The 72089-nt window shown below is 36.6% G+C and overlaps 5 protein-coding genes across 5 annotated transcripts in view; all 5 read right to left on the reverse strand.

The window, feature by feature from the left end:
• Positions 1 to 9059, reverse strand: part of LOC145764710 (tektin-2-like) — an 11381-nt gene extending 2322 nt beyond the window's left edge. Inside the window, exons 1-7 of the mRNA XM_082576367.1 lie at positions 8855 to 9059; positions 3829 to 3956; positions 2072 to 2218; positions 1477 to 1547; positions 875 to 1018; positions 206 to 428; positions 1 to 91 (exon numbers count right to left, since the gene is read on the reverse strand). The exon at positions 1 to 91 is cut by the window's left edge and continues 53 nt beyond it. Coding sequence (XP_082432493.1) covers positions 1 to 91; positions 206 to 428; positions 875 to 1018; positions 1477 to 1547; positions 2072 to 2218; positions 3829 to 3956; positions 8855 to 8996 — 946 coding nt within the window. The 5' untranslated portion in view covers positions 8997 to 9059. The remainder of the gene's footprint in view (positions 92 to 205; positions 429 to 874; positions 1019 to 1476; positions 1548 to 2071; positions 2219 to 3828; positions 3957 to 8854) is intronic.
• Positions 9060 to 12252: 3193 nt separating this feature from the next.
• LOC145765077 (guanine nucleotide-exchange factor SEC12-like) lies at positions 12253 to 26407 on the reverse strand. Its single transcript, XM_082576816.1, has 11 exons — positions 25409 to 26407; positions 19137 to 19242; positions 18342 to 18461; positions 18007 to 18125; positions 17609 to 17683; positions 16756 to 16839; positions 16288 to 16415; positions 15695 to 15895; positions 14734 to 14806; positions 13982 to 14141; positions 12253 to 13697 (listed from the first exon to the last, which is right to left on the reverse strand). Exons 1-11 carry the CDS (start codon positions 25523 to 25525, stop codon positions 13609 to 13611), a joined length of 1272 nt encoding a protein of 423 aa, XP_082432942.1. The 5' UTR covers positions 25526 to 26407; the 3' UTR covers positions 12253 to 13608.
• A 1818-nt stretch (positions 26408 to 28225) lies between these two features.
• Positions 28226 to 34029, reverse strand: LOC145785763 (uncharacterized). The gene is made up of 4 exons (XM_082597473.1): positions 33971 to 34029; positions 33338 to 33729; positions 29198 to 29697; positions 28226 to 28973 (listed from the first exon to the last, which is right to left on the reverse strand). The coding sequence occupies exons 1-4, from the start codon at positions 34027 to 34029 to the stop codon at positions 28707 to 28709; spliced, it is 1218 nt and encodes a 405-aa protein (XP_082453599.1). The 3' UTR covers positions 28226 to 28706.
• Positions 34030 to 34220: 191 nt separating this feature from the next.
• On the reverse strand, positions 34221 to 38425 carry LOC145765326 (uncharacterized). The gene has a single exon (XM_082577130.1). The coding sequence runs from the start codon at positions 36576 to 36578 to the stop codon at positions 35343 to 35345; it is 1236 nt and encodes a 411-aa protein (XP_082433256.1). The 5' UTR covers positions 36579 to 38425; the 3' UTR covers positions 34221 to 35342.
• A 27674-nt stretch (positions 38426 to 66099) lies between these two features.
• Positions 66100 to 72089, reverse strand: part of LOC145785780 (uncharacterized) — a 9401-nt gene continuing 3411 nt past the window's right edge. The window contains exon 2 of the mRNA XM_082597494.1: positions 66100 to 67137. Within this exon, the coding sequence (XP_082453620.1) occupies positions 66296 to 67137 (842 nt within the window). The 3' untranslated portion in view covers positions 66100 to 66295. The remainder of the gene's footprint in view (positions 67138 to 72089) is intronic.

The following is a 72089-nucleotide window of genomic DNA, read 5'->3' on the forward strand; positions in this document are numbered from 1 at the left end:
TGTGGGCCACTTTGAGTGGGCCGGCTTTGTCGCGGATGGCTTGTTCCGTCGCCCGGATGTCTGCTTCCATGTCCGCGATCTCTTGCAGGGTCTACAAGGTTGGAAGTTGGTTAAGGAACCGATTCAATGTCCCTTGCATTAGCTTGCATCACCACGGCTTTATATTAATGAAGCGTTCACAAACGTCAAGACATCATAGTCTTACATTTTGTCTTTGCCATTGCAATTCTCCTTCTGCTCTCTCCATCTCATGGAGTCGCTTCCTGTACGCGAACTCCGTCGCAATCCTCTGCGCCTCCAACTCGTTCTTTGTTTGCATCAACGTCGCGTCGATCGCTTCCCGCAGAGCGATGCTCGCGCGCATCTCAGCGTCGGCGCGGTCCTTGTTGTATTGCGAGAATTTGTGCCACGACTCTGGGGTGGTGCTCCTGTGATTAGGTTCAGAAAATTTTAGGATTTTCTTAGGATTTTAGGATTTTACGATTTTCAAGTTCTCACGTGTAGTAATTTACATGACGTAACAATTGTTTTTCGCGATGTAAAACTAGGATGAATGTTCTTCTTCATATAAATTCTTGTTCTTCTTCACTAGGCCAACAATCTCTTTTATTACTACTCTTGAGTATTGTGAGCTGGATACCAGGCCAGATATCAAGCAGCTTTTGTGTAGCAACAGCAATATAGCCGCTGTCATGTATTGCGCAGGTTGGCCATAACATCACTCAGAGCATTCTTTGGGGCGCAGGTGATGAGCTACACAACAGTGGATTATGCAGCTGATTGGGACGCAGTGGAGTATGCAGCTGATGAGCTACACAATTGGTTGAAATAAAGATTGATTACACGAAAACAAGACTCATAAAATGGTGCTCACTCTTTCGACACCCTGGTCGGATTTGGCTTATAAGAGATTCCAGCCGAATTGTTCGTCATGTTGCGACATGTTTCGTCGATATTTTTAGCTTCTGACTTGTCTCTCTGGTCCCATGCCAGCTGCTGGCGCGCCTCCTTAAGCAAGCTGAAACAATTAGATATATGTTTAAGTTTGGTAGTAGACAAGCATCGACTTCGTGCATTTGATTGTGCATTTTCACAATCAATAAACACAATAAACATTTTGAACCAGGGAAAGATCCAGCAAGTAGTTGCAAGGGGATTCCAACAAAGCACAAAAGGTGTAGGTCTACATTAAATCCGACCTTGCAAATACACCGTGAGTATAAGTTATTTTCTGTTTTTTAATGGGATTGCCCCAATCGCCCCCCCCCCCCTGGATCCGCCACTGTTTTATACGCTACAGAACAGCGTTAAATTAAACATCCTATGAATTGAATAGTCCTACGGTGACTTTCAGCACAGTAATTCTACGTGAGATATAACGAGCAGATCGTTATCTCAAAGTTTTTCTGGAGTGCAACAGTGGAAAAGCCAAGCGATGGATAGAGTACTTGCATATAATCATCACAGAGAACTTACCATAGTTGTTCGAAGGATTCCGCAATTCGTTTTTGCAATAATTCTTTTATTTTTTTGATCAATTCAGCTTCCTAAATATCAAGAATTCAGTCAATTTTATGATACCAAACGACAACAGTAGCCTAAGTGGTGTGCTAAGTGCTTAGCACAACAACTTGTGCTAAGTGCAACAGTAGCCTAAGTGCTAATCGGCTGATTGACTGCAACATGAAAAACCTTTAGTTGTAAAACAACCTGAAATCTCGACACTCAGAGAATTCCTACTGCAAAGTATAAGTAAAAAAGGGTCGAAGATTTCACGTCTCACACAGGGTAGCCTATAGGTTACCTGGGGGGTGCACCTCACCTGTGAGATACCCCAAGTGACGTAGTAAGAAAGATAATTGAGGATAAAAGAAACTGTTGGGAGAAAAACGTAACCCAACATGACTTATAATGGAATTAAAACGTCGTACCGGTAATAGTATATACTAAAACATAATTATTTGAAAGGGCAAGATAAATTTTGGGGAGTGATTGCCCCCAGACACCTTGTGGCTACGTCTCTGAGATATCGTTGTCAGATAAACACACAAGCTGGAAGTCACATGATCACCTTGTGTAGTTCAGCTTCCACGCCATCTCTCACCACATCAATCGACTGGCGCCCTTCACGCGTTGTCAAGCAATCGATCACGACATCTAGCGGCAACGCTTTAGCCTCCAAAGATAATTCAGTCTCCAGCTTTGCTTGGCTTAAAGCCTGGAAGGGTTTGGTAATGATTTAGTTTCCATCATATCCCTGGTTTGTATAATCACATCATTCACATGTATCTGATGCCACATACAAAGAATCGAGACAACTGCTTTATCTGGTCCAGATCTTTACCAGATCGGGTACAGATCTGACTAAATCTGGACCAGAACAAGTGGTTGTCTGGGAAACAACTGCTGCAATGTCAACAAACAGTGATTGTTGACCTGACTCGACAGTTCATCAAAGGATTCCAACTACAATTTATCACAATCGCCTTTTTGCAGACGAATTGAAAGTTTATTTCAATTTGTAATTCGTTGTATATTTCATTTTGACCCACCATTTAATTTAGCCGTGTTTTAAAATTGTTGCTTGTTTTGAAGAACTTCGTTACATTTTTACAAAAAAGTTTCCATCAGCCCTTGGTTACCATTCAAAAATTCGTTGTTTGAATGAACTGCCATGCGAGAGTAACTTGATTGTAACAACAATTGTTGAAAATATCTTGAGGTTTCCATCAATAATAATTTACAATAAATACCACAGAAAAAAAGAAGCAGAGGTCGACAAAGATTAACTTATTTAAACAGCTTGAATCAATGGGCCACAAACACAACAATCAAAACGAACGATTTTATACGAATGGCAAATGACAGAGATGTTTGGAAGACTATGATCGCCAACGTCTGTATCAGGTCAGGTGCACAATCATCATCATCATCATCATCATCACCACAGAAAAAAAAACGATTCTTTCAGTTCCGGAATAACTTTACTTGTCAATTTATTTTATAAGATCAAGTAGTTCAGTTGCAGAATATCATTGTAATTACAATTAACCTACATACAGTTCCCAGACAGCAAAATCCGTCATTTTTATATTGATTCAACGTGTGCAGACAGGTGTTGCTGTCTGAGAGGTATAGGCCACGTCAAAGTGACAGCAATTTAAATGATGCTCAACTTAAGTAAATCTTGGCTAGACAAAAAACTATGGCAATGGCAGCTTTAAGCAATAGTGCCACTGGCAAGTGCCACCCTTGGTGAATGAGATAGTGCCAGTGTTGCAAACTCTCTATCAGTACCAGCAATGTACAACCTGTAGGCTACAAACGCGAACCACTTTTTTCTTTTAAAACATTTTTAATGCACCAAAAGCTTAAATGTGAAATTAACTATGTGGTTATCTGATGACGTCGCTACCGGTACATAGTATAGTTTAGAATCTTCATCCTCGGACTGACAAAACCTTGATGATATGTTATTCCTGGTATTTTCGCATTCGTATAAAGGCTTTTGACGCAGGGCCGGTTACCGAGATTGACAGAGTGAAGTTTCCCGATTGTTAAAATGTTGTTGGGGCGGAACTATTCCATTCATTAGGTGCCGCTGAATGGAGTCCTGAAATGTGTTGCTCAAGCGCACAACCCAAGAGCCGAACCAGCGCCGCTTGATCTTGAGTCGGGTGCTCAACCACTTAGCTATCGGGGCCGACATGAAACCGTCACAAGTGATATAAAAAAATGGAACTCTACTTAGGACTAAAACTTTCCACAAATATAAAAACTAGGGATGAAAAGAAATCTATTTTTGCTAAATATTCAACAAATATTTACATGAATTTCTGCATCTGTTTCATCAAGGCATCTCTCCAATGTCACTTTCCAATTTGTGATGTCATAAATTCTGTCATCCAGTCGCGTGTTGTTGTCATGCTGATCCCATTTTGTTTTGTTTGTTGTGACTGTAAAAACAAGTTTAATTGTATTTATATTGGTGGTAGTGGAGTGTTAAAGTGTTTTCTCAAAACGTATACTGAAAAAACAGATTATTTATTGAGGGAAGTTGTTTATGTTTAACAAAACAAACGGAATGTGTGTAACATGTACCATGTTTTTAAGCAACAAATTTATATTTTAACATTTAACCGAAACTTATCAGAATTGCAACATGCATTTCAACGCTGCAAATTCAAAACCTAAATTCTGTTCCCACGGAATCTAGGCCAAGCTTTCCCAGAAATGCCGCTCTCACGGAGTTGGCTCACCGCATTTGTATTTCTGAAGCGATATAATTGTGTAACTAGCTTCGCTTAATAATTCTCACAATAGGCTAAACTGATTAATACAATAGGTTACAATAGGCTAAACTAAACTTAAACTTATCTCACAATAGGCTAAACTAAACTTAATAATTCTCACAACTGATAAAAAGGCACTACATTATGAAATAAGCGGGGAATTGAAAAATGCGAACATTCAGAGACAGACTTGCAAAGCGAACAGACTGAACAACGAGAGAACTAAAATGTTAAATTCACGACTGGAGAATATCGCAATTCTGACACCGGTTGCAATACATTAAATTAGTGAGACATATTTTTCAATTTCCCGAATTTGTAACTTTGATTTAAATAAAAAATGTTTAATTCTTTTTAATTCGTTTGCTTTTATGTAGGAAGTCATACCCCTAGACTAGACAGAAAGCATAAATCATCCTCTTTTAAATTAGAGACTTAGAGTCTCTCAATATTCCTCAATATCCTTTTTATTTTTATAAACAAAAAATACGACAATAAGATTAAGCAAAACCCTACGCTGGAGATTAAGATAGTTCAAAACCCTACACTAGGGGAGTTAGAATAATTAAAATCCCTACATGTTCAACATCAAGAACAAAGCTGAGCAGAGAAAATTCAAATCAAGCAAAAGGGTTCAAGAAACCTTCACAGACTGTTTTACCCGTTAGGCAGAAGGCTGTGATTCAAACAGACTTGATAAACTTCAAGCACTATTTGTTTTTAATAAGAACGTTCTGATGATCTCTATGATGGTGATCAACATATTGAGCAGTAGAGATGCTGTTTGCTCAATACTGATGAAATTTTGAAAATGTAACACACAATAAACCTCTTGGCCGTACTACAAAATTTAAAAGTTACCTTGATTAACACAGGCAATGAATACAGCAGTAAGAGTAACACAAGGTAGCCAAGGCGACGCAAGGCCTACATCATAAAATGTAAACCAAAATCATTCTCAGTAGCTACAGTAATAGATTTTTAAATTATTCTGTTTATTATAAATTTTGTGCTTTTCTTCGGTTAGTCAGCAGTTTTGCTGATTTTCTATTTGAAGACTGTTCCAATACTGCAACTTTACATTAAACTGATGATATTAATGGTAACAAAAGAAAATTTAGTTTTTACTGTTTTTATCGAATGTAGGTTAAGTAAAGAACATCAGGTCTGATCAGCATAATATGTCTTTTCCATTCCAGTAATTACCAAATAAAAATGGTATAAACACCATGTCACACCAAACAACATCACAAAGAATTTAACTCTTTACTTTAAATGCTGAGAAAAATTGATACTTTAACAACTTCTTGTTAATTAATTTCATTCTGTGCTGACTCTTTATGTACAGGTGGGTACATCACTTCAACCGATTGTGCAATACAGTAGGTCTAATGTTGTAATCAAACAAAATCGACAAAAATTAAAAAAGACATTTCCAGAATAATGATGGAAAGACCAGATATTGCAGCAGCTGTGTAGCCTACAGGTTACACCAACACTGTCAGCCCAAGTCTGCTTTTGTAGAAAGAAGTATTTTTGATGCTTTGCAAACTTCTGGCCAAATACAGAAACTTTAATGCTGAAAATGTGCCACAATACATTATTTTACATTTCAAATCATCTTGTTCTTGGATAAGGTTATGTTCACTGTGAAGTTAGTTGCCTGCTTATATACCGTAGCTTCCTGATGAGCTAATATGTTCTGTTGAGGATTTTAATGTTTTTTTATTGATGTAGTCTTCTTTTAAATATAAAACACAAGAAACAATGATTCACTGAGTCAAATCTTTGTTAGGTCAATAAATTCAATTGTTTTGAACTTTAAAGTCAATTCTTTCAGATGTTTACTTAAATAAAAACTTGCCCTAAATGACATTAAAGATGCTATATTTTGAGAGCATAACCACTATACTTATAGCTAAAAACTAAAGTTTTTTCTGATAAAAAAAACATTGGTTTGTTGTTTTGAGATATTTTTGTGTGTTATTTTAAGCTTGGAAATATAGTAATACTACTATACAAGACAGTGTTTCCAATTTGGGTTTGTCCTTCAAAGTTTTAGAGAATAAGTAAAAAAAACAGATTGGTTGTTGCAGTTGATGGTCCACTTGACTTCCATTCTAATCCACTCAATTTGTAACTTGTACGCTAATAATCTCTTAATAATGTTTAAATTTTGTATTCATAAACAATTATGTTAATAATACTTTTCTAAATTTAAATAAATTTCATAAAATTCATTATTAATAGTATATAGACAATATTTTAAGAATCAAATTTATGAACAATTATAGTTACAGTAGGCTACTAGTAATAGTGGAGATGCAAAAATATTAACAGTAAATGTATGTAATGTTTGGATAGAGATAAAATAAAGATATTCATATCGAGCAGAATGGTTATAAAAACTAGTGATGGTAAAAGAAGGGGATTGCTCACTCAAAAAGAAGGTGGACACCTGCATGGAGGGTCACAGTGTTATGACAAAATTTGGTGCAACTACAGCTTGAGGTCTACCGCAATCTGCTGTATACCCAGGTGCAGCGTATGCACAAAGTGTTTATTGCCAAAATAAATCTATGAAAATATGTGATATCATGCTTATATAATGTTATAGACCTACTAGTCATAATAATGCAGTGCTTTCATGCTACAGTGGTAACAGTAGTTAACCTCCTACCCGCTGTAGCAAGGTTCTGTAAACCTCGCGCAAAATATAGCATTTCATTTTTAAAAATGAATTCAAGTAAAAGCAAACAAAATTTTTGAAGTTTGCCCATTTTTAAATGTCGCAGTGACCCTCCAGCTATGCATATCGCAAGAAAAATCAATAAAGCGAGTCGTCCCGTTATTCCACTGTGCCTAATAAAAACTATATCAATCACCTATGAGTGTACAGCTCTTTCACTTCTTCCAAGCATTGCAACAACAACAACCATGTTACTGCTGCAGTTGATGTTATAAGGGACCAACACTCAAAACAGTTGCAAAAGGTTTGTCATGCAAAAGCCAAAATTGTTTTAAAATTTCAAGAACCACTGATGTGAGCAAAAGGTTGGGCCTGCTGCAAATTAACATAGGCTATTCATGGTTTTAACATTTTCGAGCACACTGTTTTTCCACAGTTTGACTAAAAACCCAAATGGCATGTTCTGCAGGGCTTGATTCCTAATAGGCTACAACTTCTTCGAACATAAAAATATTTACAATTCTAATTTTTTGTGTCCAAGGCTTGATTCCTAATAGCCTACATCATTTTCTACAATAGCCTACACTCGTTTTCAACTACACTTTTTGCTGATGACTCAAACTTTCATATGTCAGATAAACGCCTGTCATCTCTCCAAAAAAATGTCAATAGAGAAATAGGAAAAATTGATGTGTGGATGAAATCCAATAAACTTTCATTAAATTATAGTAAAACTACTTATATGATCCTCTGCAACAAAAAAAGTGCAGCAGAAAATTTTAGTCTGTCTATCAGTGGCCGATCCATCAAAAGGAAGAAATGTATAAACTATCTAGGTGTAACTTTGGATGAGCGATTGACATGGGATAGTCATATTATTAATCTTAGAAAGCAGCTTGCAAAGGTCTGCGGCATAGCATTTAAGCTGAGATACATTGCCCCTTTAACAGTATTACGGGCTTTATATTATGCTTTGTTTCAATCTAAGATCCAATACTCGATTATAAATTGGGGAAGAGCAAACTCTACATTGCTTGCTCCACTACAAGTGTTACAAAACAAGTTCATTCGATCCTGCTTATTTTTGCCGAGGTCAACAAACAAATATGTGCACAAAATGCTGCCCCGGGCCTTTGCTGGCTGCTTTATTTTTGTAAATGAAATTCACCATCATAAAACCCGTCAGAACCAAAAAAATGATTTATATTTGCCTTCTACAACGTCAAACTCTGGTAAGAAGATGCTATGTTTTAATGGAGTGAAACTATGGAATCAAGTACCAAAAGAAATAACAGAAAAGTCTTACAATGTTTTTAAATTTAAATATAAATGTTTATTAAAGAATTTGTACAATGATCACTCCTGAAACGTATCATCCGCTTATTTCTCTACACAATGTTTTTTTATGTTGCCCTGTGTTATTCCATTGTTAATGTATTGTTAATTCCATTGTTAATTTTTACAAATTAAAGTGCTGGTATTGTGCTATATATTATATACCGTATGTGTTAATGTTCTTAATTTTGGGTCTTTTGTTTAAATGTTTGGGTGGCAGCTGACTTTGATACTTCCAAAAACATTGAAGTATCATTGTAAAAAGATGTTGAGTGCAAAATAGCTAATACCGTTACATTGTTTGGTGCAGTTTTAATGTGTAAAAATTACTCGACAGTTAAAGGTAAACCCTTTAACTCAAACTATTTTTATTAGGAACTCAGATCAATCAAACTCAAGATATCAGTAATTACACTATTTGCACAGTTTTTGCTTTAATAACGGACATATAAAATTTTAGTAATCGTTAGCCATTACAGAAACAACTATAAAGTGATGTAATGATAGCATAACGTTTATTTCATCTTTGTCTACCCACCATTGACAAGTTGCCGACCCTCTTGCCGGATTTGATGGGATGAATCTCTTCCTCTTTCAGCATTTGTAGAAATATGGTCATTAGAAGTAAACCAATCCACTGGTGCGTATCTGTCTGTAGGCTTTAAACTCAAAGTTGCCATTTTCACTTTAGTAAAAAAAAAATACTCAACGATTAAAATCAAATTCAGGCAGTGCAGCTAAATAACGAAACTTTGCAGTGAACTCTCAGCTGATTGTTGCTATGAAACTGATATGAATTGTTGACATAGAAACTAAACCTGTTCCGCTAGGAGCGGTAAAGAATAAATTGTGCTTTTTGCCAGTCGAATGTAGCGAGTAGGCTCAGTTCAGTTTGTTTTTATTTCTGACCATCACAACGAAAAAAACAATATATAACAAACATAGCAGAGGTCCATAAAAATGTAGAAGTGACAAAACACGGACGTTATAGCGTGCATGACACCAAAGCAGGACAATGTTGCATATTTCAAACATGTAGGCCTACCTATGTTCATGTTAATAACAAATAAAACATTGATTGATTGACAATCAATTTAAAATATGGCACGGTCGCATCACCTATAAGCTACTGTCGGCTGCGTAAGGAAGTGGTGAGAACGTCTGCGCGACGTTCGAAAGGACGTGTGTTCGACACCGCTGCAGAGAACGCGACTGTGTCTCGAAGAAAGACACTTGTCATGCCTAAACAAGGGGAGCAGGACTATATGTCACTTCGCTGCTTCCTGTCATCTGTTGTGATCGCAGTGTTATGTATGCTATCGCAATGGGCGTAAATAAAAGCATGATTATTATAATAATAAAAAAGAATGTAGCGAGTAGGCTACTGACAGCGATAGACACTTGTTTTGCCCATGAGGCTGAAAGCAGTATCGCACCACCAATTCATGCCACATAGTTGTTAACCGATGATTTTTCCAGTCAATTAAATTTTCACCATTGCACAGTAGAAAGAAAACAACCAAACTAACTGTCGCCAAGGATATACACTGTTGAGAAGGAGGAGCGATCTTCCTGGCGTCAGCACTAGGGAACGTTCAAATATTACGTAACGCCTTCGAGGGGGAAGGGGGGTTTATGCAAAGCGTTACGTTAGCGTCATATCGGGGGGGGGGAGGGGGTTCAAGCATAGCCGTACGAGACCAAACCATTTTGGGGGGGCAGAACATAAATTTGTCCAAATCTGCACGCTTTTATAGAAATTGCCCAAATAGAATGTATGCGGTGCATGATAACAGTGAAAAACTAACATAACAAGATCACCAGCTAGCTAGAATTTCTTACCAAAGTAATCAAGACAGAACAACTGATTTCATCTTTGAAGATACGCATGCAGCTTGCCAAAATTGTTTTGCAACCAGAAAAAGCAGGTCAAGTTAATGCAAACAACTGGATCTGTCTCCACAGAACAGAAGTCAAGAATCAAGATACTGTATTAATGAAAAAAAGTGGAGCTGCCATGTTTCACACAAGATCTTGCAAAGCAAATATTTTGCCAGCTTGCATGGCAGGTTTTGAGTTTGGAAAGCTTTGAAATAAATGAATATATTATGATTATATGATTATATATTTGTCTATGGTTCAACAAAGCAAACTCTCTACCAAAGCTATATTATGATTAGTTTGAGATTATATATTTCAGCAGTAGCATTTTAAATGTTGGTGAAATTAACATGACACATTTGCATAAACAAACTAAACAATTTTTTTTTATTTTGGGACGCAACTGCATCATTTTAATTTGGGTAGTTTTATAAAAGTAACCAAAAAAAGCTAATTAGCAACACAACAACATTAACATTATATTTAAGAGGTATAACATTTTTTGTTAAATGTTGTGGTGTTGCTTATAGCTGTGTGCGTTTATGGTTGAAAAAGTACTGTAATCTCTCCACCCAAATTGTTTTATAAACGTATTCACCAGATTTAGCCTATATAAATTCATATTTTGTAGTTGCCCAAATCAACATGATGCATTTATGGATATTGTGAAAAAAAATAAAAACTTTGTAAACTGTGATGCCGAGGCAACTGCATCATGCCAATTTGGGCAATGATCAGACGTTGTTGCCCAATTCTAAACGATACAGTTATGTAAATTGGAAAAATTAATGAATTTGTTCATTTTGGGGAAACTGCCTAACGCTAATTTGGGCAGTTGCATAAACAGACTAATCAGTTTCATCAGATAATTTCATGTTTTCAGCTGCCCAAATCAACACGATGCATTTGTGAAAATTAATAAAATTAGCTATAGCTAGGCCTATAGCAAATTTTGCGTTTTGATTTGGGCAGTTTCACAAAAGTATTAGAGACATATTTTGGTGGCTGCCCAAATTGGCATGATGCAGTAGTTGGTTAAATGCATGTCGTACTACATTTTGATCACCATGCAATACAATACATCAATACGGGTGTGCCAAATGAAAATTTTGCGACACATTTCTTGTGCAAATAAGAGGCTGTAGCCTACTTAGTATGATAGGTATAAAAGATATTAATTTATAGTTTTTCTTAATTCATGCAATTTTGTAGCTTTTCATATAGAAATTTTTGCCCTAATAATTGCAAGATTTTGCCCGAATTCGCGACGTTTTGAAACAACAGGGGGGCAGCTGCCCCCCTGTCTCGTACGGCTATGGGTTCAAGCAAAACGTTACGTAACGCTTTCGAGTACGGAATGGTAGTTTTTTGTGCTGAATTCAAAGTGAAAAAGCGTTACATGGGGGAGGGGGGATTGAAAAAAGCGTTACGTTGGCGTTACTTGAGGGAGGGGGGTCAAAAATTCGGAAAAAAAGCGTTACGTAATATTTGAACGTTTCCCTACCTGAACCTGACCACTCACTACAGTATAGAACAGCGAGTTGGAATAAAACCTTTTTTCATCTTCAACTGATTTTTTTTAAATTATCCCTGCGAAGGTTAAAAACAGTTAAAAATAAGAAAAAGTTTAAATACGCTACAGACCGAAATATTGAGATAAATTTTCCAACTGTCACTTGGCGAATTCTCTAAATGCAATTTTATTTTACCAACACTGGAATCAAAAACGACTTCCGCAACGCCTGATCACTGTATTTTCATCAATTCTCAACTGAGTTATCGTAGCGAACACTGACTATTTTTGGCTTGTAGGCTACACATCAAAGAACTTTTTACATTGTAGGCTATCAAAAGTGCAGAAGAACAGATATTTTTGATCTTGTATTGTATTGTAAAGTGTATTGTTTTTGCCTTTGAAAAGCCTCTTGTGGATATTTCTTTGCCGATTTCTTTGTTGACAAACGTGTGCAGCAGGAGGGTTGACTGAAGCACTCACAAGTAGGCCAGGCTACTGTAGCCTAGTTGTCAACACTCTCAAAAATAACGAAACTGCCATGACTCGTATTCAAATGTATTTACTACACAAGAACGCAATTGCACATGATTAATTAAGTGGACTATGCAATATGCATCCTCAACAATCTTTCTACCGCTATAACGTAACGTTGGTACAGCATGAATATGGGAAAATATTGAAATGAAGTTTTCATCCAAGAGTCATACCAAACAATAAAATTGATTGCTCAATAATGTAACAATTCCAAAAACGAAAAATCTTCTTTGGAAAGTTCTGGTAGTTACAAAGCATCCACTGATGAAAGTCAGAACAGCTGTAAAGTTTCCGCGTTGTTGTTTGAAAGGTAGGCTATCACTGGTTGATGGGGACGCGCAGTTGATCGCACACGAGGTTATTTAAATCAACGGGATGTGTGGGACTTTTTAATTTGCTTCGAGAACCCCAGTTCGAGCAAAGCGTAGTTACATGATGACGTCATAAACATTATTGACGAGAGGATAAAAGAAATTTGCACAAAATATGAAAACCAAGCAGAGCAACTTCACTTAAATTGTTCAAGAAACCAGCCCCAACAAAACTATAAAGAATTGCACGACAAACATTTCACATTTGAGACACAGATCGCTGAGCAAACCAAATAAGATTCAAAATTATGGCGTCACAAATTTAAAGCCGGTCTACACCGTAATCATGTAAAATCGAAATAAAGAATAAGACACAACACGATCTTGATCGTAAGTACAATATGTGGCCCACTCATGCTAACCAACCGGTTCATATTAACTGCGTCAGGCCGATGAGCCTGTTTGCATAATATACCTACTATACGTTATAATCTATAGCCTACTTCACAATAGACGACATGTGTGATGTAGGCTGTACAGTAGTGTACACTGTACAAGTGTACAGTGTACACTTTTAAATATACTTCGTTTGCTTGCAATAACTTCATATAAATGGTCTCAAGAGCTCCTGTGGCACTTGACATAACCGAACTACTGTAATAACTAGCACCATTGAGTCTAATCTTCTTCATCGTGTGTCACACGGTCGTAGCCTAGAGCATCACGTAAGCTCTTGGTCTATCGATGAACTCGGCCAAATCCTGTGCGGAGCACCTTGTTTTTAGGATAGGGGATTCGAGTAGATGTTGCATCGTTTGCTCCTGTCCATATTTAAAACTTGTGCTTCCCATAGAATATCCCCAGTGTCGCATCAACGTCTTACATATTTCAATAATGAAGTCTATGAAGATGAATGGAAGGAATGGACCAGAAACGTAACTAGCGTAAACATTTGAACAAGTTACGCTTTTTGCGAAAAAAAATGCTGCATAGATGTCGGTACTGAGCATACCCTCTGTCCCTCTCCCCAGTTCACCACTTGAGCAGTCCTCATAAGAGTTGATAATAACTGATGAAGAAACCAGCAGCCACCATCGTGACGGCACAAAGGAAAAGAACCAAACACAAGGAAAACATGGCTGCAATGAAATGATAAAGTTTAAGGATTGTTCGCGAACAGAACACACTATTGCTTCAAATCATTCCACAAAAAAAATTTCATTGTTACCATATTGAGAAAAATACTACAGTAGTCCTCGCATATTAATCCTAATTTAGTCCGATTCGAAATTACTGAATGCATAAGAGTGGCAGAAAACCGTCCATCGCTTTATAAGCTCAAAATCGTCCAGTCCCGAAGTGGGCTTAATAAGCGGGGACTACTGTATTAAACAAACAAAGAAAAACGCACAATAATGCTTACGTCGCGATGCAAGTTTGGTTATCCTGCAGGTACGGTCAACCGACACTGACACCAACGCCGTGTCGCAATCGCCCACTACTGACCTCATGTGTGCACTGTTGTTGAGAAATGACAGTGACGTCACAAAGATACTATGAAGATTTTGAACGCGGTGGGCGCACTGTGGAGAAATAACAACACTTTTAACAAAAAGTCAAAACATGACTTGCTAAATTGCATTTTTTTACCTGTAATGCCATCGAACAAGCTGGAACGTGAAAACAGACAAACAATAAGCAAAGAATGTAGCCTAGAAAAGAATAATTCCACCAAGCCATGACTCCCTGGTAAAGTGAGTAATCGCTCCATAGCAGCAGCGTATTGCGCCAATCTCGAAGACTTCTATGAAATATCGGCAATGGGCGGCGACAAACAATTATCTCTGGGCTTCTCAAGTAAGAAATACAGCAAAAACTGAAACTAACCGCTCTTTCTCAAATAAGTCATTAGATTGTAACCAAGGCATAACCACCTTCAATTAATTAACCAATCGCCTCCAGTCATTGCCTCCAATCACATGTGCACATTGTCACTGCACAATGCCTCTTTAATAAAGAAGGTCATGGACCAAAGCCGCAAACAAAAAACACATCAACGCAACATTTAGCTGTGGCTGACTGGTTTCATTGAAACTTAAGTTCTTGTTGAAATGTTTGCAAAGTTGAACGCCAGTGATCTGAAGCAAGCTTAGTACAAAAGTAATTGAAGTTTACCTGAAGACTAAAAGCAATGTAGATACCAACAGATCCTTCCATAAAGCCAATGCCCACAAAGATTCCATCATTACTGGAAAAGATTCAAGAAAATTGTTACGGGGACACATGTGGGCATCTCAAATAAAGTTTAAGTCATTTTTAGATTAAATCGAACTGTGAACAAATTTATGAATTGCTACAAAACATTGTGACAATGGATTGAATCATTATCCTCGGACTGAGAAAACTTCTTTGCAAGTTTAGTTTCCGCAGTGTCGCATACTTGAAGAAGCTTTGAACCACAGACTCAGGCCCGGTCAACGAGATTGACAAAATGGAGTTTCTGACTGTCAAAGTGTGGTGGTTTTTGAATTGTTCCATCTTGTAGGTGCTGCTGAATGGAGCATCGTCCTTGAAACACGTTGCTCAAGCGCACACCTCAAAGCTGAACCAGCGTCGTTCGATCTTACAATTTCGTTGTTGACAAAGTCGGGTGCTTGACCAACTGAGCTATTGGGCGGATTTTCAACAATTATGAAGCTAAAGTTGCCAACATCTTAAAATCAGAAATTAAATTAATTTCTATGACTAAAAATCTTCTTTTATTTAATTTTATTCTAACGCATTCGTAAAGTCGCCACTCGATGATGGGAATTCTAACATTTGGTTGGACCATACCAACGACTTTAAAAACATCGCATTGCAGTCTATTTGTTTGAGCTTCAGGAAAAAAGCTGTTGAAATATCTTATGATGGAGGAATTACAGCAGAGGACATAATATAAGTGTAGAAATGGCATCAATATTGGATGCTTGAAAGCTACAAAACGAAACGGCTTATTTCAAACAAAGGACGTCTTTGGAATAAAGCGTTGGGGAAAGCTTCTTGTCTTCTGATTGGTCAAGCATCTTCCACAGCTCACAACAACCTACGTTTTACAAATTCACCAACAACAAGGCGACCAGCAACAACAACTAACCTCACAGTAAAAGCTGATATGGCCTCCTTCCCTGTACGTTGCTTGATAACCGGAGTCAAGCCGCCGATTGGCTTGCCTTCTTTGTCATGCTTGACTGCCCACTTTGTGACACAACAAGAATCATTCTTACCTACACCCTTGACAGGGGTGTGTGTGGTGAAGAGAAACGTTCTTTCCGGATAGTCAGGCACAACTCCAAACCTGAAACCATCAGGAAAAGAATTGAACTATTTTTTTCAATTAAAGTTTTTGTTTGTCGTATCCAGGCTTACACCTGGTGGTTGAAGATTTTAGATTAAGTGGACGGGAAGGCAAGGAAGCCAATCTTCGTGACCACCTTCACTCCTTCAGGGATGCCTTTAAGTGTCCTGCCAAAGACACAGCCGCATGCTCTTGAGCGGTGTCGAACCGGCGCTTTTCGATTGCCGTTCCAGCGCTCTCACCATTCGGTTATGCAGCCGACTACAAATTAAAGTTAAGATAAAAAAAAACGCAAAAACGTTTATTTTAACTACAAAGAGAATTTGTTCCAAAAATAGCAATCAACGAAACAAAGCCCTTAAGATATCAGAATATTTGAAGAAGCTAATCACCTGCTATTCCTAAATAGATACTTCTTCGATGGCACTGACGAGTTCCATATTGCGTGGAGCTCCTGTATCTTCTCACCGGACGAAGCGTTCCAGATGAATGCTTTTCCGTCACGTGACGTGGTGACTATCTATGACGATAACACTCTGAACTATGACCACATATTCTTTCTAATAACATCGTCACAGCTTTACTCTGGTTACTCTGATCCACCAAGTTAGCAAGCTGTGTTTGGGGCACTTCATTACAGTCATTAGAGTGTGGCCACGAAGCAACGCAGCGTGAATCAACGTACAATCAACGCTCCATTCAAAAACCGCTGAAGTCAAGTTTGTGACAAAATACTGTAACCTACCATCAATTCAAAAAAAAAATAACAGAACGTAATAGCGCAAAAAAAAGTTTTGGTATACGCCGCTTGCAATAAGCAAATTAACTCCACCTTGGGCAATGTCTAATTAAAAACATACCCGGCTTTCATCTGGACTGATATCTATGTCCGTGATGTCATCAGAGTGTCCTTGGACGTCGAAGATCGGATTCGTGCTCGGGAGCTGAACAGATGAATAATAATAATAATAAAGATTAGTAGTGATGATTAGTAGTGATGCTTCATTTGAGTTGAGATCTGGCTTTTCGGAGTAAAAGCGCCTATTCTAAGAATTAAGGTGGTCGTAGGCTGTCGGCTGCATAGCCGAGTGAGGAAGCCCTGCTACGCCACTTGAAAGGGTGGCGGTTCGACACCGCTCAAGAGCATGTAACTGTGTCCTACGTAGGACACCTACCTAAAGGCATGCCTGAAAGTAAACACGCAGGTTAACTTCCTTGCCTTCACGTCCACTAAACACTTCTAAATCTTCAACCACGGCGAGTAAGCCTGGATACGATGAAACAAATGAGCTTATTAGCGACTATGAACCACTAACGAAAGTCAAGGTTGACAGTTCGAAGCTTACCCTGGTAGTTGAAGTCTTGTTGCCTATGGGTTAGTTAACACTACGTGCTGTTGAATGAAGACAGCTTGAACCTGAGGTATTAGTGTGATCACTTGCTTGTGCTCTAATGTGTTTCTATTGTACCAATGGCATTGCAACAGCTGCAGTGATGTAGATCAATGACAGGCCCACCTTGTCAACACAACGACCAGCAACAGCTCGTTCCACATTTCTTAATTTTACATCATCGATCTTGTCACAAGATTTAGCTCCAGGAAGGGTAGCAAGTGAGCGACCATATCAGAATATCAACCTTTTAAAATCCACATCTACTGCTAATCCATAGCTTCTCCACCCGAGGGGGATAAATGCCACAGTAAACATTTACCTTCCACGCTCTGACGTGACCATCGGAACCTCCTGAAGCAACAAGCTTCCCTCCCCCGCCCAGCTTCACCGATGTCTGTAACATATTGTTTGGAAATAATACTCTTCCTGCGTCACACTCACTACCAACAATCTGGATTGCATAAAACTGTTGTTTATATAGCTGGACTATTGAAACACTGCTTAGTGATAGCAACGTGATAAAAAATTATGTATTTTTAACTGGCCACACCCTAACACTTACATATTCCAAATCTTTGCGAGAGTCACATTAGTTCGATTTACGATCAGAAAACAAGAAGGTGTTGCTTTTATGTAAATTTATCACGACAGCTTTTACTGTTCATGTCGAACAACATCAATTTCTAAGAATATGAATAAACGAATCATCAAAGTCACCAGGAAGGCTTCTTCTTTGGAAACTGCATCAACCTCACATAACAATTTGAACTTGCAACTTGTGATGCTTTCAGGTTCCTTTGAAATGGAGGTACCTTTCTTCTTTCGTTTTGTTAAGCCTGAATTGACGTTAGATACAAATAAAATACTTCTCTTGAAACAGCTTACGGTACGGTAAATGAAACGAAGCAAAACAACTTACATTACCACACGTTAGATAAGTCATTAACTTTGCAAGTTAAGATTTGGGCAATTTCAAAAACATCAATTTTAAAGTTCAATTTACACAATGTATGACAATCAGATTGTATGTACAATTGTACAGCTTGCATTACCTGGTCGTTCTGAAGCAGACAACTTTTTACTGATTGGCTTGTTTTTAGTAACTGAATAAACACAACACTTTCCTCTCATCCCCAATGCTACAGTGCATAAGTTGTGTTTCGTCGAGTCAGCTGTGCGTGAAAAAATTATTATCAGTGTTTCAAAAATAAATACTACCGGTACCACTAAAAATGCATTGATTTTTTAAAAAGTATGATGTCATGTTGTCACTCTTCTTATACGAACAAACAAAATAGTGATGAAGTTGATTGAGTTTCGCTTTTAGCAGCCTGATCGTTGCTTGCTTCACAATGTGCATACTAACAACCTGTACAATTGTACTTCAGAGCTCTAGGCCATTTTCATAAGTAGACTGAGTCCAAAAATCAACAACCGTGCCTAAAACAAAGACCAACTGATTCAACAAAATTTCACAGCAATAACGCCTAACAACACAGAAACTCATACAGCAGCCTCAAGCCAAACAAAAGCCCCAGATTAAAGAATAGTGTTGAAGACTCACTGACTTCAACACCATTCCTCATAGCACACGACCAGGGGACTGTGTTCCAAAAGCTACAGCAAACCGTTACTACCGCAGCGAACTCGCTGCATCAGGCTAAAACAAGTCGTTAATATCTACATTGTGAAATAAGTGAAGTTTGCTGTTGCGTCAAATTGAAAGAGTAAGATGAATATGAGTGATAATCTTCCTTCTTCATCTGTCGCTTCACTACTTCCGTATTTTTAATGCACAATTTTTTATTGAAGATATAACAAATATCTAACATAGATTTAGGACTTACGGTTGGTCACAGCAGACATGTTCATTACAGCATAAATTGTTGTCTCAAGTTGGCCAACCGACTCTGCCACGCAATTTTTCTGATTTCTGTGCAAACCCAATATTTCCTGAATGCAAAAAATCAACAGTTATAAAATTAATAAACAAAGTCTTTTATTGTGATGGAACCTTTAAATTTTAAGACATGGCTACATTTACTGCACTAGCATAGGCGTCGATTACGCAATGGTAGGGTGGCGATGCCCCTTTCGGTCTGAGACAGAGAGGGATGAAATATGTTTGGCCCCCTAGGTTTTTTGTTAATATCAGTAAAGAACTACCGATTTTGCGCTGGTAACGTGAATGCACTTAAGCCACCTTTGTCAAAATTCCAAAAAAATCAGCTTCGCCAAATGCCTTGCAGCAAACGTAGCGAGCCGGATCATGTTTCGGCAATTTTAACTAGTTTGTTTCATGATGAGGTATGAGCTTATGTGGACTCTGGAATATCTGTTAGAGTTAGACTACATATTTTCAAAGTCGTAGGCCTAATAGTTTAGCAAACTTGAGTCGCGACTGTGACAACATAATTTTTCATGCTTCGCAATGATTTCACACACAATTAATAGGCTACAATTACAAAAAAAAAAAGAGTAGAAAAAACAATAAAAAAGTACACCTCAATAGCTCATTTGGTTATGCGATCGATTACAAACGAAAAATGGTAAAATTAAGCAACCACTGATAAATTTTCAGGGTGTGCGTTTTCCAACGTCAAGAATGACTCTCCATTCAGCGAAACCAAGTGGGTGGCACAAAAAAAAAAGGCAAAAATAACGATGATTCAACTCTTTGGGTATGCTCTTGAACAGCGCACTTCAAGGTCAAACCCTTCGTAACAAGTTTGGATCGAATTTGTGACGTTTGTTTTGTGGTGATATTGTTGCCATATTACTGATATTGTGATATATTGACCGACGAATTTAAATCTGAACGAATTTAAACCTGAACATTTACTGCGTTGCATTAACTATGTCCTACATAAACACATGTAGGGGGGTTTGCTATATGTCTTCCAGGTCGTTTGGTCAACAATTGTCGTAATTACATCCAAACTAAACGGTGTCTAAAATGATGCACAACAATTGCGACAGACTGTACTTCTTCTACACACAATACTTCATACTAAACTTGGCTGGTGGACAATTTGTATGAAGTTACTTAAAGTACTGTAGTATTGGAAGTGTAAGCGAAGAATTGCTAAACACAGATAATTGTTGTATTCAAATACATAACAAAAAATGCGCTTTTTCATTGTACTTATTTTTTATGTCGTCTTTTTTAACACAAACCTTGCTGTTGCAAAAAATTGTTCACGGACAATTGACCTATCACCTGTTTACGAACAATTCACCTATACGAAGAATTGATGTATGAAAAGAAATGCTTTACGAAGAACAATTTCAAGAAAATTTAATTTTACCAACAACTGTTTAGGAACAATTGTTTTATGAACAACTGTTTACCAACAATTTACCAATAACAACAACTGAAACAAACTACCAAATGCTCTTGGTTGTTGATTGCATAGGCTTCATTAACTTCAGGTACTTCAAGCTTCGCATGGCTAGATTCATACTTAAATATTGGGTATAACTTGAATTTCAATCAAAGGTTAATTATTGTCAGGTTAATTAACGTGTTCTTATCAACTTCAGAAAATACCACAAGCTATGAACATTGAACAACTCCTGTATAGATGAACAAAAACAAATCTTGAAAAGTTATATGATGGTTAGCAAACAAAGGGAACATTCAAAAATACCACAACTTATAATTTGTATTCATAGCAACATAAAGGATGCACGGTTGCGTACAAAATAATCCCGATCAAACAAAACCATCTCTTAATGTCCATTTACGAAAGCAAAGGAAAACAAATAAATCAAATTCCTATGACTTTTCCCCAAAGTGAATCATCTTATGACGCTTCAAATCATTAACACACGAAAACACTTTTTTGCATACATACATCGCATTAATATGACTTTTTAACAGAGTGAATCATTTTATGACATTTTAAACTTGCAACGTACCAAAACACTTTTCACATACATCACATTTGTGCGGCTTTGCATCAGAGTGAATCATCTTATGACGTTTCAAATTACACAATCGTTTAAATGATTTTCCACATTCTTGACATTTATATGGTCTTTCACCAGAGTGACTCACCAAATGAGTTTTTAAGTCAACCAATCCTACAAATGATTTTCCACATTCATCACATTTATATGGTCTTTCAGCAGAATGAATTATTGGGTGAGCTTTAAAATAATCCAATCCTACAAATGATTTTCCACATTAATCACATTTATATGGTCTCTCACCAGAATGAACTATTAGGTGAGCTTTCAAATTACACAATAGTTTAAATGATTTTCCACATTCTTGACATTGATATGGTCTTTCACCAGAGTGAATTACCAGGTGAGTTTTCAAGTCACCCAATCGTGCAAATGATTTTCCACATTCATCACATTTATATGATCTTTCACCAGAATGGATTATCAGGTGATTTTTAAATTAGTCGATTGTGTAAATGATTTTCCACATAGATCACATTTATACGGTCTTTCACCAGAATGAATTATCAGGTGAGTTTTTAAACTACTCGATTGTGTAAATGATTTTGTGCATTCATCACATTTATATGGTCTTTCACCAGAGTGAATCACCAAATGAGTTTTCAAAGTACTCGATTGTGAAAATGATTTTCCACATTCATCACATTTATATGGTCTTTCGCCAGAATGAATCACCAAATGAGTTTTCAAACTACTCGATCTTGAAAATGATTTTCCAGATTCATCACATTTATATGGTCTTTCTCCAGAGTGAATCATCAGATGAGTTTTTAAAGTACCCGATTGTGTAAATGATTTTTCACATAAATCACATTTATATGGTTTTTCACCCGAATGAATTAGTAGGTGAGCTTTCAAATTACACAATAGTTTAAATGATTTTTCACATTCTTGACATTTATAATACGGTCTTTCGCCAAAATGATTTGACACATGATCTTTCAGGTTCCTGAGCTCTGAAAACGATTTATCACATAAATCACATTTATATGGCTTTTCACCAGTGTGACTTCTCTAATGAATTGCTAATACATATTTCCACTTGAAACTCTTGTCACAAAAGTTACATCAATGACATTTTTCATTGATTGTTTGCAAATTATTTGCTTTGGAGTTATTGAGACACAAACTAAGATCTGCATTCGACTCTTGTTGATGATGCAAACATGGATCAGATTCCTTGGTGGCTTGAAATCTATCTGAACCAACCACTACGTGTTCTTGATTGTTGATTCTATATGGTTCACAATCTTCAAGTACTTCAAGCTTTACTGGAATAGCTTCAATTTGATTCATGTTAAAGGGTGGAGTAGGGATGGGCAATTCAGAATAATTCACTATTCTAGAATTATTCTGGAATACTAAACCGAATCCAGAATCGAATCCAGAATACCAAATCCTATTAACTTCCATGCTCCAGCAACACAAAAAGTAAAAAATTTCAGACACAAAAGCTACACATTCAAAGTAAATTTTTGTTGCAATGCAACACATTAAGGCATTCTAAATGACTTCCAGCCAAATGGGAGCAGTGTTGCCAGATGATGGAAGCTGCTTGGCAACAAAAAGTAACTAAAATTTCACCAGATATTTAAAACACCCTAAACAGGCCCGTAGCCAGGCGGAACCCAGGGGGGCATTGCCCCCCCCTGGAAAAATTTTGCCCCCCGTGGCAAAATCTCAACATTCTCGAGCAACAGCAACAATTATAATGGTTTTGTCCAAAAAAAATTTTCGGCCCCCCCTAAAAAAATTGCCCCCCCCCCTGCTCTGCGGTCTGGCTACGCCCCTGACCCTAAATAAAGCAATTTCGCTTAAATACAAATAGTTTTTAAGACATGAGACACTGCCATCATCCATATGCGAACCTCTTGCAAAACGTTTTCTATACGAGCAGGGATTATTTGCTAAAAAGTTTAAAAAAATTAAAAAAAACTTTCTTGAAAAAAATTGAGTAGGGAAAATTTCACCAGATTTCACCAAAAAGTTATCTGGTTCCAAGGTCAAAAAGCTTGGCAATAAAGACCTCTAAATTTCACCAGAATTTTTCAATTTGATATTCTATCTCCACATCTGGCAACGCTGAACGGGAGCGCAGCTTAGTTTCCGTCAACCCGCAGTCGAAAAGAATCGCTCGGAAGATGCTGATTTGGCAGATATGCTGAGGTGTTTCAGAGCCAACTCCTTTAGCAGGGGGCATCTGCTCAATGTTGTTACGCGCACCAGTCAAACTATCGCAGAGTCGCATACGCACATGAATTGAAAAAAAGCAGTGCACGATTCTGCATGTGTACAAAGCGTGAAGAAAATTGCGCGCTTAGTTTCTTTGATTGCTCATGCGAGCGAGTGACGTAGAGTTGCATGCGCCGTGCGCGCACAACGCGTACACAATGGTTTTGAAAGTGCGGAACTGCGGATGGTGTCAGTGCAAAGAAAAAGTGCAAACCACACTTTTTTTCAGTTTACTGTCTCAAGCTGACAGCTTGCACAAGACTTATGTATATATATCTTTAAAACCGAATCTTATTACCCGGTTTTATTGCCGTTTTGGATTCGGATAGTTTAGGATTCGAATCCTTCTGGATTCGATATTCTGAATTGCCCATCCTTAGGTGGAGTGAATAATTGATTTCAATTAGTGCTGGATTAAATTAACAAAGAAAATCATTTCTTACAAACTATGAAATGTAGCGTGGGTAAACAATCTATAACCTAAAGCACAAGTAACAAACTATGAAAAATTCAATAATGATTAACTGTAAGGTACCCTTCCCCAATAAGGCCGCCATTTTGATTTTGTTGCAAATTGATCATGAAATGAAAAAAAGCGGCTACCAATGTGTGTTTTATTGTGTTTTAGCATCTTTAAAGCACTTCTTTAGAACAATTTTAATAACATATTGATCACAGATTTAAAATTATAGTTGATTTGCTAATTACTGCTGAGTGGGCCTTAAAAAGGCGTCATTGCCTTAATAAGGCCAGCCTTCTGAACCCAATTTTTTGAGCCATAAATTGCGGAAAAAAACCTATAGGCTACACAACATCACAACAGTGAAAAATCCAGAAATTTTTTTACATAGTTTATTACAAAAAGAAATGTTAGACTTCACGTAGCCTAGTTCTTTTTCAATCAATCGTAAGTTCGTGCAAACAAGTTTTTTTTTCAATCACAAGTTCAAATAAATTTCTTCAAAGCAATTCTTTTTTAACAATAAAACATTTACATATCACAATCTATCAGGGCATACAAATTCATCATCATCTTTTATTAAACCAGCAGTCTTCATGGTACGGTACCATATTTAGAAATCAAGCTCAGAAAAATTGCAAACTGGTGTCTATTTTTCATAAAACGTTCAACACACAGTAAGGTGTAACAGTAACAATAAAAACAAAAAATGCATAAAACAAAACTGAGAACCTATAATAATATAATATAATTCCACACAAATCTAACATTGGATTTCACAGTGAAGTCGACCTGACTTGACGTTTTGCTTTATTATTTCCTTGTCTGAGCATGAAACATGATTTGTACAAATCCAACTTTATTAACTTGACAGCATTTTTACAACCCCGACAAAACAAACTTTGTATAATAACTTTGATGCTTATGTCGTGTTGTTAATCGATTAGCAGCGATTTTTCACAGTTTTCTCTTTGTTTTGTTTCAAGCAGTTCAAGTATAACTCAAAACAGTTGAAAAGTTGCAATCCCCTAGAAAGGCTAGCAATCCCCATACCGTTGCCAGATAAGAAATTCCGCCCTAAAATGAGAAAAATTTAAAGCCGTAAAAGAAAAAAAAACGTAAGGTTTGGAAAATTTTAAGTTCCTACACAAAGAACAAAAGCTTAAACCTAACCCTTATCATCTTAACCTTAGTTAATCAAGCCTACCTGCCATAAAACAACGCTTTTTGTTCAAAACCATGGCAACCAGTGAGGAAAAATAGCCATATTGTTTACAATAATCTATGTAAAAATTATATAATCACATTCTTCGAAATTTATCATTATAAAGATGATATAATCTGAACTTTGTTTCAATAAATTAAAAAAAATTATGTAGTAAGGTTGTATGTGTGAAAAAAAAGCTTACAAAGTAATATTAGTAGGCTATATGTTGACAACACAACAGTACAAACCACGTAGTTTTGAACACCAGTCTTGGCAGCTCCTCCACCCCCAGCAACAAGAATAGATTCATCATCCACACATTGACAGCAATACAAAGGGTAAGCTACCTTGCAAAGCTCATTCATTTTAATAGTTTTTGCAGCTAACCGACAAATAAAGGGTATATACCTCTCAGTTTTTGAAAACACATGCACTCAGATATAACGCCAAACGAGTTATCAAAAGCAACACCTGTAACTAAATTGGATAGCACAGTGTTCTCACAAATGCAAATTATGTAAAGTTCCAAACTCGGTTGGTTGGTTTGGAATCTTTACCCCCGGACTGACGGTGCTAGCTAGTATGGAATCGGCTGCCTTGGTCAATGACGTCAATAGGCGAGGTGACATCAAACAAAAAGGCGCAAATGCTTTTAGGAAGAAGGAAAAGGGTGAAAAACACGGAATAAGTGACGAAGCAGAATGGATATAAATTTTTGAAACTTTTCACATTCATCACATTTATATGACTTTTCACCAGAATGAATTACCAGGTGAGTCTTTAAAGTACTCGATTGTGTAAATCACATAGATCACATTTATACGGTCTTACGCCAGAGTGAATCATCTAATGGCGTTTCAAATAACACAATTGAGTAAATGATTTTTCACATTCATCACATTTATATGACTTTTCACCAGAATGAATTAGCAGGTGAGCTTTTAAAGTAGGCTACTCGATTGTGTAAATGATTTTTCACATAGATCATATTTACATGGAGTATGGACTTTCACCAGAGTGAATCATCTTATGACGTTTCAAATGCCACAATCTTTTAAACGATTTTCCACATTCATCACATTTATATGGTCTTTCACCAGAGTGAACTATCAGGTGAGCTTTTAAGTCAACCAATCGTACAAATGATTTTCTACATTGACCACATTTCTATGGTTTTTACCAGAATGAATTATCAGGTGAGTTTTCAAAGTACTCGATTGTGTAAATGATTTTCAACATTCATCACATTTATATGGTCTTTCGCCAGAGTGAATCATCTTGACGTTTCAATTGACTCAAATGTGTAAATGATTTTTCACATTCATCACATTTATATGGCTTTTCACCAGAATGAATAAAAACATGATTTTTCAAATTACACAATCTTGCAAATAATTTTCCACATTCATCACATTTACATGGTCTTTCACCAGAATGAATTATCAGGTGAGTTTTCAAAGAACCTGATTGTGCAAATGGTTTTCCACATCACATTTATACGGTCTTTCACCAGAGTGAAATATCAGGTGTGTTTTTAAGTCAACCAATCGTACAAATGATTTTCTGCACTTATAACATTTGACTAGAGATGTACCGATACCAATATTTTGGCCGATACCGATCCCGATACCGATATCACTTTTTTAGGCCGATACCGATACTGATACCGATATTTTGGCCGATACTTTGGTGTTACAAAAAGAAGCAATTTTGGTATTTGCAAGGAATTATATCAAATGCTAAGTTTTACCTTACTTGCATAAAACTATTAAAAAAAGCTTTCAATTGGCATAATTCATTAAAGATTCAAGAATCCAATCTCAACCGCATTGTTGTGTCATAATAGTAGGTTTTAGTAATGAAAGGCCACCATAATTGAGGATTGGGGTATAAGGGAAGAAACATTACATCATAATTGGGGTTTCTGAAAAAAAAGTGTTTGCTCAAACTCTCCAAATAGGCTAATCATAATTGATAATAAGATGTAAAATGTAAACCAAGTGATTTGTGTAGTCGTACAAAAACTATTCGACAAGTAATGTGCAACTTAAGGGCTCTTGTCGTTTGGTTGAAAAACTTTTGCCAGGCCAAGACTACCCAGGTAGCAAAAACACACAATTTTGCATCACTCTCACCCCGCCAAACACTCAAAAAACCCGTGCAACTCGGCTGCCCTCAGCAAGCCGGCTCCACCAGTCGGCGATTCAACTTCCACCCTTAGCCGCAACAAACTCACCAAGCCCAAACAATGTCATGGCAGAAAAAGTAGGCCCAAAAAGAAAACAATGGGACCACAAATCTTTTAGGCGGAACAAGTCTTTTAGGCGCAGACAGTTAGGCGCCGGTCAAATAGGTGCGCACATTGTGGCGTCTAGATATTTAGGTGCGGAGCACTGTGGCGCCCGTTCATTTAGGTGCTATTCCTAGTAAAGTCTGCAGATTGTATCAGCTTGGCAGGTAAGGCAATGCTTTTCACACAAAATGTTACCACAGAGTGCGCGCCTATCTCACCGGCGCCTAACTGTCTGCACCTAAAAGACGTGGACCCAAGATGACAAACTCATTGCGAAGAAAGGAGCGTCCCCCCGGCCACCAGCACAAGGCTGAGCAGTGAGCACTCACCAGCACAGCGAGCTGCCGCGACCCGCCAACCACAACGGTGCAGCTTCCACACTAGCCATTTCAATTCTTGTCGATGTCAGTTATTACTACAAAACGGCTGCCGAGAAACATATAGTTGATTGGATGGTCTAAATGGCTAGCATGGAAGCTACACCGTTATGGCCAGCGAATCGCAACAGCCCGTTGCACCAGTGAGCGCCCAGCCCCATGCCGACAGCGGGGAAGGACACTCCCCCCACAATGAGGCCGCCATCCCAGGCGCAACAAGACCACTTATTGATTAGATCAGTGAAGATTCGCAGTCCCACCGCCCCCAGCCCCCCACCCACTCCGCCACGACATTGTTCAAGCCTGGTGAGTCCACCACAACGAAAGGCGGAAACCAAATCATAAACTGACAGAACCAGCCCACCAAAACAACCAAGCCACACTGGTCCCTCAAACGTCCAGCAACGCAAAAACGATGCAAAACTACACATTCCCGCCACCTGGGTAGTCTTGGCCTGGTTTTATCCTCTGCTGAAAGTAAAAAAGAAACACAAATGATAAATATTGGAGAAATTGAGTCTCCTTCACAACTTAAGAATCAAACAACGCAAAACTGCTGAAGCAAAACGTTTTGTTTGAATGAAAGAATCACTGTAAGCAAACAATGCTTGAAGTCATGGGAGTGTGAGGTATCAAAAATTTGAACAGGTTGTTATTTTTCTACTTCAATGTGACGTTAGTTACTACTTTAAAAAATCTATTATATATCTTTGCTTCTGCAGAAAATCCGCAGCAAACGCCTTTTTTTACATGTTTAGTATCGGCCACAGTATCGGCCAAATTTTGCCGATACCGATGCCGATACCGATACTCAAAAAATGGCCGATATCACCGATACCGATATATCGGTACATCTCTAAACATTTCTATGGTGTTTCACCTATGAATTATCATGTGAGTTTTCAAATTACCCGATTGTGTAAATGACTTTCCACATTCATCACATTCATATGGTTTTTCGCCAGAGTGAATCATCAAATGTTCTTTCAAATAACACAACCTTTCAAACGACTTTTCACATTCTTGACATTTATATGGTCTTTCACCAGAGTGAATTATCAGGTGAGTTTTTAAGTCAACCAATCGTACAAATGATTTTCCACATAGATCACATTTATATGGCCTTTCACCAGAGTGAATCATCTCATGACTTTTCAAACGACACAATATTCTAAATCATTTTTCACATTCATCACATTTATATGGTCTTTCACCAGAATGAATCATCTTATGACGTTTCAAATGAGACCCCCTTTTAAACAACTTTTCACATTCTGACATTTATATGGTCTTTCACCAGAGTGAATTATCAAATGACGTTTCATAGTACTCGACTTTGAAAATGATTTTTCACATAGATCACATTTATATGGCTTTTCACCAGAATGAATAAAAACATGATTTTTCAAATCACACAATCTTGCAAATGATTTTCCACATTCATCACATTTATATGGTCCTTCACCAGAATGAATTATCAGGTGAGTTTTTAAAGTACCCGATTTTGAAAATGATGTTTCACATACATCACATTTATATGGCTTTTCACCAGTGTGACTTCTCTGATGAATTGTCAATGCATATTTCCACTTGAAACTCTTGTCACAAAAGTTACATCGATGACATTTTTCATTGATTGTTTGCAAATTATTTGCTTTGGAGTTATTGAGACACAAACTAAGATTTGCATTCGACTCTTGTTGATGATACAAACATGGATCAGATTCCTTGGTGGCTTGAGAACCATCTGAACCACCCACTACGTGTTCTTGGTTGTTGATTCTATATGGTTTACAATCTTCAAGTACTTCAAGCTTTACTGGAATAGCTTCAATTTGATTCATGTTAAAGGGTGGAGTGAATGATTGATTTCAATTAGTGCTGGATTAAATGAACAAAGAAAATCATTTCTTACAAACTATGGAATTATTGCGAGTAAACAACCTATAACCTGAAGCACAAGTAACAAACTATGAAAATCTCAATAATGATTAACTGTAAGGTACCCTTCCCCAATAAGGCCGCCATTTTGATTTTGTCGCAAATTGATCATAAAATGAAAAAAAGCGGCTACCAATGTGTGTTTTATTGTGTTTTAGCATCTTTAAAGTACTTCTTTAGAATAATTTTAATAACATATTGATCACAGATTTAAAATTATAGTTGATTTGCTAATTACTGCTGAGTGGGCCTTAAAAAGGCGTCATTGCCTTAATAAGGCCAGCCTTCTGAACCCAATTTTTGGAGCCATAAATTGCGGAAAAAAACCTATAGGCTACACAACATCAAAACAGTGAAAAATCCAGAATTTTTTTTACATAGTTTATTACAAAAAGAAATGTTAGACTTCACGTAGACTAGTTCTTTTTCAATCAATCGTAAGTTCGTGCAAACAAGTTTTTTTTTCAATCACAAGTTCAAATAAATTTCTTCAAAGCAATTCTTTTTTAACAATAAAACATTTACATATCACAATCTATCAGGGCATACAAATTCATCATCATCTTTTGTTAAACCAGCAGTCTTCATGGTACGGTACCATATTTAGAATTTAGAAATCAAGCTCAGAAAAATTGCAAACTGGTGTCTATTTTTCATAAAACGTTCAACACACAGTAAGGTGTAACAGTAACAATAAAAACAAAAAATGCATAAAACAAAACTGAGAACCTATAATAATATAATATAATTCCACACAAATCTAACATTGTATCACACAGTGAAGTCGACCTGACTTGACGTTTTGCTTTATTATTTCCTTGTCTGAGCATAACACATGATTTGTACAAACTCAACTGTATTAACGTGACAACATTTTTACAACCCCAACAAAACAAACTTTGTATAATAACTTTGATGCTTCTTCTCTCATGTTGTAAGCTATGTGAAATGTAGTGCGAGTAAACAACCTATGACCTGAACCACAAGTAACAAACTGTGAAAATCTCAAAAATGGTTAACTGTAAGCTTAGTAAGAATCAGGGTTGTCGGTATTTTACCCAACCCAAAAAAACCCGGGTGGGTTTTTTTAAAAAAACCCACTTAAAAAAACCCAAAAAAAACCATAAAAAACCCAGAGCATCATATTTGTCCAATTTTTACAAGTAAATTGAAAAAATGAACCAAAGTACTACAAGGTACTTAAAACAAACTTCAAATTAGGACTTAAGGATGTGATTGTGAAGTAAATTTCCAAGAATAAATTGAAAACACAGTGGATATTTCTGTACACAAAAATCAAGTACTGCCACTTTGTACTACACTAAAACTCATTTATGTAAGAAGGCCTCATAGTAGACAGCCCTAGTGCATTATTTTATTGAGTTATGCCAGCATGTATTGTGAGTGAGAGGCACTTCATTGGTAAAAAGTAGTATTTGAGGTGAAATAAGCATGAATCTACCTTTTTTGCATCTTTTTTCAATAAAACCCAATAAAACCCAAAACAACCCAGGTTTTTTTTAAAAAAACCCATGCGGTTGGGCTTTTTTAAAAAAACACGGGGTTTTCTCAACCCTGGTAAGAATTCTCATTATATTAACAATCACAAGTTGTATTCTATGAAAGCGGGTTATTCAAATATCATCAACATCACAGTTGTTAACAATTCACAAGTTACATTTTATATTTAGGAAGCACAAAGAATGCGAACGAAAGTGTGATCCTGATCAAATAAAGACTTTTTAGAGAGACTAAGACAACGAAGTGAGAACCAATAAGAAATTGTCGTTTTACAATTTAGAAATCAAGCTCAGAAAAATTGCAAACTGGTGTCCACTATCTTTCACAAGACGTTCAACACACTGTAAGGTGTTACAGTAACAATCATAACAATGTGAATCAGTAAAGAATATACCGGTACCATGGCCTATATTCAAAAGGGTGGTAGGCTTGAGTGAAGAGTAACTTAGTGTGAAAAGAGTGAATCATCTTACGACGTTTCAAATGACATAATCTTTTAAACAATTTTTCAAATTCTTGACATATATAAATTATGGTCTTTCACCAGAATGAATTATCTGGTGTGCAATGGTTAATTGTAGTAGGAATTCTCATTACATTAACAACCAAAAGTCATATTCTATGAAAGCGGGATATTCAAATATCATCAACATCACAGTCGTCAGCAATTCACAAGTTACATTCTATATTTACGAAAGAACAAAGAATGCGAACGAAAGTGTGATCCTGATCAAATAAAGACTTTTTAGAGAGACTAAGACAACGAAGTGAGAACCTATAAGAAATTGAGAATTTAGAAATCAAGCTCAGAAAAATCGCAAACTGGTATCCACTATCTTTCATAAAACGTTCAATAAACTGTAAGGTGTAACAGTAACAATAAAAACAAAAAACGCATGAAACAAAACTGAGAACCTGTTATAATACTATATAATTCTACACAAATCCAACAGTGCATCACACAGTGAAGTCGACCGACTTGAAGTTTTGCCTTATTTTTTCCTTGTCTGAGCATAACAATGATTTTGTACGAACCCAACTTGGTAAACTTGACGACATTTTTACAACCGCGATAAAACAAACTTTGTATAGGGCTAACAACTTCGATGATTAACGTCGTGTTGTTAATCGTTTGAAAAGATAGTCTCACATCTTTCTCGTATCTAAGTATAATTAGTATGAACGACATACTCCAGAGACTAGACAAAAAACTTAAGAATGAAGGCTTTTTTTCACTTTTGGATAACGTCGATAGTTGGTACCGAAGAAGAGGAATGCTCATACAATGAAGATGAAACGAGACAAGACGAGGAGGAAAGCAACATCTTTGACGTTTTTGATGATGATGATAGCTTCAATTTTTGTTTCGCTTACTTGGTTTCGCTTACTTGTTTAATTCTTGTTAACGAATATAGAAGAATAAGTCCAACAGTGACGAATAATTTCAAATTTGCATGGAATTCATAGGTTTATCCTTTTGCTTAATCGGTAATAACTCTTTTTCTGTACATTTTTAGGGTTCTTGTTAATAGAAAAAATTATTCCCCCTGAAAAAAGCTAAAAAATGATGTATAATATGTCCTATTTTGAAAAACTTGAAATTTTCATAAAGGGATTGTGACGTCATTTGGAAAAAAAGGTCCAAAAGGGGGTTTCCCATCATCCGATTTATGGGGATTTTTTTCTGAGCCATTTGCATAGTATGGGGAAGGTCTGAGAGAAGAATCAGCTTGATAAAAAAATTTTCCCACAAAAAATCTCCCACGACTGCACTTATACATCACATTTATATGGCTTTTCACAAGAATTAATGAAAACATGAACTTTCAAATTACACAATCGTGCAAATGAGTTTCTACATCCATGACCAGATGAGTTTTTAAGTCAACGAATCGTGCAAAAAATTTCCACATAGATCACATTTACATGTTTTTTTTAGCAGAATGAATTATCAGGTGAGTTTTGAAAGTACTCGATTGTGTAAATGATTTTCAACATAGATCACATTTATAATGGTCTTTCGCTAGAGTGAATGATCTTATGACGTTTCAAATAACTCATTTTAGAAAATGATTCTTCACATAGATCACATTTATATGGCTTTTCACCAGAATGAATGAAAACATGATCTTTCAAACTACGCAATCGTGCAAATGATTTTTCACATTCATCACATTTATATGGTTTTTCACCAGAGTGATTCACCAGATGAGCTTTTAAGTCAACCAATTGTGCAAATGATTTTTCACATTCATCACATTTATATGGTCTTTCACCAGAATGAATTATCAGGTGAGTTTTCAAATGACACAGTTGTGCAAATGATTTTTCACATAAATCACATTTATATGGTCTTTCGCCAGAATGAATGAAAACATGATCTTTCAAATTGCACAATCTTGCAAATGATTTTCCACATTCATCACATTTATATGGTCTTTCAAGAGAATGAATTATCAGGTGAGGGTTTTAAAGCACCAGATTGTGTAAATGATTTTCCACATAAATCACATTTATATGGCTTTTCACCAGTGTGACTTCTTTCATGAATTGTCAATCTAGATTTCCACTTGAAAGTCTTGTCACAAAAGTTACATGGATCATGATGGATGACATTTTTTATTGATTGTTTGCAAATCATTTGCTTTAGAGTTATTAAGATACAAACTAAGCTTTACATTCGACTCTTTTTGATAAAGCAAACATGGATCAGATTCCTTGGTGGCTTGAGAACCATCTGAACCATCCACTACGTGTTCTTGGTTGTTGATTGTATATGGTTAACAATCTTCAAGTACTTCAAGCTTTACAGGAATAGCTTCACTTTGATTCATGTTAAAAGATGGAGTGAATAATTGATTTCAATTAGTGCTGGATTAAATGAACAAAGAAAATCATTTCTTACAAACTATGGAATTATTGCGAGTAAACAACCTATAACCTGAAGCACAAGTATCAAACTATGAAAATCTCAATAATGGTTAACTGTAAGCTTGTAAGAATTCTCATTATATTAACAATCACAAGTGGTTTTCTATGAAAGCGGGGTTATTCAAATATCATCAACATCACAGTTGTCAATAACTCACAAGTTACATTCTATATTTACGAAAGCACAAAGAATGCGAACGAAAGTGTGACCCTGATCAAATAAAGACTTTTTAGAGAGACTAAGACAACCAAGTGAGCACCAATAAGAAATTGTCGTTTTAGAATTTAGAAATCAAGCTCAGAAAAATTGCAAACTGGTGTCCACCATCTTTCATAAAACGTTCAACAAACAGTAAGGTGTAACAGTAACAATAAAAACAAAAAAACGCATGAAACAAAACTGAGAACCGAACCAATTATAAAAGTATATAATAATTCCACACAAATCCAACATTGTATCACATATAATTTTGTACAAATCCAACTTGGTAAACTTGACAACATTTTTACGACCCCGATAAAATAAACTTTGTATAACAACTTCGATGCTTAACATTGTGTTGTTAATCGATTAGCATCGATTGTTCAAAGTTTTCTTTTTGATTTGTTTCAATCAGTTCAAGTACAACACAAAACAGTTGAAAAGTGAATAAAACTATTTTTGTAGGCCGCAGAGTGGATTCCTATGGTGAATTATAGCAGTACATCGTGACTATGGTCATTTTGCATTTCAAAGCATAAGAGTGAATCATCTTATGACGTTTCAAACTTGTAACATACCAAAACACAATGGTTTTTTACAAGAGTGAAACATCTCACAACGCTTTAAATTGCTAACACACGAAAACACTTTTTCACATACATCACATTTATATGGCTTTTCACAAGAATGAATGAAAACATGAACTTTCAAATTACACAATCGTGCAAATGATTTTCCACATTCATCACATTTATATGGTTTTTCACCAGAGTGATTCACCAGATGAGTTTTTAAGTCAACCAATCATGCAAATGATTTTCGACATCACATTTATATGGATTTTTTTAGCAGAATGAATTGCTAGGTGAGTTTTTAAAGTACTCGATTGTGTAAATGATTTTCAACATAGATAACATTTATAATGGTCTTTCGCCTGAGTGAATTATCTTATGACGTTTCAAATGCCACAACCTTTTAAACGATTTTTCACATTCTTGACATTTGTATGATTTTTCACCAGAATGAATTATCAGGTGAGTTTTGAAAGTACTCAATTTTGAAAATGATTTTAAACATTCATCACATTTATATGGTCTTTCACCAGAATGAACTATCAGGTGAGTTTTCAAATTACTCGATTGTGTAAATGATTTTCCACATTCATCACATTTATATGGCTTTTCACCAGAATGAATGAAAACATGATCTTTCAAATTACACAATCGTGCAAATGATTTTCCACATTCATCACATTTATATGGTTTTTTACCAGAGTGATTCACAAGGTGAGTTTTCAAAGTACTTGATCGTGTAAATGATTTTCCACATTCATCACATTTATATGGTCTTTCGCCAGAGTGAATCATCAAATGTTCATTCAAATGACACAATCTTTTAAACGATTTTTCACATTCTTGACATTTATATGGTCTTTCACCAGAGTGAATTATCAGGTGAGTTTTTAAGTCAGCCAATCGTACAAATGATTTTCTACATTTATCACATTTATATGATCTTTTACCAGAGTGAATTATCAGGTGAGTTTTCAAAGTACTCGATTTTGAAAATGATTTACCACATTCATCACATTTATATGGTCTTTCACCAGAATGAAATATCAGGTGAGTTTTCAAATTACTCGATTGTGTAAATGATTTTCCACATAGATCACATTTATATGGTCTTTCACCAGAGTGAATCATCAAATGACGTTTCAAAGTACTCGATTGTGTAAATGATTTTTCACATTCATCACATTTATAGGGTTTATCACCAAAATGATTTGACATGTGATCTTTCAGGGTCCTGGGCTTTGTAAACGATTTATCACATACATCACATTTATATGGCTTTTCACCAGTGTGGATTCTCTGATGAATTGTCAATCTAGATTTCCACTTGAAACTCTTGTCACAAAAGTTACATCGATGACATTTTTCATTGATTGTTTGAAAATTATTTGCTTTGGAGTTATTGAGACACAAACTAAGATGAGCATTCGGCTCTTGTTGATGATACAAACATGGATCAGATTCCTTGGTGGCTTGACGACCATCTGAACCATTCACTGCGTGTTCTTGATTGTTGATTCTATATGGTTCACAATCTTCAAGTACTTCAAGCTTTACTAGAATTGCTTCACTTTGATTCATGTTAAAAGGTGGAGTGAATAATTGATTTCAATTAATGCTGGATTGAATGAACAAAGAAAATCATTTCTTACAAACTATGAAATGTAGTGTGAGTAAACAACCTATAACTTGAAGCACAAGTAATAAACTGTGAAAATCTCAATAATGGTTAACTGTAGTAAGAATTCTCATTATATTAACAATCACAAGTCGTATTCTATGAAAGCAGGGTTATTCCAATGATAGGCGCCGACTTTTGAAAAAACCTTGGGGGGCGAGAAAGGTGATGACGTCATAACCATAGCATTATTTTATTCAATTAAAATAGTCTTTGATTAAGCTTACTGTCTTGTTTATATTGACACCTAGGTCGCAAACCAAATTTATTAGAACCGCTGCTTGAAACGGTTAGTTTTACGCATGCAGTACACCTAGTCATAAAAATTTTGATATTGTTAACTCATAATTGGAACAGTTGGAAAACAAACAGATTAATTTCCTTTTCGTGCGATTGAATAACAATGATCAAGACAGTGAAGTTATCGAAATAAAACGCAAAAATCATGATCTCTTGTCTTGTCAATTCTAAACTTTATGCACTTGTTGAGCAATATGCAAAGCTCACGAGACAAAATAGCAGAAAGAGCTGTTTTAAGAGATCAAATTTTTTTATTTTTGCATGTAGGATGTAATCGTTCTTATTACGTAACATTCCATGATCGTTGAAGTCGATGTCAAACCTTAGCGGCGGCATAAAACAATGATGTCAGGTTGGCAAGGTGATAATAGCGGTAAGAGACGTCGTTAATGTAGGCAATATCTTCGACCAAGACCATTAAACACCTTTTCTTTTATCGGTTTTCGATTTAATTCTCACACATTGCGAACAAAACAATGCGTTCTGTTGAATCATGATTGATCTAACAGCGGGAAGACCTCGTTGAAAATAGCGCGTCTAATTTAGCTGGTTTACTTAGTATTGCCGGTTAATAGTTACATGGCTATTCTAGCAGTGTAAGTCTACTTTGAAATTTGCTCACCGTATGTCAATGCCAATACTTAGATGAACCATCGAATGGTAGTGTCGGAAATAAGCTATTCGACTCATACACGGGAGAAGGAAATATCACCAATTTCAGCTCAAAAGTAGGGGTTCGACTTATACACGAGATCGACCTTTGCTCGAGTATATATGGTAGTACAGAATTGTATATAGATGAGTGTATAAAATTACACATCAATACAGTGCTTATTGAAGCAAAACAGGAATGGCAGTTTTGAAAAATGCATTTTTTCTTTAAGCTGTATTCACGTAATTGTTCGTTGTGTCGTAGTTTCAACTCGATAAAGTTTGCTAAATTCCATTTCATGTTTGAAGTCACAGAAAACCTAACGGACGTTTGGATAACTCGTGAAATGAGAATGAACATTCAACCTCGCATTCGCTTCCAAGCGTTTTGACTTTGAAGTTGCTCCTCACGCGCGGGAAGATAAGCAGTGTGTGACTGTGAGCGTGCATGCTGAGCACATCTCAGTAGTAATTCGTGTTCCAGAGAAAGCCATGCGATCAGCTGCTGTTTTGCGGGCAAAAGCAACGCAGGCTGTTTTTCGCTTTCGGCATTCTTTAAGTCCGTTTAAATGATCTAATTTTTCTTTCGCCAAGTATTTTATCTTTGAAACTCTACTTGTAATAGAGTCATTTTTTTATAAGACAAGAAATTTTATCAGGATTTTGTAATGCCATCTCTCAGATTTTTATGATTTCCACATATGTAAAAGAGAATGTACATGGGAGCGGAATAAAAAAAAAATTATCAAAATCCGAGTTGTATTTCTCGAGATGTCACTCATTAAAAATCTGTGCTTTTTAATTGTCACGCATGAGTGATTTCATTGTTTTTTCTTATTTCTTAAGATCTAACAGTAGGAGAACAGTGAAAATTGGTGATCTACCATTTTAGGAGTCAAGGAATTCAAAAATATTGTCTCTGAAATGATTGCAACAAAGAAACTATCGAAAAGTTTGAACTTAAAATGTTTTAAGTGGGCTGCCACCAGAGGGCGCCCCAATAATGGTGACTAGTAAAATCATAACTTTTTCTTTTAATGTTATTCTTTATTGATGTGCTATTCCAGTAAACATAAGGAAAACTAGGCCCCAGCTTGTTTTCAGGTGCCCCAAGCCTGTTGAGTTGAGGGTATATTTTGAACTCAATTCTAAAGCGCAGCCTACTGATACATGGAAATATATGCCTTTGTTTTGTGTGCTGACAACATATTTGCAGGTTAAACCATTTTAAATTTTCAGCTGTGAGTATAGATAAGCAAAAGGTCAACAATTAAAGTTATTTGCATGAACAGCTAAAATACTTAAATATACTGGTAATGCACAATCGCACATCTTTAACCTACTTTGAGTTGAGTCAGTCTCACTCAGCCTAGTTAACAATGTAGTCAAGTCAATAAGCTGTTAGATTGTAACTTGGTAATTAAAAAAACTTCTTAGATAGACTGTAGGCTATCTATCTGACTTGCTTGGCATTAACATTATGCTTCAAATAGAGAATGCACCTTTGGTAAACAATGATTAATTATGAGATAAGAAGAGCTGCAGAACTTGAATAGCAGATAATAAAGAGCTCATTCTAGAAAATGCTTTGAAAATGAATTGTCGATGTCTGTTTGGATTCCAGCAAATAAGAAGTTATTGTTAAACTGAGAGAGGTTGACAAGATAGAGTGTACACTAACTATCCAATTATTAATAAAAAATATATTTGCAGATTATATGCAATATTAATTTAAGATTACAGTTAAAATGTCAAGATCAAATGACAAGTGCTATTTTGGAAATATTTGGAAAGAATGGTGCAATGTGTAAGATAAGATAGATGAGGTAGAAAATGAAGTAAAGCTAGTAAAGGAGTTGTCAGAGGAAGATCAAGAGCTACTATGGTGGAGGTCTGGTGTGGACAGAGCTGATGATGCTGTGATTTGTGCACATCATGAAATGCGGTTATTAAAAAAATTTTCTCTGATAAATTAAAAAAAATGCTGCAACATTTTTGAAATACATGAGGTTGATGCATCTTTAAAACCTCTTCCTCAGAGTAGACGCACAATTGGGCTTGAATTGGCAAAAAAAACTGAGAAGTTTTGGAAACTTAAATGTTGTTCCAGGAGAAAAGCTTTGCAGCCGCTGTTTCACCAAAGCAGGAAACATGGCAATTGATTTTGATAGTAGCATTTTTGAAGGTGAGTCGAGTGCATCTCCAATCACAAAGGAACCTCAAAGTGCAGGTTTTAATGCAGAAAAGGAAGCATCTACAGCAAACTTAAATGACAGTTTCGCACTATTAAATGAATCTCCGCTGGTGCCATTGCACAGCAAACCCAAGCACCAAAAACTTAAAGTATGTTCCCAAAAATTGCAAAAAAACGTCACAATTTGCTGTAGTGTCTGGCTTGCATCCCAATAAGCTAGAGACAGCAAACTCCCAAGACCTTGAACTAAGAGACAAAGTTAAACAACTACATAATGACAGCATGGATTTAAACAGTCTCATGGCAAAATTAAAGATTAAATTTCAGAATACAAAAAAGTTTTCTGACAAATTACAAATTCTAACCCTAATTCCTCAGTCTTGGTATGCTGAAAAAGCATCAACTTATTTTGGTTGCTCCACGTACTCAAACTACAAAACTAGAAATATTGCAAAAGAAGAAGGAATTTTGGGTCGGCATGATCGAAAACAAAGAATTGGTACTCCAGCTGAGATACAACAAAAAATTTTGGATTTCTTTGAAAATGATGAAACATCTCGTATGTTGCCAGGCATGAAGGACAAAGTAAGCACACAAAAAAATGTTTATCATCAAAAACGGTTGTTACTAGGGTCAGGCTGGGAACTTTACTATATCTTTAGAGAGCAAAATCCAACACTGAAAATTAGTTTTTCCAAATTTTGGTCTTTAAAACCTAAATGGTGTGTTTCACCAGGAGCTTCTGGAACTCACAATGTGTATATGTGTTTGTCGCATGCATCAAAACGCAGAGCTCTTGGCCTCAGCATGTGGTGTGCCAAGCAAAGAAATGATGAGTGTTCTTGTATGTGATGTGACAAACAAAAATTGCATGATTCATTGCTGTCCAAGTTGTCCTGGTTTGGCTGCTTTAAAACGTAAATTATTTGATAATTTGACTACATATGATGAGACTGAGACCTTTTGGTAGAACAATGGACTTCTACTCGTCGTTGTGTGAGCGTCTGGGGCCCAGGGTCTATCCTTTTACCACCCCAGATTCACGATGTTCTCGGACTACACTGGAAGGCTACTAGAGAGCAGCCAGTCTTTGGTTTCATCATCCATGACACGCAGACCTTCTACTCCGTTAGGTGGCTTGAAGATGGAGCAGTCATTGATGATGTGGTCTGCGGTCTGTTCCTCAGCACCACATTCACAGGAGGAGGAAGAGGCCATTCCCCATTGGTGCATGGTTGAGCGGAAAAGCCCGACGCCCGTGCGGAGACGGTTGAGGCGCACCCATGCATGTCTTGGTAGTGTTAGACCGATGGGGCGTGTGTCGGCGTCGGGGATGAACGAATAGAGTCTGGTGGCGGTTGACTTCCATTCAGAACTCTATTTATGGTCCGCCCAAGCAGCCGCAGAGATGTCTGGACTTCTAATGGACTCCAATCTGATCGGTCAGGACTTCTACTGACCGATCAGATTTGAAAACAATGGTATATATCAAGCCTTAAAGCAACCGGCGGCCATCGCGGCCATGGCCGCTAAGTAGTGCTTGAATGGCCGCCGGTGCTACCTTCTCAGTCGGCCAAGTTTGGCCGCCGGTTTCTTCTAGCCAATTATTTAATTTCGCAACAGAATGAGCGTGGATTAACTGACGAAAATATGTGGTATCAAAGAGTGACGCAGAATTAGGTCAGCGCGTCATAATCACCGCTGTTGTATTGTGCGGGAACATTTGCTATTGTATATATGGAATATATCCAGTTGCGATCACCAGTTGTAACGCAGTGAGCGCATTAGGCCAACGCGCGACTCGCATTCACATCCATTGTGCGGGAGTAATAGCGTTAATTACCGTGACGTGAAACCACAAGTCGCAGGTTTGCGACTTTTTTGCATGATTATACTAGAGCAGTACTCACGTTTTATTTTAACAAAGTGTTAATCCAAAGTGCTAATTTACATCGGCTGGCAATATTGTCGTTTTTATGTCGATGCAATGTTGGCGGACATTGAATCCTTGTTAACAAGGAGAACTAGACTAGTTGACATCCGAGGAGAAAACACGTGTCTTCATGAGAAATGTTCCCGCTATGGGTTAGTGACTTCACACCCTCAATTGTGACATCATAACGGTATAAATGGTCAGGTTTTATGAAAGGCGGTATTCGGTAATGCAGTTGAAACAATTTACTGAGCAGCTGAAACAATTTAGTGTCGTTAGATGGTCCCGCAATACCGGATTACAATCCTGATAAAGCAGTTATAACGTGGTACAACGATTCTATTGCAGGACGTCGCCCAGATTTCAACAACGCTAAATGATCATTTTAGCATTGTAGCAAGTTTAATTCTATTTAGTTATGCTATCGTTATTTGTATTTTGGCCTCCAAGCGCGCAGATTTGGCCGCCGAGAAGGAGCTCCCGGTAGGCCACGATGGCTGCCGGAAAAAAATACGAGTTTTAAGGCCTGTATATTAAGGAGGAACTCATTGAAGATACTCTAGCTGCAATCAACAATCTAACAGCACATTTTTATATTGCAAAGTCACAAGCTAACTATTTGAAATCACGAAAATTGACATTGGACCCACATGAAGCAGTTGTTGACAGACTTTACAGAAAATTATGAATTTGTAGTTCAAAATGAAATCCAAAGTTATCACTGGTGCAAGGAACAATGCACAATTCACCCCATTGCAGTTTATACTCGTGACATTGATTCAACAATATTTCAAGTCAAAGAGCAATCCTTGTGTTTCATGTCCGATGATTTAACACATGATACATCACTTGTGTACACTGTACATTGTACAACCTACAAAAACATCTTATTACACATCTGAAACTTCAACATCCTCAACTAACACATATTGGGTACTTCTCTGATGGCTGTGGTGGACAGTATAAAAATTTCAAAAACTTTCTGAACCTGACATACCATCACTCAGACTTTGGCATAAAAGCATCTTGGTCCTTCTTTGCCACAAGTCACGGAAAGTCACCTTGTGACGGAATTGGGGGAAGTGTGAAGCGAAAGCTGACCAACGCTAGTCTTACTGCATCTCCATCCAACAAAATTTTATCTGCTGAAGCAGCATACAACCATTGCTGTCACACAATGCCTAAGGTAACTTTTTTTCTCCTTCTTAAAGCGGATACTGAAGAAACACGCAGTCTGCTACAAGATAGATATATCAGGGGACAAACTGTCAATGGGACAAGAAGCTTTCACCATTTTTGTCCAAAGGAAATTGGCACAAAACAATATAAACGTGTATCAGATGATCAAAATTTTGCAGGATGTCATTCATTCTTTATGTGTAAAAATGTGTATCAACTTAATGAAATTCCACCACAGACATACGTTGTTGCCAAATATGATGATTCCTGGTGGATAGGTCTAGTAAAAGAACATGACGTTATGTACAATGACATACTGATTACGTTTATGCATCCTCATGGTCCTTCACAGATGTTTTACTGGCCAATATCAGAGGATTCTTGTTGGGTTCCATTGGATAGCATTTTGCTAAAATTGCAAGTTACAACAACAATCAATGGGAGGCAGTACAAACTCACTCAAGATGAAATGAATCACATGGCAGCAATTCAAATGTAAAGAGAAGTTATAAACTGTTATAAATGATTATAAACTGAGGTAAACATGTACTGATGAGGTTTCTGAAATTCATATAATAGAAAAGACAATTACAAGTAAAAAACGAAAAACTTTAAGGATTGGAAAAACTGAGCTTCAAAACAAGATGAAGTTTCGGCAAGCAGTTAAGAGAACACCGGTTAGACTGTCATGTTCTTAATCAAGAAAGTCAGGACAACACAATTATTAAAAAAGAGGGGGTTTGCGACACTTTTTAACCTTAAATGGGCATAAAGTCCACAAGGGATCGATGTAAAGCAGATACTTAAAGCAACTAAACATCTAAACAACACACTTAATCACTTATGTCTGATTTACAGCTCATGCTAGTTTGTAACCTGAATTGTACTTTAGAAATACAGTCAGTGCATATATTTGCATTTTGTAACATATTAAATTGAATATATAGTTGTTTTATAAGGTAGTTATCCGCTCAAGAAACTTTTTGCTGTAAAAATAAAGCTTGAACACAAACAAGAGGTCAATTTTACAAGCTGCCTACATAAAAATGTTAATTGGGAATGTGTATGTAATCAGACTGTGTAGTAGTGTTTGTCCTTATGTGTGTGTGAATCTTACATATGGTCTATTATGTTTATCTGTAATTAGTGTTTTACCATTTTTTGTTGTGGTGATGCGGCTCTGGATTTTTGTTCTTGTTTTTAGTATCATTATTATTTCAGCATTGTAGCACCTTAAAACAAGCTGGGGCCTTGTTTTCCTTATGTTTACTGGAATGGCACATCAACGAAGATTGATTTTCAAAAAAAAAAGATTTTACTTGTCACCATTCCTGGGGCGCCTCCTGGTGGTAGCCTGCTTAAAAAAATTTAAAATCAAATTTTTTGATATTTTGTTTGTGTTAATCATTTCAAGGACAACATTTTTGAATTCCTTGACCCCGAAAATGGTAGAAAACCAATTTTCACTGTTTTCCTACTACTAGATCTTTGAGAAAAAAGAAAAATCAAGAAATCGCTCAGGCGTGACAATTAAAAATCATATTTTTTAAATGTGCGACTTCTTGAAAAGTACAACTCTGATTTTGATAATTTTTTTTTTGTTGTCCTCGTATCATCATAACCATCATCATAATCCATCGTTGGTTTGTTCCCCACTAGTGAGGGTGGCCGATTGTTTCCGATTGTGAGGGTGGCCGATTGTATATACTTTCTATTTCACATATTCAAAAATTGTAAAAATCTGGGAGATGGCATTACACACCATTTCTTGTCTTATAAAAAAATTACTCAATAGCCATTTTTGTTGCCCCTCAACCATTATTTTATGGGGGGCGCCGCCCCCCGGCCTCCCCGGCGCATATGATTCCAATATCATCAACATCACAGTTGTCAACAATTCACAAGTTACATTCTATATTTACGAAAGAACAAAGAATGCGAACGAAAGTGTAATCCTGATCGAATAAAGACTTTTTAGAGAGACTAAGACAACGAAGTGAGAACCAATAAGAAATTGCCGTTTTAGAATTCAGAAATCAAGCTCAGAAAAATTGCAAATTGGTGTCCACCATCTTTCATAAAACGTTCAACAAACAGTAAGGTGTAACAGTAACAATAAAAACAAAAAAACGCATGAAACAAAACTGATAACCACTTATATATAAAATTATATAATTCCACACAATTGATTGCATAGGCTTCACTAACTTCAGGTACTAGGGCGTGTCAATTTACTCAAAAATTTTTAATTCAAAATGACGGGTGTTAAAAACTTGTAGTTGGACTAGAAAATTCGCTAAATATATTTTTTTTCAAAAATAAATGACGTCTTGCTTGGTAAATTGTTCCCTAAAAATTCAAATATTTGACAATTTTTCAAATTTTACCGACCTCTAGAAATTTTCATTTACAACCTGTAGGTTCTGTGACGTCATAGTTTGCTTCCTTTTGAAGCTTGCTAAGGAGGTGTGAGATATCAAATGAAGTACTATGATATCATAAAGTGCAGAAATGCTAGCAAAAAAACTCTCATTAACCAGCAACTTTTGCCTGCGATGACTGCAATTAAAGTAGGTTAATTCGATTTAATTCAATTACTGTAAGTAAACTAAACTTAGAATCAATTAAACTTAGTACCGGTAGTTGTTGATCAACTAACTTTTGTAACAGTAAATACTATTGCTGTATGACAATTTTTATTTCAACGCATGCCAAACTATCAGTTAACAGTAGATGTTCGTCGACGTCGTCGTCGTGTGAGCCTCTGGGGCCGAGGGTCTACCCTTTTACCACCCCAGATTCACGATGTTCCCGGACTACAGTGGAAGGCTACTAGAGAGCAGCCAGTCTTTGGTTTCATCATCCATGACGCGCAGACCTTGCAATCCGTTAGGTGGCTTGAAGATAGTACAGTCATTGATGATATGGTCTGCAGTCTGTTCCTTGGCACCACATTCACAGGAGGAAGAAGCCATTCCCCATTGGTGCATGGTTGAACGGAAAAGCCCGACGCCCGCACGGAGACGGCCGAGGCGCACTCACGCCCGTCCCGGTAGTGCCAGGCCGATGGGGCGCGTGTCGGCGTCGGAGATGAACGAATGGAGTCTGGTGGCGGTTGACTTCCATTCAGAACTCCATTTATGGTCCGCCCAAGTAGCCGCAGAGATGTCTTGTACATCAGCTTCGTTGATAAGAAGTTGAGCGGCTGGCACGAATGGGTGTCTTGATTTCAGTCGACGAGGGTGCTCGTTTGGGAGAGCAGAGATCTTGTGGTGGAGAAGGTGGTCAGGCTCCAGTGCCGTCGACCGAGGGACAGAGTGGCCTCTTCGCGACGAAGCTCAGCGGGTTGGATGCCAGCGAGAATGGGGAGATTGTCCAATGGTGTTGGACGCAGGCATCCGGTCACTGTGCGCAGGGCGCTGTTTGTGGCAGTGTCGATGTTGTGGCAGTGAGCACTGCGACACCAAACAGCTGCACAGTACTCTGCTGAAGAGCAGACAAGGGCTAAGGCCGCCACACGCAAAGTGTCAGCCCTAGCCCCCCAGCCAGAACCCGCCAGGCGCTTGAGTATAGCGCAGCGCGGGATGTGAGTTTCTTGCGCAGTGACACCAAATGGTGGCGGTATGTGAGCGATCCGTCCAGTGCCACCCCAAGACATCCCGGCCCGGGCAGAAGGACAGAGACCCTCCGCCGCTCTGGACGCGTAGCTCACGATCAGCCTCCCGACCGCGGAGGTGGAAAGCTGCTGCCACAGTTTTGGTTTTGCTGAGTCTCAGTCGCCAGTTCTGGAGATACGCTGAGAGAGTTTTCATGTCCTGGCTAAAGGTGACCTCCAGACCTTCCCACGACTTTGTGGAGTGGAGAACCGCCAGGCCATCCGCACAAGCGTATTTTGCGGAGACCGCAGCCGGCAGAACTGGTTAGTTTGTGCACTTCACACATACGAATTGCCACTCTGGCATTTAATAACCTGCTTGGATGGAAAAACTTTATCTAACAACAAATGGGCTGGAAACCTTGGGAAAATGCTGGAGAACGCAACTGACTTGGAAATACATCAATCCTTTTCCAAGATATCTATTGGGGAAGCACTTATTCAACTTGAAGATAGTGTTGTAGATACGGTAATCTTTCGACTGACCAAGCATATGGTTACAGGATGACACAGGCAATCAAAACCGGAAATCTTCCCTCGGATTTGGCTCTCTTACACATTAGCCCTGTCAATCATGCTAGATGGTTGACCACAGCAAACAGATTTTGTCGAATATGGGTTTCGAAAAACAATCTAAAAGGAAAAAATCTCAAAAATTTGAAATTGATTGTTGAATGTATTGTTGGTGTCTATTACCCTTGTTGGTTTCAAATTAAAGTCAAGCACAATTGGATTGAAGGACCACGGCATATTTTGTTTCAGCTTCGTCTACTTCAACAGCAAAACAAATCTGTCATACAAGCAGTTTTGCCGACAATCGAACGATCAGCGTGGTATGCATTTAGCGAGATGATTATTCAAACTATGTTGTGCTCAGAAGATATGGAAGAGAGGAAAAAAGATCTGGAAAAAATAACAGCAATAAGAGGCGGTGACAGAGTATCCAGTTTAGGTGATGACTCTGTTCGTCCTAGAAAGACTCCCACAATTAACATTAATGCAACTTCTTTGATTGAATTGATGGATTGGTCAACAGAAGTCTATGAGCCTCCTTTAACTGTTATGCTACTATTGGAAGAAATCGAAAAGTTTGTTGATACGCCAATGAAAGTCCCTGAATGGCCCTGCCACGGCCAAGCTGTAGAAAGATGTGTAAAGATGGTGACAGAAGCTGCAAGCCGAGTTTACAACCACGAAAAGAGAGATAGCTTTGTTAGAGTTCAACAAGCGAGTCGACAAATTATGAGTAAAAATGAATCGAAACAGGATTTAGCTCAAATGACAATGCCTGCAACTTTTTAAAACTATTTTTGTATTTGTGAACAGAATTTCAGACAATTTTGCAAAGTGTAGCCTAAATTGTTCCCTCTTATGTGCAAAGTTTGAAAAATATACACAATTTTTGGCAAATATAGTTGGTTTAGGCATTTTTTCACTAAATTTTCAAGATTTCTTCTAAACAAACTTGTTTTTCTTACTTGAAAGAACAAAAATTGAACAAATAATTGTTGCTTATGTCAAAAAATATAATACAGAATAAAGTGACGAAGAATATTTTAAACTGGGAAAGAATCAAATTAAAATAAATTGAAAAAAAAATTTTTTTTGAGAATAGTTTAATTTTTTGTTAATTTACCAAGCTAAACAACTAAAATTTATTGAAAAAATTGCATATTCTATCTTACTACAAGCATACACAAGTTTTTAGACCCCATCATCTAAAAAAAAATACAATAAAAAATTTATTGCTATAATTGACACGCCCTATTCAGGTACCTCAAGCTTCACAGGGATTGTTTCACACTTAAATATTGCATGCAGCTTGAATTTCAACCAAAGATTAATTATTGTCAAGCTAAAGCGTGTTCTTATCAACTTTAGAAAACACAATAAATTATGAATAACTCTTGTCTAGATTGAATAACTCAATTCAGACTCTTAGAAATTTGCTCAAATACTATAGCAACATATTTGGCCATGTTCTAGTAGGACAGGTCATGCCAGAACAAATGGGCACATGATTTTTTAGCTTACCGGTGAAAACAATTTCTTACACATGTCACATTTATATGTCTTTTCTCCAGTGTGAATCATCTTATGACAATTCAAAGTACGGTAGTAACATGCAAAAACAACTTTTCACATGCATCGCACTTGTATGGCTTTTCACCAGGGTGAACATTTTACGCTGATTTAAAGCATAACATTGTGAAAATGATTTTCCACATAAATCTCACTTGTATGGCTGTTTCAATTACTAACACAAAAAAACATTTTTACATATAGTCAAGTGGGGTAAAAAAAACACTTACCATCTCCAAATCGACCTCTTCCTATCCTAACTTCCTATCTCCTAAACGTTTTTTCATAATTTGTTGTGTGATGCGATTTTTTGCCTCGCATAATTAACCGCCATGTGACGTGCCTTTCCCACCTGCTTTGCAGTTTCATTCTTGTGCATTTCGTTTTTCAATTCATTGTGTAGATCAGTTATTTTCAATGTAGATGTTATTGTAAAATCAGTTATTTTTGTTAATTGAGAAGGACTAATTTGACTATAGCCGAAAACGTTCGTAGTTTATAGTTTATGTTCACTCTAATTGTATGATATTAAATGCCGTGTGGTTGCTTGGTTTCATGTGTCTATGATTTATACGGTGTTCCACCAGAATGAATTAACAGGTGAGGTTTTAAAGTACTCAGTCGTGCAAATGATTTTTCACATATACGACATTTATATGGTCTTTTATCAGAGTGAATCACCAGATGAGTTTTTAAAGTACTCGGTCGTGCAAATGATTTTCCACATTCATCACATTTACAGTATATGGTCTTTCACCAGAATGCTTCATCAGGTGAGATTTCAAAGCACTTAAATGATATTCCATTCATCACATTTACATGGTCTTTCGCCAGAGTGAATCATCAAATGTTCTTTCAAATGATCCAACCTTTTAAACGATTTTTCACATTCTTGACATTTGTATGGTCTTTCACCAGAATGAATTATCAGGTGAGTTTTTAAGACAAACAATCGTACAAATGATTTTCCACATTCATCACATTTATATGGTCTTTTCCCAGAGTGAATTAACATGTGAGTTTTTAAAATACCTAATTGTGTAAATGATTTTCCACATGGATCACATTTAAATGGTCTTTCACCAGAGTGAATCATCTTATGTTTTTTCAAATGACACAATGTTCTAAACGATTTTCCACATTCATCACATTTATATGATCTTTCACCAGAGTGAATTAACATGTGAGTTTTTAAATGACCCGACTGTGTAAATGATTTTCCACATAGATCACATTTATATGATCTTTCACCAGAATAAATTACCAGGTGAGTTTTTAAAGTACTCCATTGTGTAAATGATTTTTCACATATATCACATTTATATGGGCTTTCGCAAAATGAATTAACAAATGATTGTTCAAATGACACAATTGTGACAATGATTTATCACATACATTACATTTATATGGCTTTTCACCAGTGTGACTTCTTTCATGAATTGTCAATCTCGATTTCCAATTGAAACTCTTGTCACAAAAGTTACACCGATGACATTTTTCATTGATTGTTTGCAAATCATTTGCTTTGGAGTTATTGAGACACAAACTAAGATCTGCATTCGACTCTTGTTGATGATGCAAACATGGATCAGATTCCTTGGTGGCTTGAAATCTATCTGAACCAACCACTACGTGTTCTTGATTGTTGATTCTATATGGTTCACAATCTTCAAGTACTTCAAGCTTTACTGGAATTGCTTCACTTTGATTCATGTAAAAAGATGGAGTGAATAATTGATTTCAATCAGTGCTGGATTAAATGAACAAAGAAAATCATTTCTTACAAACTATGAAATGTATAGCGAGTAAACAACCTATAACCTGAAGCACAAGCACAAGTAACAAACTGTGAAAATCTTAATAATGGTTAACTGTAGTAGGAATTCTCATTATATTAACAATTACAAATGTTGTATTCTATGAAAGCTAGGTTATTCAAATATCATCAACATCACAGTTGTCAACAATTCACAAGTTACATTCTATATTTTCGAAAAAACAAAGAATGCGAACGAAAGTGTGATCCTGATCAAATAAAGACTTCTTAAAGAGACTATAAGACAACCAAGTGTGAACCAATAAAGAATTGCAGCTTTAGAATTCAGAAATCAAGCTCAGAAAAATTGCAAACTGGTGTCCACTATCCTTCATAAAACGTTCAAAATACAGTAAGGTGTAACAGTAACAATAAAAACAAACAATGCATGAAACAAAACTGAGAACCTATTATAATATTATATAATTCCACACAAATCCAACAGTGTATCATACAATAAAGTCAGTCTAACTTGACGTTTTGCCTTATTTTTTCCTTGTCTGAGCATATCACATATGATTTTGTACAAACCCAGCTTGGTAAACTTGACACCATTTTTACAACCCTAACAAAACAAACTTTGAATGACAACTTCGATGCTTAATGTATATATTGTTGTTAATCGATGTTGTGAAATTTTATGTTGCTTTAGGTTGATGTCGCGCACTGCTTCAAGCTGATTAGTTGGAGCGCCATTTAATCCTTGCTTTCTTCTTTTTGTTATTGTTGTTGCTTTCTTGCTGAACGTACAGCTAGATATTTGTGGACTGTTTTAGTTATTCAGTTATCTTATGATAGGCAGACTTATTGTTGCTTATGATAGGCAGACTTTTTATTTGTTTGTTTATATTTTGCATGTTGTGTTTAGTTGATTAAAGCCTTTACTTTAAGGTGAAACAATGTTCATTTTTATTTGATGTTCATTACAATTTAATCAACTTGATACCAAGACTATGGATAAACTACTAAAGCCATTTCGCCTTGACCTTGACCCAAGCTCTCTTACTGCATGCAAAGAGTGGAAGCATTGGAGAAAAACATTTGAGTATTTTGTTGAAGAAATGGAAAGGGGTGAGGCTAGCCAGGCTGTCAATAAGCTTAACCTGTTGGTGAATTGTGTTTCACACAATATATATGAATTTATTGATGAATGTGATGAGTACGATGGAGCAATTGACATTCTCCATAATTTATTTTCGAAGACCCCACATGTAATTTTTGCTCATTATTTGTTGGCAACTATAAAACGGTGTCCGGTAATTTCATCGCAGTAATTTCATCGTGGTAATATCATCGTGGTAATTTCATCGCATGGTAATTACATCGCAGTATATCACATCGTCAGGTAATTACATCGCAGTATGAGAGCTGTGTAGGCTACCAACTGCGTTCTTGCGTTATCTCACCAGCTGCGTTCTGCGGCTACCACCTACAAGGGTTAGGGTTATGCGATGTAATTACAATGTCTGTCTTGCGGTGTAATTACAATGCGATGACAATGTATGCGATGTAATTACCATGTGATGAAATTACTGCGATGAAATTACTGCGATGAAATTACTGCGATGAAATTACCACCATGAAATTACCGCGATGAAATTACAGTGAATCCTGTGAAACAATAGCAAGGTCAACCTCTTACTAATTACTTAATTAGTTAATTATTTAAACTCTTATTAATTAAGATTCGGTTACATGTCTTGTAGTACAAACAAATTTATTTTCACACGAGTCAGTTCAATCACAAACAGGTAACAATTGATTGTGATCTGCTGGCAGCTAGACCATCTTCAGTTAAACTGAACGCAAACAGCACAAGTAATGAAAATAATGAAGGTACACACTACAGGAGTTAAAAACGTTTCATTTTTGTTACGTCAAAGAATCACATTACATCACATTTGTATGGACAATGGACATACACCAGAGAGTGAATCTATAGATAAAATTTCAAAGTTGTGAAAATTATGGTTTTTCACATACATTTACATGGGTTTTCACCAGAGTAAGTGAGCTTATTGCGGTTCAAAGAACTAGCATGTTAGATTCAACTTTTCACAGGTGTGAATTCGTTGAATAAGTTTTCTGTTATTGATTAGACTCAAAATGTCCATAGTTGATTTGAAACTTGTAAAACAACTATTACAGCCACTTCTGCTTTCATCTGAAACAAAATTCTCCAGTACAATGCTCTGGAATTTCTAGCATGTGTTCATTACTTGTTCTTTGCAAACAATTTGGTTCATAATTGCAGGAACACAATCTAATATTAGCACTTGATTCTTCTCAAATGATGCAAATTTCTTTGAATCCTAAGTACAACAAACAAACTACCAAATGACCTTGGTTGTTGATTGCATAGGCTTCATTAACTTCAGGTACTTCAAGCTTCGTAGGGCTAGATTCATACTTAAATATTGGGTGTAGCTTGAATTTCAACCAAAGATTAATTATTGTCAGGTTAAAACGTGTTCTCATCAATTTTAGAAAACACCACAAACTAGAGCTCAACCAATATATCGGTCAGCCAATATGTATCGGCTGATATCAGGTGTAGCCGATATATTGTATCGGCTATTTTTCGCCAATACACATCGGCCAGCAAAAGCACACTCAAAACCAGCGATACATGCCTTTAGAAGAAACACAAGTTGCTCAAACGTGCTTGCATAGCACGAACAATTGTTACGAGAATATAATTTCCCGCCCATTCTAGTGCGCGCATCTAGAAAATGTTAATACTGTATCCCTTAGCTTCCATTCAAGCAGGAAAACTTTCGAGTTTTACGTTGCTTCAACGATTGATGACATTGAATCAGTGTAACAAAGGTGAATTTTTCGCTAAGAATCGATGGGAGTACCGGTGTACTTCCACACTAACCACGCCCAACTTATTTCAAGTCTTACGTCACAATGTCTGGCTTTGATCTCCGAGTGATATTGATAAGGCAAAATTCGTTACAAAATTAGATCATACGAGTAGGCTATGACAGCAAGATGCAGCAAAATTTGTCAAGTTTTGGTATCACAATAAGAAAGAAAAGGCCCAGGGAAAATTAACTTCGCTCACATGACATGCAAAAATAAACCTAAAGAAAAAAGCCTAATGAAACTTTGCACAGAAGAAAATAGTAGCGTCATTGTAAAAGTTTTCCGATTCGTGCCCAGAGCATTATGACGCAAGAAGCCACACGACCTCGTTCGGTGGAAGTTACTCAGTTATGCGGCATATTAAGCAGCTACACGGCTATATATATGTCGGCCGATATATAGCGGTATCGACCTAAAAATTTCATAAATATCGGTATCGGCCTGAAAAAATGATATTGGTCGAGCTCTACCACAAACTATGAACAACTCCTGTCTAAATGCATAAAAACAAATCTTGAAGAGTTATATGATGGTTAGCAAAAAAGGGAACATTCAAAAATGTCATAACTTATAATTAGTATACATAACAACACAAAGGATGCACGGTTGCACACAAAATAATCTCGATCAAACAAAACCATCTCTTAATGTCCATTTACAAAAATTAAAGGGTAACAAATAAATCACATTCCTATGACTTTTTCCCAAAGTGAATCATCAGATGACATTTCAAATTACACAATCGTTTAAATGATTTTCCACATTTTGACATTTATATATATGGTTTTTCAAGGCCACCAATTCGACACCGCTCAAGAGCATGCGGCTGTGTCTTTAGCAGGACACTTAAAGTCATGCCTGAAGGTGGACACGAAGATTGGCTTCCTTGTCTTCCCGTCCACTTAATCTAAATCTTCGATCACCGAGTGTAAGCCTGGATACGACAAACAAACAATGATTTTTCAGCAGAGTGATTCACCAGATGAGTTTTAAGTCAATCAAACGTGTAAATGATTTTCCACATTCATCACATTTATATGGTCTTTTACCAGAATGAATCATGTGAATCACAGTGAAATGATTGGCCACTAGAGCAAGTTTTCAAAGACTTTACACAAACCAAATTCTCAATTTTGATGCATTAATGAAATTCTGTAAAGAATACATAAAAGGCATACAGTTTTTTGACATTCAAAACAATGAATTTGAAAGAATTCGACACAATAGAAAGGTATGTTCAACGCTCCACTGTACATGGCACACAATCTTTTCATTATTTTGAACCAAAATCTTCTCACAGTATTGCATGTAAACGGATTAGTGATGATAAAGAATTTACTGGAATACACAAATTCTTTGAAACTACTGCCTCTCTTTGACTATGTTGCATTCACATACGATTTATATTGGCGGCTTGGCATGGTGCAAGAAGTTTTTAGGGACGCAGGAGATGTCAACATCAAGTTCATGGCACCTCATGATGGACCATCTATTGGCCGAGGGATGATTTCTGCTGTGTTCTTTCTGAGCATATTTTATGTGTTGTTTCATCTCCTAGCCCTGTAACAATATCTGGGCACAACTATGTAATCAAAAAAGAAGACTTGAAGAAAATTGAACAAACCTTCAATGACCCTTTGTAGAATGTAGATACTTGTGTACTGTGAAAACTGATTCTTAATCACCCAATCAGAAAATTGGCTTAATCAACCGCTTAAAAAACTGCTATTGATGCATCCAACCTTAAAAGTTGATGAAATGATTTCTGTTTGTGTTGTTTGTATTGAGATCTCTTACAATGTTTATGGTACGGTACATATAAGTTTACTGAGTTTGTCATTCCGTTCTAGTTTAAAACAAAGGAATAAAATAAAGCAGAACTAAGGCAATAGGGATACACTGTCCTCAAATACACTTGCAAAAGATGTTCAAAGAGCATTTGATGTGCTCTAAGTCCTATGTTTTAACTTTATAGCCATTTCTTCATAACAATTTTAGTTAAATTACTGGTATTTTCTAAGTTGATTATTTTGGTTTATGCAAAACTTACATCAACCAAATTTGGTAAAAGTGTTATACTTCAATTACTTTGTTCAAAGAAAAAAAAAATTTTTTTGCACCTTTTTCCCAACGCTCCGAAATATTCCCCCAAAGTTAGTGTATCAAAAATAAAATAAGAAAAACTTTAAACCTAAATTACCATTTCAAATGTTCATCTTAGCATAATTTAAAGTGCAAAAATGAATTCCTTGGGTCTTAAATCGGTAAAACGCATGTTTTCATTATGAAAATCGTTCAAGGTAAAGAGCTATTGCCAAAAAATGAAGGCGCAAAATGAAAAGCTCCTAAAATCCTACTAGTGGCCGAAAATTCAAAGTGTTCTATCTCGGGCCACTAATGAAGATATTTCAATTGCTATTTTCATCATTTTTTAGTATGTATAAAATATGTCAAAATAAGCAAAATCTGTGACTAGTGGTTACAACTTACAACGCAGGCCTGGAAAAAATGGGGAATCCGGGAATGACATTCCCGGGAAATTTGCTGGTTCGCGGGAAATTTTTACTGTACAAATCACGTTACTAACGTCTTCATACGAGCGTCGCAAATGCGTATTTACAAGAAACGTTATTTACGAAATAAAGTTTGGTATTGTGATGTCATAATTGTAAATTCCAGTATACCAATGGTAGGTCTACTGCTATTTTGCATTCATTAAAATATACTGGCGTTTGCACAACGGGAAAAAATTCAGCAGTCAATGGGTGCAGCCTTCGCAGTGAAAGTGTTAATTTAATTTCTCAGCGGGAAGTTTTTCCCTTCTATCCACTTAGGGTCGGCGTTTTCGCTTACGTCATGGTGCCATGTTAACGGCGTTTTTTTTTTTTTTTTTTGCAAAATTTTTTGTTGGCGTTTCGGCTGTACTATGAATTCAACGTGCCAGGCCTTGAATCAGCGTGGAAAGACTCATTGAATAGCTAGTTTGAACTGCATTTCTCAAAGGTCTGCTTGAAACACACCGGCTTTTTCCTTACAAAGCAAAACCATAACGATGATTTATTGAAGCCAAACTATTGCTGATAGATAAGCTTTAGGGAATTCACCGAAGCGATACAAGCTGTATACGACCGTAAACGTTGTTCCAAAGTTAAGCAACAAAAATTTCGGTGTATATACACTTGCCTGGTGACGCAAGCAAAACGCGCCCGCGTCTATTAACGCTTGCCAATGCTAAGCGGCTATTTGACTGCCCATGTAGGGTTGTAGGCGTTATTATTACTATTTGCATAACTCAAGTTAGCCCTATATTCACTTCAGTTCAGCATGTATTTTCAGTAATTCTTGGTGATAAAATAATGGCAGCTACGCCAACGTTTAAATCAAAGCTTCCGATTAGGTGTGGCTATTGCAGAGTGTAAATGACAACACTTGACAACATTTTTACAACCCCGACAAAACAAACTTTGTATAACAAGTTGGATGCTTAAGGTGTCCGACGTTTTCTTCGTAAACAGTTGTTCGTAGAGCAATTGTTCGCAAGCAATTGTTCGTAAAACAATTGTTCGTAAAGTTAATTCTTCGTAAAAACAATTCTTCCTAAAGCATTTTTTCGTGCATGCAGTTAAAATTTGATGTATACGAAGAAATGGTTTACGAAGAATTGTTTTACGGACTTCATTTTACGAAAAACAGTTTACAAACAATTGTTTTATGAACAATTGCTTACGAACAAATGCTTTACGAACAATTGCTTACGAACAATTTGCCTATAACCACGAAGAAATGCTTTACGAAGAATTGTTTTACGGATTTCATTTTACGAAAAACAGTTTACGAACAACTGTTTTACAAACAATTGCTTACCAACAATTGCTTTACGAATAATTGCTTACGAACAGTTTGCTTATTACCAATGCTTAACGTTGTGTTGTTAATCGATTAGCAACAATTTTTCACAGTTTTCTTTTTGTCTTGTTTCACGCAGTTCAAGTACAACTCAAAACAGTTGAAAAATTGCAACAAATAAAACTATTTTTGTATGTTGCAGAGATAATGTTTTATAAGCTGTCGGCCTAATGTCCTTGTTTTCCTTCGACGAAAGAAATGTGACACAGAAAAAAAATATTGCCTTAAAAGGAAACGATCGACACATATATAGCTGTTGGTCAAGCGTTTCTCGGCTGTAGCAGTCCAGTTTTAATCTGGTGAAGTCCATATTACCGCAGGTGGCGAAAGGTGTGAAATATCAGGTGTGTTATTAAGTCCACCCATCGTACAAATGATTTTCTACATTTATTACATTTCTATGGTTTTTCGCCAAAATGAATTATCAGGTGAGTTTTCAAATTACCCAATCGTGTAAATGATTTTCCACATTCATCACATTTACATGGGCTTTCCCCAGAGTGAATCATTTTATGACATTTCAAACTAATCAACCTTTTAAACGATTTTTCACATTCTTGACATTTATATGGTCTTTCACCAGAGTGAACTATCAGGTGAGTTTTCAAATGACTCGAATGTGTAAATGATTTTCCACATTCATCACATTTATATGGTCTTTCCCCAGAGTGAATCATTTTATGACATTTCAAACTAATCAACCTTTTAAACGATTTTTCACATTCTTGACATTTATATGGTCTTTCACCAGAGTGAACTATCAGGTGAGTTTTCAAATGACTCGAATGTGTGAATGATTTTCCACATTCATCACATTTATATGGTCTTTCCCCAGAGTGAATCCTTTTATGACATTTCAAAGTATTCGATTTTGCAAATGATTTTCCACATTCATCACATTTATATGGTCTTTCGCCAGAGTGAATCATTAAATGTTCTTTCAACTGATTCGCCCTTTTAAACGATTTTTCACATTCCTGACATTTATATAGTCTTTCACCAGAGTGAATTATCAGGTGAGTTTTTAAAGTATGTGATTGTGCAAATGATTTTCCACATTCATCACATTTGTATGGTCTTTCGCCAGAGTGAATCATCAGGTGAGTTTTTAAGTCACCCAATCGTACAAATGAATTTTCACATTGATCACATTTATATGGTCTTTCACCAGAGTGAATTATCAGGTGAGTTTTTAAATGAGCCGATTGTGCAAATGATTTTTCACATATATCACATTTATATGGTCTTTCACCAGAGTGAATCATCATATGACATTTCAAATCACACAATCTTTTAAACGATTTTTCACATTCTTGGCATTTATATGGTCTTTCACCAGAGTGAATCATCATATGATTGTTCAAATGACTCAATTGTGACAATGATTTATCACATACATTACATTTATATGGTTTTTCACCAGTGTGACTTCTCTCATGAATTGTCAATCTCGATTTCCACTTGAAACTCTTGTCACAAAAGTTACATCGATGACATTTTTCATTGATTGTTTGCAAATCATTTGCTTTGGAGTTCTTGAGGCACAAACTAAGATCTGCATTCGACTCTTGTTGATGATACAAACATGGATCAGATTCCTTGGTGGCTTGAGATCCATCTGAACCAACCACTACATGTTCTTGGTTGTTAATTCTATATGGTTCACAATCTTCAAGTACTTCAAGCTTTACTGGAATTGCTTCACTTTGATTCATGTTAAAAGGTGGAGTGAATAATTGATTTCAATTAGTGCTGGATTAAATGAACAAAGAAAATCATTTCTTACAAACCAGAAATGTAGGCTACAGCGGGTAAACAATCTATAACCTGAAGCATATGTAACAAACTGTGAAAATCTCAATAATGGTTAACTGTAGTAGGAATTCTCATTATAGTAACAATCACAAGTTGTATTCTATGAAAACGGGGTTATTCAAATATCATCAACACCACAGTTGTCAACAATTCACAAGTTACATTCTATATTTACGAATGAACAAAGAATGCAAACGAAAGTGTGATCCTGATCAAATAAAGTCTTTTTATAGAGACTAAGACTAAGACAAATTTATCCCAAAAGGGCGCAGCTCATTCAAATATCATCAACATCACAGTTGTCAACAATTCACAAGTTACATTCTATATTTACGAAAGAACAAAGAATGCGAACAAAAGTGTGATCCTGATCAAATAAAGACATGTCTTTGTAGAGAGACTAAGACAACGAAGTCATCATCATCAACCAATTTTGATTATACAAGCCATGAATTAATCCTCATGTCGAGGGTGTGGCCTGTCTGTCTGTCGAGAACGAAGTCTTCCCCTCCACACCTCGCGATTTATTGGGTTGGCGGAGTCCATGTTCAGAGCTACAAGGTCACGTTTTACAAGTTCTTCCCAAGAAAGTTTTGGTCTACCTTGACCCCGCTGTCCTGTGATGTTGACACATCTGACCTGTGAGATCCAGCTTGAGCTGCGCTCAACATGACCAAGCCATCTCAGTCTGCCTAATAAAAGGACTTCACTGATGTCTTTTATTTTGAGCTTTGATAGAAGAGTCTCAAACTGGATGTTGTCTTCAGGCTTGACAAAGCAGGTCCATCTTACCATCGCTCTGTCATTACGTTGTAGGTGCTTGACGGTGCTTGCTAAAGTAGCCCACGTTTCAGAGCCATAGAGCATGACACTCCTCACACAACTGGAATAAATTTGACCTCTGGTTGCAGCAGGAAGTTGCTTGCTTGTGAGGATAGGGAGGAGTTCTCTAAACTTTTTCCAGGCTGATTTGCACCGCGTTATAGCCGCATGCTCACACCTCCCTCCAGAAGACATGGTATCACCAAGGTAGCTAAAGTCAGCTGCCACGTCAAGTGTGCCACCTTCAACCTCAACCTCGCTCACCGGCCTGCCATCTATTGGTCTTGCTGCGCCCTGACAGCGTGGGCATGAGTAGTGTGGGTCCGGTCTGAGTGACCCTTCAATTCTACTAAACTTTTTGTGGACCCAGTGGGAGCAATTGGTGCACAAGATAGAGTTTCTACCGGTTCCACTTAAGCATACCGAGCAAGGGTGCTTTCCTGATCTTCTTAGGGAGTTCTGGTTGATGCTAGAGATCATTATTTTGGTCTTACCCATATTCACTCTTAGGCCCTTTGCTTCCATTTCCTTCTTCCAGGCGGCGATTCTGTCAACTAGTGACTCTAATGAGGTGTCGATAATGGTAAGGTCATCAGCGTACAACAGCTCCCAAGGGCAGCCTGTGCGCAGTTCGAGTGACAGGGCCTCCAGGACAATGATGAAGAGGAGTGGGCTCAATACAGAACCCTGATGCACACCTACGCCTACTTTGAAAGTGTTACTATGCCCATCCCCAACACCCACAGAGCTCCTAGCATTCAAGTACATTGATTGTACTATCCGTACTAGCCATTCCTCAACACTCAGCTTTCGCATAGCCCACCAGATCACCTTCCTTGGCACTCGATCAAAGGCTTTCTCTAGGTCTACAAAGGCCATATAGAGAGTCTTGTTTACGACAAGGTGTTTTTCTTGAAGTTGACAGATGATGAAGATGGCGTCAGTTGTACCTCGACCTGGCGTGAAGCCGAATTGCATTTCATCAATCTGCACTTGTTGCCTAATCAATTGCTCTGTCACTCTCTCAAGTATTTTCATGGTCTGGTCAAGCAGCTTCAAGCCTCTGTAATTACCCCTATCAAGGGCATCCCCTTTACCCTTATAGATGTTGACGATGTAGGTTATTACTTCCCAGTCTGCTAGTATATGACCCTCGCTAACAATAGCTTCTACAAGATCTCGTATAAGAGCAACTCCAGTTTCGCCTGATGGCTTCAGCATCTCTGCTATTATTCCTGAAGGACCAGATGCTTTGCCCATGCGCATCTTACTGATGGCTCTTTCGATCATCTCGGTGGTGATTGGTACACTAGGGCCCTCAACATATGGTTCATCTGAGAGATTATCCGGGTTCCAGGGGAACTCTACATTGAGAAGTCGTTCATAGTATTGTTTCCAAGCGACCTTCCTTCCTTCCTCATCGAGGGAGAGTTCACCGGCATCATTTTTGATGGGTTTATCACCACTAACGTCTTGATTGTCACGCCGCATTTGCTTAGCCAGCTTGTAGACTAGGGTGTACCAAAAAAACCTTACTTTCACTGATCTTGCTGTTGGCTGGCAAAAAGTTGTGTTTGGGATCAAAACTAATGCTAATATAAAAATTTTCAAATTTCATTGTTGTTTGACGCCTACTTTCTTTGCGTTTCCATGGAAACAACCCAAATTTTAAAAAAATGGCGTAACTTGAAAACCACTATAGTTAGAAAGCTCTAATGAACACCAAAAGTTCCAGAACACCAATATTCCTATGAGTGTTTAATACATTTTATGGGTCTAGGTAATGTAGTTTTTTAGATATTTCCTAAAATAGCGTTTTTGTAAAAAATCTAGTTAATTTACTCTAAAAATTATTTTATACATATTTTTGCTATTGCTGTCTAAAGTGGCAATGTAACAATCACACAATAGTCTGGCAATGTAAACAAAAAATTAAAGTACTTGACTAAAACCTTAAATTACCAGTATGCATACAGTATATATAATCAGTTAACATGCAGTAAGCAATACTATTTTACTTCCTTTGACAATGCTCAAGACAAAAGGTGTACCAGTGGTCCGGTACCTGTGTAGCCGTAATGCGATATGCAATGTTTTACGCATCATATCAATGGAAATCAATGTTGCTTGATTTGTAGTTTTTACAAGTACAGTTTCATTCCTTTTTTAGTACCTCTTTCTGATGATGTAGCAATTTTCTCTCAATCCTTTGATAAGCTTTAAAATATTTTGTTTTGCTGTAGAATTTCGGGTGAGTTTGTCATAAAATTCAGTAAGAAGACCCAATGCTCGTTCAGATGCATCATTGACAACTGGGATTGCTTTGATTATATTTTTTACCTTTAAGAACAGTAGATTTTTGTGACAAAACTTGGGAATAGCTGTTAAAAAACTTGTATCTAATTTGAGCAAATTGAATTAAGTCTATGAGTCTTATTCCTATAAGGTTGTGGAGTTGAGTTTGTTGTTGAAGAACTGGCATTTGCTGGATTCTGGTTTTTGGAAGTTTACTTGATTTAAATGCTCCATCATACTTTAAAAGTTCTCTACCCATTTTCTGTTTTTGAGTGAAGGAAGCATGATCGCTGAATAGTGCAAAATAACTAGGTGCTCAGAAAGGTACCACAAATGTTTATAAAACTTTGTCAAATATGCTGAAAGTTATTTCAATAAAAAGTGGAGGTATAGTTGCAGAATATTTTTACATCTCTTTCATATCATTGCTCAACTGGCAATGTAGTTTTAAATCATTGATTGGAGAATCAAGAGAATTGGATGCAGTCAACCAGGGCTCTAGTCTATAAGTCTATATGATATAATACTAGAAAAACTGACAGAGATGAGATTTTATTCAATGTTGCTTCAGATACCAGATTTAACTTCAGCAATTGTGATTTGAATAAAGATATTTTCAATGAATATATTATTCTACTCATCCAACGAGCATGGTGTGATGCTCCTGAACAAACTCAACTCCACAACCTTATAGGAAAAGACTACTGGAAAAGACTCATCACCCGAAATTCTACAGCAAAACAAAATATTTTAAAGATTATCAAAGGATTGAGAGAAAAACAAGCCACAGTTGCTACATCATCAGAAAGAGGTACTAAAAAAGGAATGAAACTGTACAAGTTTGTAAAAACTACAAATCAAGCAACATTGATTTCCATTGATATGATGCGTAAAACATTGCATATCGCATTACGGCTACACAGGTACCGGACCACTGGTACACGTTTTGTCTTGAGCATTGTCAAAAGAAGTAAAATAGTATTACTTACTGCATGTTAACTGATTATATATACTGTATGCATACTGGTAATTTAAGGTTTTAGTCAAGTACTTTAATTTTTTGTTTACATTGCCAGACTATTGTGTGATAGTTTACATTGCCACTTTAGCCAGCAATAGCAAAAATATGTATAAAATAATTTTTAGAGTAAATTAACTAGATTTTTTACAAAAACGCTATTTTAGGAAATATCTAAAAAACTACATTACCTAGACCCATAAAATGTATTAAACACTCATAGGAATATTGGTGTTCTGGAACTTTTGGTGTTCATTAGAGCTTTCTAACTATAGTGGTTTTCAAGTTACGCCATTTTTTTAAAATTTGGGTTGTTTCCATGGAAACGCATAGAAAATAGGCGTCAAACAACAATGAAATTTAAAAATTTTTATATTAGCATTAGTTTTGACCCCAAACACAACTTTTTGCCAGCCAACAGCAAGATCAGTGAAAGTAAGGTTTTTTTGGTACACCCTATTGTAGACGGTCCCTGACTTTGAGTTGACATTGTGAAATAGTGCCTTCTCAGCTTCGGTTTTGGCATTGTATATGGCATACTTAGTAGGGTGGAGTGAAAAAACTTTTTTGTTTAAATCGAAAAAAACGATGTTCTTAAATTCCGACAAATGACCTAAAACTTCATTAAAAATTGACTTTAGGGGGTTGCCCCCATTTTCCAGCCGGCAACCCCCCAATTTATGCGGGCGAGGGGGTAAAATTGTCTATCTCGGTAACCACTGGTCGTAGAGTCATGATATATAGCTCAAAAGCTGCCAAAACATCATGTTTCTATCTGTCCTAAGAAGAAAGTTTGCTCTATTTACAATACAAAACGAGTTATAGCCAAAAAACCAAAATATACACACATTTTTGTTAAAATTCATCATTTTTTCTGACAAATTGCGATCTGTCATAAGTTTTTTGAAAAAAAAAATCTGATATGTTGCACAAGATATAATAACACACTGATAATACCGAAGATTGGGCCCATAATCTAAAAATATTCACAACACAGTCCTTTTAACATCAGTTCAAAACATCATTAATGAAGCACTCACATTAAGCATAATGTTAATTGCAGCAGTGCAAAAATATCACAGGTGTTTGGTGATGAACTTGAAAGAACTCATATTCATTTTGCAAAAACAAGTTGCTTTGCCTGGTGTGACATGTTAGCGACATGGCCGAGCGGAACTGCTCGTGGTTTTCAATACTGCAGCGGCAAAGCACGAGTTTGATTACGGCTGAAGGCAGATCGTGTTTAATATATATTTGGGGGGCTGGAAACTCGAAGAGTGGTAAACTCATATCCCAGTTGCCCCCAAACTTAACGTTATTTCATAATTTCGTTGATTTGTAATTCCTCAGTTGAAATATTTCAAGTGTAAGCTTTGCTAATCCTAAAAGGCTCTGTTTTTAAAATGACAATTCAGGCTTTCTGATGGCACGATAATCACAAAAAAAAAATTGAATAGGTATGTCAATTGGATTAAAACGGCTTATTTAAAATGCATTTTTGTGTCAAAATTTTTCATCAGTTTATGAGACTTAACTTTTTGGCGAATGAGTCCATCTCGTCTTTCAAATCCTGAAACTTGTGCTGATGCTTCTGTTACGAGCTTCACATGTCGTTCCACTGCTTGATTGTGGCATGAATAAAACAAAATCAGAGGCTTCTCGCGGCATTCTTACAAAAACTTAATGTCGGCAGATATATAGTGATATCGACCTAAAAATTTCATAAATATCGGTATCGGCCTGAAAAAGTGATATCAGTCGAACTCTACCACAAACTATAAACAACTCCTGTCTAAATGCATAAAAACAAATCTTGAAGAGTTATATGATGGTTAACAAAAAAGGGACCATTCAAAAATGTCATAACTTATAATTTGTACACATAGCAACACAAAGGATGCACGGTTGAGCACAAAATAATCTCGATCAAACAAAACCATCTCTTAATGTCCATTTACAAAAATTAAAGGGTAACAAATAAATCACATTCCTATGACTTTTTTCCAAAGTGAATCATCAGATGACATTTCAAATTACACAATCGTTCAAATGATTTTCCACATTTTGACATTTATATGGTTTTTCAAGGCCACCAATTCGACACCGCTCAAGAGCATGCGGCTGTGTCTTTAGCAGGACACTTAAATTCATGCCTGAAGGTGGACACGAAGATTGGCTTCCTTGTCTTCACATCCACTTAATCTAAATCTTCAATCACCGGGTGTAAGCCTAGATACGACAAACAAAATTTTTTTTTTCAGCAGAGTGATTCACCGGATGAGTTTTAAGTCAATCAAACGTGCAAATGATTTTCCACATTCATCACATTTATATGGTCTTTTACCAGAGTGATTCATGTTATGACGTTTCAAATGACACAATCTTTTAAACGATTTTTCACATTCTTGACATTTATATGGTCTTTCACCATAGTGAAATATTAGGTGAGCTTTTAAGTCAACCAATCGTACAAATGATTTTCCACATTGACCACATTTCTATGTTTTTTTACCAGAATGAATCATCAGGTGAGTTTTCAAAGTACTCAATTTGCAAATGAGTTTCCACATTCATCACATATATATGGTTTTTCACCAGAGTGAATCATCAAATGACGTTTCAAAGTACTCGATTGTGTGAATGATTTTTCACATTCATCTCATTTATATGTTTTTTTACCAGAATGAATTATCAGGTGAGTTTTCAAAGTACTCAATAGTGCAAATGATTTTCCACATTCATCACATTTATATGGTCTTTTACAACAGTGATTCACCAGGTGAGTTTTCAAAGTGCTTGATTGTGTAAATGATTTTCCACATTAATCAAATTTATATGGTCTTTCACTAGAGTGAATCATCAAATGTTCTTTCAAATTACACAATCTTTTAAACAATTGTTCACATTCTTGACATTTATATGGTCTTTCAACAGAATGAAATATCAGGTGAGTTTTCAAAGTACTCGATTGTGTAAATGATTTTTCACATAGATCACATTTAAATGATCTTTCACCAGAATGAATCATCTTATGATCTTTCAAATTACACAATGTTCTAAACGATTGTTCACATTCATCACATTTATATGACTTTTTTACCAGAATGAATTACCAGGTGAGTTTTCAAATGACTCGATTGAGTAAATGATTTTCCACATACATCACATTTATATGGTCTTTCGCCAGGGTGAATCATCTTATGACACTTCAAACTACTCAACGTTTTAAACGATTTACTACATTCTTTACATTTATATGGTCTTTCACTAGAGTGAATTGTCAGGTGAGCTTTTAAATCAACCAATCGTACAAATGAATTTTCGCATTCATGACATTTATATGGTCTTTCACCAGAATGAATCATCTTATGACGTTTCAAATGACTCATTTGTACAAATGATTTTTCACATAGATCACATTTATATGGCTTTTCACCAAAATGAATGAAAACATGATCTTTCAAATTACACAATCTTGCAAATGATTTTCCACATTCATCACATTTATGTGGTCTTTCACCAGAATGAGTTAGCAGGTGAGTTTTTAAAGTACCCGAGTTTGTATATGATTTTCCACATAGATCACATTTATATGGCTTTTCACCAGTGTGACTTCTTTCATGAATTGTCAATCTAGATTTCCACTTGTAACTCTTGTCACAAAAGTTACACCGATGACATTTTTCATTGATTGTTTGCAAATCATTTGCTTTGGAGTTATTGAGACACAAACTAAGATTTGCATTCGACTCTTGTTGATGATACAAACACGGATCGGATTCCTTGGTGGCTTGACAACCATCTGAATCATCAACTACGTGCTCTTGGTTGTTGATTCTATATGGTTCACAATCTTCAAGTACTTCAAGCTTTACTGGAATTGCTTCACGTTGATTCATGTTAAAAGGTGGAGTAAATAATTGATTTCAATTAGTGTTGGATTAAATGAACAAAGAAAATCATTTCTTACAAACTATGAAATGTATAGCGGGTAAACAACCTATAACCTGAAGCACAAGTAACAAACTGTGAAAATCTCAATACCGTAATCTTAATAACATACCTCGGTGTAAAATTAGATAGGTCCCTCACATACAAATCCCATATCGAAAAAGTAAGAGCTAAGGTGGCTTCTAGAAATAATATTTTACAGAAACTCGGAAACTCTGATTGGGGTGCCTTCCCTGATACAATTCGGTCAACTGCGTTAGCCTTATGCTATTCGGTTGCAGAATATGCTTGCCCAGTGTGGGAACGCTCAGCACATGCCAAGAAAATTGACCCCATATTGAACCAAAGCTGCCGTCTGATTACTGGTTGTCTCAGACCAACCAACATCACGTCGCTGCACATTCTGTCTGGAATTGCTCCACCCAACATCCGAAGAAGCGTGACCAGCAGAAAAGAAAAATCTTGCCAGGACATGGATTTGAGACACCCACTGTATGGCCAAACTCCAGCACACAGGCGTCTGAAGTCAAGAAAAAGTTTTCTTGCCTCAGTTGTCCCATTCTATTTGAATAAGGAATTAAATAATGTAATGTAGTGTGGTTTAAAATGTTAAAGTTTATGAAGCTGCTCTGAAAAATCCTATGGATTTCTGGGACTTAACTTTTGGTTTCTGTTTTTGCGCTATCTTATGGCTGCAGCAGACCTTGAGCATGGAAAATTAAAATCAAGAAAGCAGCAGTATACTTATTCAGGATGCAGTTTGTTACAAGTAAAAAATCTATCAAGTGGAAAGTACAGTTTAGAGAAAACAGCTTGGAATGAGTTATTAAAATTGAAAATCAACAGGATTAAGCCAACCAGGAGAGGAAAGAAAGCAGGAAAGTGTTTCAGAAGACCAATTTCAGTTGTATGCACAAAGTCATCTGGTAGGCCTATAACTTCTCATCGAAAACAAAGTGACTTAAACTTAACTAATCTAATTCCAGTCCAACGTTTTCCCACTTCTAGTAAATTTCACTCCCCCTTAATTATTGGATGTTTAAATATAAGATCAATCAATAATAAATCACTTTCCTTAACTGACTTTATTTTTGACTCTAAAATTGATGTGTGTGCCCTGACTGAAACTTGGTTAGGAAGTTCAATTGATGGTCATGTGTTAAGTAACATCACTGCTAAAGGTTATGACATTTTGCATGTTCCCAGATCTCAAGGAAAGCGTGGTGGTGGTGTAGGTTTCTTGTACAATGTCTCTGCCAAACTTGACAAGAGTCAAATTTTTGCTAGCTATCAGTTTTCTCAGTTTGAAAATATGGAATGTATTTCAAAGCATGGTAATATTCCAGTATTAATTTGTGTAATTTATCGACCTCCTCCCTCCATAAAGAATGGATTTAAAACAAGCATATTTTTTAATGAGTGGTTTAACTATTTGGAACAATTGTCTTTATGTAATAATGAAATTATTGTTACTGGAGATATAAATTTGCATCTTGATAATATTAGATAATATTGGATGTTGTGCAATTTAACAATATTTCATCTACATTTGGTTTGAAACAATTGATCAATGATCCAACTCATGCAAAAGGTCACACACTAAACTTCATGTTAGTGCGTTGTCATACAAACATTGTTGTTGATAAACCACTAGTCATTGATCCATGTCTGACCAATGTTCAGGGTATTTTCTCTTCTGACCATTTTGCATTAATATTAAAAACAAATCTATACAAACCACCTCGTCCCAAGAAGCAAGTAAAATTTCGCAAATGGAAGAACATTATTGATATAGATTTTGCTTCTGATGTCTGTCTTGCTTTTCAATCTTTAAAATTGAACTGTTCTTGTGAAGAACTTGTAAAATTGTATAATTCAACTCTTAAATCTATTTCTAATGATCATGCTCCCAATTGCTCACACTCAGAACAAAATCTCTCTGGTTTACTATGGAACTCAAGAAAGAAAAACAAATTCGAAAAAAGCTTGAACACAAATGACTAAATTATCTATTCATCAAGATATTTACAAAAAACAATGCAAATATGTGAACATGTTAGTACTTAAGGCCAAGAAAAATTACTATCTTAAGCAAATCAGTGAAAGCAAAACTCCAAAACAATTCTTCAAATTTTCTAAAACATTGATGGGCAAAGATAACAGAAGTGTTCATCCAACTGGAAAGTCTGCTCAAGAAATTGCTGAATCATTTAACCAATACTTTTCAAACAAAATTAGTTTAATTAGGAATACTCTTCCATGTCTTGACCATATAACTGGAGGAACTCAGTCAGCAGATCCTTGTAACCATAATCACATTGATTTTTCATTTTCTAGTTTTTTTGAAACGGACAAGACTGAAATTCTTAACATTTTAACTGCATTATCATCTGCATCTTGTGAACTGGATCCAGTACCCTCATGGCTCCTCAAAAAGCATTCATCATCTTTTCTGTCTATTCTGACCTCCATCGTAAACAAATCCTTGACAAGTGGTCTTGTTCCCCCAAACCTTAAACATGCCATTGTTCGTCCACACTTAAAAAAGCCTAGTCTAGACAAACTTACTGTTACTGTGTTGCTGCTGTTGCTGCTCCCAGTTGTTGCTGCCAGTTGCTGGAACTGTTTGCCTATTTGTGTGAAAGAAGTTGAAAATTTTAATGAATTCAAAGCTCGCTTGAAAACGTTCTATTTCAATGAACATTATGACTGAATGTACCGTACTAATTATCACCATTGTCATGTACAGCGCCCAGAAGCATAGTTTGACTGTGGATGTGGCGCTATATAAATATTGTTATTATTATTAGACCAAGACGATGTCACCGCCAATGTGCGGGTTCAACTATGGCAGGAGGGACTGGCAGCCGGGCCGACATTGGACAATATGGAGCTCACACCGATGGAGGGCCTTCCTCCCAGAAAGTGTGAACCGTGAAAGTATTGGCGATGCCTCAACCGCTTAAGAACTGGTATTGGCTGGTGTAAAACTTTGATGAGACACTGGGGGTATTCCACGGGGAACACAAGTTGCAAATGTGGACAGGAGCAAACGATGCAACATCTTCTCGAATGCCCTCACCTAAAAGCAAGGTGCTCTGCACAGGATTTGGCCGAGTTCAAGGATAGAGCAACAGCTTGCGTGAAGCTCTGGGCTACGACCGTGTGACACACGATGAAGAAGAAGTGAGAACCAATATAAAATTGCATCAAATGTCCATTCAAATGACACAATCTTTTAAACGATTTTTCACATTTATATGGTCTTTCACCAGAGTGAATTATCAGGTGAGCTTTTAAGTCAACCATTCGTACAAATGATTTTCCACATTCATCACATTTGTATGGTCTCTCACTAGAATGAAATATCAGGTGAGTTTTCAAAGTACTCGATTGTGTAAATGATTTTCCACATAGATTACATTTATATGGTCTTTCACCAGAATGAACCATCAAATGACGTTTTAAAGTACTCGATTGTGTTAATGATTTTTCACATAGATCACATTTATATGGTCTTTCACCAGAGTGAATCATCAAATGTTCTTTCAAATGACATAACCTTATAAACGATTTTTCACATTCTTGACATTTATACGGTTTATCACCAAAATGATTTAATACGTGATCTTTCAGGGTCCTGGGCTCTGAAAACGATTTATCACATAAACCACATTTATATGGCTTTTCACCAGTGTGACTTCTTTCATGAATTGTCGATCTAGATTTCCACTTGAAACTCTTGTCACAAAAGTTACATCGATGACATTTTTCATTGATTGTTTGCAAATCATTTGCTTTGGAGTTACTGAGACACAAACTAAGATTTGCATTCGACTCTTGTTGATAATACAAACATGGATCAGATTCCTTGGTGGCTTGACAACCATCTGAACCATCCACTACGTGTTCTTGGTTGTTGATTCTATATGGTTCGCAATCTTCAATCTTCAAGCTTTACTGGAATTGCTTCACGTTGATTCATGTTAAAAGGTGGAGTGAATAATTGATTTCAATTAGTGCTGGATTAAATAAACAAAGAAAATCATTTCTTACAAACTATGAAATGTACAGCGGGTAAACAATCTATAACCTGAAGCACAAGTAACAAACTGTGAAAATCTCAATAATGGTTAACTGTAAGCAGTCCTCGAAATTAGCGGCGGCACACGGCAATTGCCGTGGTAAATGCCGCCGCAAACGTCATAATGGCCATTCTGCTACGGCAATAAAAATGCCGTCGCAAAATGAGCATTTAATTCGGACAAAAATTGTTCAAAATTTTTTTCTGTTTGATTTACTCGCAGCGGGAGTTTAATCAGCAGAAACATCGCACCAAAACCTCACCTCGGATTATTTTACTTGCTGTGAACACTCACACAGTCTTCAAAATTGGCATATTTTTACTTCGCAAAAACGTTGACGAGGCCAAACGGCAAAAGTGGAAATTGCCTCGGCAATTGCTGTGAATGTTTATTACGAAAAAATTGTACCAAAACATGTAAAACGAGAAGCGAAAAATATACTAGAGTAGTCCATCATGACCGCATTGTATGATTTGTTGTGATGTAATAATACCAAAAGTAGCGATAAAGCGATCAACGCGATACGCACGCTGTTATCGTAATTCAGGTTAAATAACTCAAGGCGGGAAAAGTCAGTTAATTTTGGGTTGATTCAACGTTCGAGTCAGCACAAATCGATTTAATTTTCCCGGCGGGTTATATCGCGTAACAACAATGCCCAATAAGAAATTTACGTTTGTTTTACATTAATTCGACATCTAGCGACGTTGAATTATCATGAAATAACGTTAATTGCTCAATCAGGTACCGGTGACAAATCAATAGCTCCCTGCGAGAAGATTGCCTCGATTTACGTATGCACTAACATAATTTCGGCACAATTAGGATACTGCGAGCAACA

Source organism: Aplidium turbinatum, chromosome 2, assembly GCF_918807975.1.
Source record: "Aplidium turbinatum chromosome 2, kaAplTurb1.1, whole genome shotgun sequence".
In the NCBI taxonomy this organism is placed as follows: domain Eukaryota; kingdom Metazoa; phylum Chordata; class Ascidiacea; order Aplousobranchia; family Polyclinidae; genus Aplidium; species Aplidium turbinatum.

Coding starts and splice junctions, on each gene's coding strand:
- LOC145765077 (XM_082576816.1), bottom strand. CDS start 25,525: ATGAATGAGCTTTGCAAGGTAGCTTACCCTTTGTATTGCTGTCAATGT. Junction 18,126..18,341: donor GTCTGCTTCAGAACGACCAG/GTAATGCAAGCT, acceptor ACGTCAATTCAG/GCTTAACAAAACGAAAGAAG. Junction 16,840..17,608: donor GTCACGTCAGAGCGTGGAAG/GTAAATGTTTAC, acceptor TCATCTGTTCAG/CTCCCGAGCACGAATCCGAT.
- LOC145785763 (XM_082597473.1), bottom strand. CDS start 34,029: ATGGTTCTCAAGCCACCAAGGAATCTGATCCATGTTTGCTTTATCAAA. Junction 33,730..33,970: donor TTTATCAAAAAGAGTCGAAT/GTAAAGCTTAGT, acceptor TTCTCTTGAAAG/ACCATATAAATGTGATGAAT. Junction 29,698..33,337: donor TAAAATGAGTTATTTGAAAC/GTCATAAGATCA, acceptor CTAATTGAAATC/AATCATTCACTCCACCCTTT.
- LOC145765326 (XM_082577130.1), bottom strand. CDS start 36,578: ATGAATCAAAGTGAAGCAATTCTAGTAAAGCTTGAAGTACTTGAAGAT.